The sequence below is a fragment of the Nymphalis io genome, chromosome 13, assembly GCF_905147045.1.
Source record: "Nymphalis io chromosome 13, ilAglIoxx1.1, whole genome shotgun sequence".
NCBI classification, from domain to species: Eukaryota; Metazoa; Arthropoda; class Insecta; order Lepidoptera; family Nymphalidae; genus Nymphalis; species Nymphalis io.
This window is the reverse complement of record NC_065900.1, coordinates 11,105,049-11,177,137: the sequence shown is the minus strand read 5'-3', so window position 1 is coordinate 11,177,137 and position 72,089 is coordinate 11,105,049. Positions and strand designations below refer to the sequence as shown.

The 72,089-nt window shown below is 32.9% G+C and overlaps 1 protein-coding gene, 9 non-coding genes and 1 pseudogene across 10 annotated transcripts; 4 read left to right on the top strand and 7 right to left on the bottom strand.

Annotated features, from left to right (window-relative positions):
• The first annotated feature begins 31,936 nt into the window (after positions 1-31,936).
• Positions 31,937-32,007, top strand: Trnag-gcc (transfer RNA glycine (anticodon GCC)). Its single transcript has one exon. It is a non-coding gene; the product is annotated as a tRNA-Gly (tRNA).
• Positions 32,008-34,618: 2,611 nt separating this feature from the next.
• Trnag-gcc (transfer RNA glycine (anticodon GCC)) lies at positions 34,619-34,689 on the bottom strand. Its single transcript has one exon. It is a non-coding gene; the product is annotated as a tRNA-Gly (tRNA).
• Positions 34,690-36,890: 2,201 nt separating this feature from the next.
• On the bottom strand, positions 36,891-36,961 carry Trnag-gcc (transfer RNA glycine (anticodon GCC)). The gene has a single exon. It is a non-coding gene; the product is annotated as a tRNA-Gly (tRNA).
• A 511-nt stretch (positions 36,962-37,472) lies between these two features.
• Positions 37,473-37,543, bottom strand: Trnag-gcc (transfer RNA glycine (anticodon GCC)). The gene has a single exon. It is a non-coding gene; the product is annotated as a tRNA-Gly (tRNA).
• A 2,147-nt stretch (positions 37,544-39,690) lies between these two features.
• Trnag-gcc (transfer RNA glycine (anticodon GCC)) lies at positions 39,691-39,761 on the bottom strand. Its single transcript has one exon. It is a non-coding gene; the product is annotated as a tRNA-Gly (tRNA).
• A 1,775-nt stretch (positions 39,762-41,536) lies between these two features.
• Trnag-gcc (transfer RNA glycine (anticodon GCC)) lies at positions 41,537-41,607 on the bottom strand. The gene has a single exon. It is a non-coding gene; the product is annotated as a tRNA-Gly (tRNA).
• Positions 41,608-42,837: 1,230 nt separating this feature from the next.
• On the bottom strand, positions 42,838-42,908 carry Trnag-gcc (transfer RNA glycine (anticodon GCC)). Its single transcript has one exon. It is a non-coding gene; the product is annotated as a tRNA-Gly (tRNA).
• A 1,513-nt stretch (positions 42,909-44,421) lies between these two features.
• Positions 44,422-44,492, bottom strand: Trnag-gcc (transfer RNA glycine (anticodon GCC)). The gene has a single exon. It is a non-coding gene; the product is annotated as a tRNA-Gly (tRNA).
• A 3,333-nt stretch (positions 44,493-47,825) lies between these two features.
• On the top strand, positions 47,826-47,896 carry Trnag-gcc (transfer RNA glycine (anticodon GCC)). Its single transcript has one exon. It is a non-coding gene; the product is annotated as a tRNA-Gly (tRNA).
• An 11,150-nt stretch (positions 47,897-59,046) lies between these two features.
• On the top strand, positions 59,047-63,476 carry LOC126772979 (uncharacterized). The gene is made up of 3 exons (XM_050493580.1): positions 59,047-59,104; positions 62,471-62,629; positions 63,078-63,476. Exons 1-3 carry the CDS (start codon positions 59,047-59,049, stop codon positions 63,305-63,307), a joined length of 447 nt encoding a protein of 148 aa, XP_050349537.1. The 3' UTR covers positions 63,308-63,476.
• A 2,399-nt stretch (positions 63,477-65,875) lies between these two features.
• LOC126772978 (uncharacterized) lies at positions 65,876-68,060 on the top strand (annotated as a pseudogene).
• The last annotated feature ends 4,029 nt before the right edge of the window (positions 68,061-72,089 follow it).

Below are 72,089 nucleotides of genomic sequence, written 5' to 3'. Positions count from 1 at the left end.
AGTTCAAAACTCAGAGTGGCTAGTCTTCATGACAATGTTTTTCAAGACGTACACGCCTTATAATTATATTAATTTAATGAATTGATAAATAAGTTAAATTTAAAAGTTCAAAATAATCTATCGACGGACAAAAACGTTGGAAATCTGTCTACCAAACAGATCCAGTCTCCTTGTAATTTTTGTGTTATACTATCCCATAGCATAATTTCCAATTAAAAATCATCAATCACGTCATTAAGAGTTAATAACACTTCATTGACTCGCAAAACTGAAATCTTTAAAAAGATTTAAGACATTATGAAACTAAATCAACCGATACAAGGGTTACATTTCTAAAAGTTTTTCAAATAAATACAAGAAAAAGTATCAGTAATCTCTTTAGTTTCTGATGAATCGCAATTTTCACATCGGATCAGCTAATTGCCGAAGTTTAAGCGTTTCGGGTGAAAAAAACTGACATCAACCATAATGGATCAGACCGCTCTCGTATAAAACTTTTCTCAACAATAAATTGTAGTCAATAAAACGTTTTTTATTGTATACTTTAGTAATACAGGAAAAGCAAATTATAGTTTTAATGGTTTTAAACATTAATATATAATAATATATCCTGGGACATTTTCACACACGGTCATCTTTCCCTTCAAGCTGGAACACAACACTACTAAGTATTTCAGTCGAGGAATAGAACAATATCTATCCGGCCGAGTTGAGAGAGAGCCGGTTGGCGTAGTTGGTAAATACTTGCCTTTCACGCCGAAGGTTGTGGGTTCGATTCCCACCCAGGACAGATATTTGTGTGCATGAACATATCTGTTTGTCCTGAGTGTAATTATCTACGATATATATATATATATATATAAGTATGTATTTACAAAAGAAAAATAGTAAATGTAGTATATCAGTTGTCTGGTTTCCATAGTACAAGCTTTGTACAAGCTTAATTTGAGATCAGAAGGCCGCGTGTAAAAATGTTCCAGGATATTATTATATTATTATTATCACACTATCAGAATATCTTAATTGATAAGAAGTCCAGACTGCTTATTGAGCCAATCTAGTCAAGTATATGCGATACCGAGATCTCAGACTAAGATTCTGCGGTAGGCTTGTTTGATGTTAGGTTCCGAGTCGATTACGAACACAATGCTTATAACAATTAATTAAAATATATATTAAAATTAATTCTTTTCAGTGCGAATATTAGCTCATTCTCTGAAAACACTTGTCTATTATATTATGTACGTTTTTTCATATCAAATACATTTTTTCATTTCAAAGTGCCTTTCGTTTAGAAAACAAATTATTTCATTAAACTTTACATTCAATATACCTATAATTACTATATTGCTAATCATTTTTAAAATATACTTATATATTTTATATTATACTTTTCAATTATGATAATAATCCCAGATTTTAGGATTATTATACATATTAAGGAAAAATTATCTAATTGACCGGACCGCGGATTATTAACATACCTCGCGTAACATGACTAAAATTTTCAGAGATCAAATTTTTAATTACTTAATTAAAATCTTGAATTATTTACATCGTAAGTCTGCTAGCTATATTGTAGGTACAAAGACTTGAAAACCAATAAGTTATTGGGATTGGAATTCTTGAAACATCCATCTTTGTTGAGTAAAAGAGTATTGTAATTAAAACGTAAAAATGAGTTTATTAACAAAAATATCAAAATCTGTTTTGAACTTTTAATTAAATTTTATTTCAAAATCATCACTTTTGAGAACAAAATTAAAATTAATTTCAAGATCAATCTGGACAGTAATTTCATAAACGTCAAACGAAAGATTCATACTTTGCGATAAAATTGTACTGCTGATTAAATTCAAAACGAAAAAGCCAATACAACAAATAAGCGATTCCATTTAGAAGATGTAGGGTAAATAATCGCTTTGCCGCATCTCCTATCTGAAAACCTTTGATCTCGCCCCTTGCATAAATTGAAATGGTTTGTAGACATTAGAATATTGGTTGAGATTAAGTTTTAATGAAATATAATTATTTGTGATTTGTGTTTCAGTCAGAGATATTACCCGGTTAGAGTTTTTGCCTGTGGTTCAGTGGACGAGTTCATCATTCAGTTGTCGTATTTAGAATTTAAATTCTAACTGACGATTGTTTGATCAAGCCCTGGTGAGCTACAATTAATTTTCAAATACATAAATTGAGTTTATAATTGATCTCATGATCGGCGTAAGCATCATCGGTAGGAAATCTGCATGTGGCGGAAAATATATTTTTTTACGTATGAGGAGGCAAACGAGTAAGAGACTTCACTTGATGGAAAGTGACTACCACCACCCATGGACATCTGTAGCACCCGAGGGCTTGCAGGTGCGTTGCTGGCCTTTAAGGAATATACATATATACGCTCAATATGCTTAATGGTAAAACCTCCATTCTTTACTTTATTCTTCATCGGTTATAAGTTTAAGGAAAAGAAAAGGCAAAGTAAAAGTAAGAATATTCTTACAATAATATTGTAGGGAAAAGAGTATTGAAACACACGAATGTTGACATTTTAACATTCTGTTTGTTTTATCATGAAGTCGCTAATTATATAGTTTTAATAAATATAAAACAGCTACAGGATATATATACTAAGTTACATCTAATACACACTTTCATACTACAATATAATCAAAGTTAACATACATAATAAAATAGACACATATATTAAAACGCTGAGAAATGTGTAAGAGGTATGCATATCGTGCCTAATAATATAGGAGATAAACGCACCTGCTTCGGCAAGCGACATGGAGTCATGGCAAAAGCCAGTAATGAGCCAGATGGGCTCACTCTAGAATAATAACCCTCACGGTATAATAAACCTATACCACATTTTAAAAATATATATTTCATGTGACAGTAAAATAACAAAATTTAATAAAAATACTTATGATATTAACATAATTAATATACTTATTAGATTTTTTTTTTATATTCGCCGGGAGGGCAAATGACTCTACTCCACCTGATGGTAAGTGGTAGTAGAGTCCAAACGCGACAACGGCCAGTACAGACGGGAAAAAAGTTCTACACTAGCCGCCTTCGCCTTGCCGGCCCGCAATTGTTCTATCTCTTCACGCCTCGTTTGAAGGAACCCGGGTTGTAAGTGGAGGGGAACACGTGAGCTGGTAAGGAATTCCATTTTTTGGAAGTGCGACAAAGAAAGGAGTTGCCAAATTTCTTTGTTCGCGATGGAATTGATGTCACAGTTAGGCGGTGACATCGAGAACCAGCTCGCGTGGACTTAAGAAGGAAGGGGGAAGCTGAATTAATAATTTTATTTTAAAAAGATTAAATAATGCTATATACTATTTATAGTAACTACATTTTCTATATAATTATAAGTGTTGTTTTTATTATATTTCGACTGAAATTACTTGATCTATACAATTTATACATTAATAGAGATATCTCTACAATCCGAGATTCCAATCGAACTGTATAAGATAATTATAAAATCTTCAAAGTCAATGTCTGCTGTATATGACGGCTTAAAATTTTACACTTGATAGCCAAATATATTTCGTTTGAGGTAGAGAATTTAATAGATTAAAAGGATGACATCAACAAGAGCAATAGAGGTTGAACACAGCTGGAGGAGGTCTATATGTCTAAGACACAGTGATTACGGAAAATTATGTAATAGAATAATCGTTTATAATATTAGTTATTAAACATAATAATTTCAGCAGAAAAGACTGAAATATAAAATTGCGATGAAAAAGTTACGGATTATTATCACGGTCTTAATATTTGTTTTTCTATAGTTCATTCATTACTTAATAAAATTCACAACTACATACGCACAAACGTATACTAAAAAACAAACATATATATTATACATTAATAAACAATATGAAATATTTTATGTATTGACTTTATATTTTCTCGTCTCGATATTGTTTGTTTCATTCCTCAGCGACAACCGCAATTTCTTATATACAATATGTAAAATTTTCTTTTGACACACACACATGAAAATTCCGAACGTGCTTTCTTATTCTCTTAATTTATTCGGTGGATCGATTTGTGAGTTCGGTCACGTAGAAAAACTTATTCGTGTTCTTGATCGAATTGGCTGTATTTTTAAGGAATTTTTTTCCAATTCTTGTCTATTTAGGTTTACATAGTCAAACAGATGTTCGTTACTTAATTGGAACCGGCTACAGAGGTAAGGAAAAAGTAAATATTTCTAAAGTATATATCTTTTAATCTTCAATACAATAAAGATATCTGATGTCACCGATGAATTCGTTTCAAATCCGACAAAACATAGCTTGTATTTTAACTCCTGGACGAGTCTAGCTACGATGGCTATTCTTATCGATGACTAGAGACAACTAGACTAAACTAGAATTTTGCTCACTCTCATAACCCAATGGATTGAATGAAACCCAATAAACTCTATATATGATGTCTAGTCTATATATGATGCAAATGCCTCCGCAAAATATTAATTTAGGATAAGATTTAATCATTTAAGAGTTTGATAGATTTTTTCGTCGATCGAATAATAATAATTGAAAACGGACAACAAGGTAAAAAATAATCGCTGAATACACATTAATATAATATATACTTAATAATCCGACGATTGAAAACTTCCGCCTTTTAAGTAGGTTAATAAATATAAAAACGACAACACATTTTTTTATCATAGAAATAGGTTGTTTAAATAATATTTTCCAAAATAAAACTCACTTAATTTTAACATTTTGAACTGAGCTCTGAGAGCGGACAAAATAAACAGACGAGATGAACTTCAGCAAAATATCGTTTATTGAATTGTTAAGTAAATATAAATAAATGTTCAGAAAATATCGGCGTTGTCATGAATTTCGTTAATGAAAAATCAGCGAACCGAATTATGACTTTTTTTGAAAATGAACTGTCTGTATTTACTTACTATTAAAATGAAAGTCATTAATTGCGTTTATAATATTCAAACAGTTTTTGCTCTGATTAATGAAAATCCTTGACACACCGATGTCCCTGGAAACTGTTTTCTGCAGCGTATTCCTGTATAAATCCCTGCTAATTAAATTGTCTAATTTCAATCGTATAAAGAGTAAGAAAAAAATGATTTAATTGATACAATCGATTACTAAATATATTTTCAGCCATACTCTTTGATGGTATTATTTGTAAATATGATTATTTAAGAAATACGCTTAAGAAGAAAGGACTGCTGTTAGTTAGTGTTGCCAAATATAAACATATGTTTATGAGCACAATAATTTGTCAAAGAACTGTAAGATGGTACGAAGTTTTATTAAACTCCTTGACATAATACGTGTATTTTCGTGGGACGCAGGTGTGAGGAAGTTCACGCACGCCCTACGAATAAGTCCCTTTAAATTATAACATTGTAACTCAGCTATTTGTTACCATTGGGAAATTATATTTTGATAAGGATCAAAATGGGAAATCGTCTATTGACAAGAATAACTTCAGTTCGTAATATTTCGAAAGCGAAAATACAATCTTTAGGGAGTTCAGTTATTTGGACACATTTATAAATTTGATAATAGAAATTGATAACATTATGAACAAACTTGGACATTGGAATAATAGTTTCAAAACATTTCTTAAGCATATAAAACCCCGTCTTTTTATAAGAGGGCATTTTTCACACAGAAGATCGGAATTGCGATTCAACGCGAAAACGCTGCCAGCATTCTTTCTACCATTCCACGTAGTCATGATTTGTAAAGTAACTATTTTAAATTTTGATTTGCATGTTCTTATTTAAGTCCATTACGTAAAAAGTTAGTTAGTTATATTTATTATAAAAATTGAATTGAAATATAAAGAAAAAGTTTATAAGCATTGATGTTGTTTTAGTACATCAATGATTTAAATATTTATATTAGATTACCGCCATTAAATAGCACCATTAAATAAGGTGTATTGCAATTTAACATTGTTAATTCAACCGAAACTTTTTATATTTTCTTTTTACTGTTTCTTTTTCGAAACAAAACGGCTGATCATTATCAGCCTTACTTATAGACGTTGGTTAGCGGGTCATTATTTAAACAATCTTTTGTCTTCTTCTTTCGAATGTCAAATCAATAATACAGAAAGAGCGAAATCAGTGTTCAACTAAACTGCCTCTAATGTTTATATTTGTAAGTAAATATTTTTTCAAAAACAAACATAAAATATTCAAAATCATTTAAATTATTAACTAAAGTTATATTTTCATTCTTATGTACGAGATATGTTAATTTGTCAAATATTATTGCTGAAGAGAACTTTGCGATACGAAATTGAATAGAATAGTTTGCAATACCAGCATATACTAAATACTACAAAGGGAGTAAATTGAGTTTCTAAGTCGTTTTAACAACGACAGACAAAGTTAGAAATATGAGAATCAGTTTATCCTAGAACTGTGTAATAATTTTTGAAATATTTTTAAAGCTTACATGGTCCGTGGTTAAGATTTTTCTTCATTTAATTAACAATTTCGCCTCTGACGTTGAAATCTTTATTTAACTTATAGTATATTGTTATCGTAACGCATGGATACACGCCAAATAAGGACACATTATTTTTATATATAAGTAAATTTATTACAATATATATATACCTCCAAACGGGCCACAATATGGTAATTGGTCAACACTGCCCATAGACATTGGCGCTCTAAGAAATATAAACCATTCGTTATGTAGTCAATGAGCCACCAACCTTTGAAACTAAGATGTTATGTCCCTTGTGCATATAGTGACACCTGCTTATTCCCCTTTCAAATCGAAATACAACAAGGATAGTAAGTAATGTGTTAAGCCATAGTATAGGTACCCCCTGTACCTACCCACAAGGGCTTCGCCCGTCCTATCACCAAGTAAATATTCGATTATCACGTCTAAATATATAATTCATCACGTAGACGTAGACATACCAATTAAAAATGAATTCTGCCTGATTCACGTCTCATCATGACGCCATGACGTCGCTCAAACCCTGTCATTACCGAGTTAGCTATTTTCAATCCTTTGTGCTGTTATAAAATAAATTAGGGACATTATTAATAATGTCACACGATATGTATTAAAACTTGTATCTTCATAATAATTGTCATACTAAAATAATTTCTTTATATATTATGTATAAAATAAAATATTAAATGACTTGACGCTTGATACACATACGAGTATATACACTATAATATTTAAGACACATATATAGACTATAATATTCCGTACAACTAGTCTCCCTTAAGAATGAACGCTGTCTCCGAAACCAGATAGTAAGACATTAAAATAATTATTATTTGCTTATTATTATCATCATTACCCCGTGTCAGTCCACTGCGGGATATTTGCCTCACCCGTGGTACGCTATTGAGATCGATATTCAGCTCTCCGTCTCGAATCCCTACCCTCTTCCTTTCGAATATAATCAGCCCAACTAGCTACAGGGCGCCCTACACATTATAGTCTATTAGTTACTCATATTTTCATATTATATATAATACAGTTTTCCGTTTATAATACAGGAGATTCCTTGGTCCCTACACCAGCATTCGTAAAAAAAAGACGTGCGCTAATTTAAAACCACCAAAACAAACTTTAAATTAGGACACTAGTTTTACCCATTCGTAGTTATTACGTGTAGCCAATAGTAAGTATATATTTATTTTTTTTATAGAATAGGAAGGCGGATGAACATATAGGCCACCTGATGGTTAGTGGTCACCAACGCCCATAACAATTGGCATTGTAAGAAAAGTTAACCATCGCTTACAACACCAATGTACCACCAACCTTGGGAACTAAGATGTTATGTCCCTTGTGCCTGTAATTACACTGGCTCACTCACACTTCAAACCGGAACACAACAATACCAAGTAGTACTGTTTTGCGGTAGAATATCTGATGAGTGGTGGTATCTATCCAGACGTGCTTGCACAAAGCTCTACCACCAGTAAAGTATATAAAAAATAATAGGAGGAACTACTTTGCTGTAACTGTGTGCTATATGTTTGATGTTAACTGTTTTTTGGAGGGGAATATTCGATTTATGTGAAATAAATAAATTATGATCACAAATATCGAGTTAAAAACTATTCAAATTAAAAAATAAAATCAATTACATTTTTGAAAGAAATAGCATCTAGTTTTTGAATTTCATTTTCCACTAGAGCAAAGTCAACAAGCGATATTACTACCATAAATTACAACAAAAACGAATTCTTGCATAGGAACAATTTGTGTGTAAATAAAAACACACGTAGCCTTCAAATAAAATAAAAGTCTGTGACGTTGATGGTTCGCCTTAGAACTCGGAATTTATTAAAAGTGACATCTATTTTTGTATCTTTGTATTGTGCATTTCTCCGGATACGCCTACGACTTGTTACATCCGCAACCACATGCGTTTAAAATCTGACAAACAAACTGATTTAGTGTTAAGACATATCTTAACTCCTCTTAAATAGCTTGACTGGTTTGGATGGAATTTCGTGTGTATATTTAAATGGGTTCCTGGATGATCTGAAAACACAATTGAATCCGGAAGGTGGTGCGGCTGTCGGAATGTCTTAAACAATCATTGATTCTGCATGTACTCCTGAAGCTTTTAAAAATAATAAAAATTGTTGCTTCCATTTTTTCCATACATTAGCACGGCTGACGGGACCTCCGCCGTCCATTTTTAGTTCAAATGGTGGTCGCGCGTGTTCCATTTTGAATCAAATTAATATATCTTGCCTTATAATAGTCAATCACATTTCCTCGAAAGTAAGTAATTATTTTTTCACGTTTCTTTTATAAACTTAGCACACTTCTTACGTTTTAAATATTAATAATTAATATTTAACAAAACCGCTGCCACCATGTTGTAAATTATAGACATAACCTCTTTGACAACTGACTTTATTTCTTTATCACCAGCCAGGTATAGGCTCAACTACAACAAAAACAATGTCTGTATAGCAGGACGACGTATGCTGGTTTCTCTAGTTGTACTATATAATGCTGTTTGATTTCCCCAATGAAGTGAAAAAAATCAATCAAAATCTATGTATAATGAAACTGAATGGAGTATTAATGTCTGGCTACTATGAGCCTGCAAAGTTTACGCAAATATTTCTTACATAAAAGATAATTTGAAATTATATTTAAATGTGTTCTTTATTTCATATATAATATCTGTTTCAATAGATATATTACTTTACAAACGTATATAAGAACTATCCAGTACATTAACAACATTTGGTAGGTACATTTTTTTTTACACTTAATAGGCCAGCGTTTGTCCGTTGACTTGCCTGATCTTAAGCTTCGATACCGTCTAGGATGTAGCACGCTTGCCTATAAGGAACCTGTTCACTCTGGAGTTGAAGACACCAGAAGTCTAGACGAAAAGTCAAAAAATATATTTATTACTATTTCAACAATAACGTTATTAACTTTTTATATATATATGCAAGAATGTGACAAAACTGTATATATATACATATTATTATGATTCGTTATCTTTTCTTGAATGAACGCCAACATTGAACTATTCGGCGTCTTAATTACCGCTACTGCTTCCTATTTCGAATGAAATTTATTGCATCGATAAACTATGTCAACATTTAAAAAACTCTACCATGTGTTTTACTATCTCATCTCATGATGTAGTGACATGCAGTTTCATCTCGCGATGTCGCGACCCATTTTAAGACGGCTACATCCTCAGTTCTGTTGCCTCGGGCGACCGTCCAGCCGCCCTTTACCATTTTTAAAAATATTACAGTCTCATACTGTACGTGGCATACAAAGGAAATGTGTACTGTTATTGTAGACGGCCGTTAGGCTGTGAAATGTTTTGTCCGAGCTGTCGCCCCGGGTGGCGTTGTTTTTACGCTTTTATTTCGCTGTTATTGTTACTTTATTCATCGAAACAACCATCTTGTTTAAATATGGTTTTGAAGGTGTGTTAACATGAACATTTTAATTGACCATTATTAATTAGTCTGGAAACTGTGCAATAACTTAATAATATTATGGTGGCGAGTGATATCCACACTTGGTTTGGTGATTCTATAAAAACCTTTCCATGAAGCCCATTCATTAGGCTCAGAAAATCTACAACGTCGACAACCGCCAGATTACACAATCTCGCAGACACACAACACTAAGACTAGACTTTTATATCGCTGGAAAAACGCATTACGCGTTTCCCCCACGGGAACAGTGGGGGGGTATGTGGTTTCTTACTGGTGTTCAAGGCGCCGAGTGCACCCGACATCGGAATACTCACAAAAAAACCAGCGTTACCCTTTCCGTCTTAACGAGGAGCACCACGGGATCGCTTGCGCCTATGCGGCTAATATATATTAAGAAGAGCCGAACTAATACTTGGTTCCCATTAACAAACGTTAATGGGAACCATTAATAAAATACATAATTGTATTGTTCCAACTTTTATGTTAATGGGTCAAACGGCGTCGAAATCTATTTGTACATATAAACATAGGTATTGTAGACGTGTTAAATTTAAGCCTAGTAACTAAAACGGAATATTTATCTTACTTCAACTTACAGCGTATTGCGAAGTTTTGTTCAATCGTTTTGATAATACAGCCATTGTGTACACGCGTGTAAATAGCTTAATTAAAAAAACAATCCGTGTTGATATCATAGTTTACACAATAGAGATTTGATGTTTTTTTCATCTGTGCAACTTTTATCGCTTAGAATAAGTTATGTGTATAATATTTTAGAAGTGAAACTCGAAATCTAACAAACTTTTCTGCGGCATTTCACGTAAACTGACTTTAAGAGACCTTAACATTTTACAAAGTTACTAGATTTTGAATCTGTGTTGTCGAAAACTGTCAGTAATTGTATGTTAGAGCATAAAAATATATGCAACAAATATGACGTGGTATGTATGGATATATGATTTTTCATCTTAAATATCCTTCGAATAAATTTTGGACGTATAATAACGTCAACGTGTGCTCAAGTTTACATGACAATAAGTTAGCAGTTTCTTAATTAAAAAATTAGAAACATTAATGCAAATTATCAAATATCATATAGAATATCGATAATATGAGCAGTCCTTTATTTTCTAGTGATAAATGTAAATTATATACTTATGACTTTTCATAAACTCCTATCATTGGGTGTTATTATAAGTATCGCCAATAAAAAAAGAAGATGCCAAGCAATTAAACAAACAGTAAAGTTGATCAATGCCCAAAAAACCCTCATTCTACATTACTGACTTATTAACCAATATAGCTATTCTGTTAGAACAAACACGACACTCACCGCGAAAAACGGTTGTGAAATGTCACGAAGTGGCATGCGACATTGACCATAATAATCCTAACATTTCATGAATACAAGCATCAAAATAGTATATCACCATAAGTCGGGTGTCAACATTATCAATTCAATGGTGAGTAATGAAGTGAGTTCTTACAGAATAGCAGACGGTAACAAGAACAATACAGGTGAAATACAGTCGACACATAAAATAGCAACATTGATACTATATGTCATATCTAATGCTTTTATCTTTCTAAGTAACTGTAACTAAAAGACGAAATACAATTTGGCTTAGTTCTCTGGTAATAAAGAATAAATATTTCAAAAGTATACATATTCGTTTCATCGTCAAAAGGCTTCCTAAAATAAGCTATAGCTACATCATTTGTGTGAATTTATAATTAAATTACAAATATCATATACTGGTCGATAAAAGCCGCTATTACCTTTAAAAAAGTAAAAAAAAAAAACAATAAATCGGTCTTATCTTTTATCTTGAGCGATCTTTTGCATATTGGAATATTATTCCAATGCTTTAAAAAAAACCTAACATTAGCATAAGCGCCTTAAGTTGTACCGAAAGTTTAGCGAAAATCGGTAGAAGTATAAGTAAACATTATATTTAAAAAAAAATTACGTCTTAATACTTTGATTATTCTACATACCATGCATCGATGATCTGTGAAGTAACGTAACGGGAACGGCTGAATGATTGCAGTAAAAAAAAACGAATGAACACTTTATATTCTCCCAAACATCAATTGCATCTACATAGGTAACAAATCTACACTGGATGCTGTTTGGACTATATCTAGATATATATATTATTGAAGATAAGTTGGTTATTGATCACTGTAGCGCATTGACATCGGCACTGTAAGAAATATTAACTATCATTTATATAGGAAGTGCACCAGCAACTCCGGGGACTAAGATATTATATCTCTTGTACGATATTATGTCCCATGTGCCTGTAATTACACTGGCTCACTCACCCTTCAAACTGGAATACAAAAATTTTGCGGTAGATTATGTGATGAGTGGATGGTACCTACCCACACGAGCTTGTACAAAGCCCTACCAACCAGTAATCAATTTTTAAAAAAATTGGTAGTTTCTTTCAATTCAGTTAATTCTGTAATTTATACTGTGTCCAGTCCAATTATCCAGGCACAAATCTACCTCTTTATCAAATGTTACTACAATTACTTTAGCATTTATAACATTAGTCTGACAAAAGTTAATTTTTTCAGTAATTATTCCTATAAAAGACCAATTATCATGTTGCTGACTGAAATCGAGGGTTGCGGTTTTTAATTCGATATCATTACGTTACTTACTTCACGTAAGATGAACAGATTATCCATAACGCCGGAAATATAAGATGCATAATCTATAAATTAATTTTGATTTTGAATGTAATGAAATATTAAAATACGACCAATGCTCAGATGCTTGTAACGTTACACGTTACACAAAATGAATAACGTCTTGCAGCCTTTCGAAACGAAACGAAAATCCTTGAAAATGTTATGGAATGTTTCCGATCATAGCAAAAAATCTTTACAAAAAATATATATATTGCGAGCAAAACAATGGATAATAATTGGACCTTTTTTAGATTTTTTGTTAATAAAATGTCAGGAAGCAGCTAAGTGGATTTTCAGGCAGTCACGCAGCAATAAATGTACCGATGCGGGACCCATTACGTAACGTAGAGCTAACGTTCTCTGTTTTATTTAAAAATGTTTTGTGCAGTTAACTCAATTTAGCTTACGAATTCAAAATTTACATATAAATCCTAACCTGTTAATATATAATGATAATATATAATATTGAATTAGTGCTTTACGTTTTTAATTTCCAACAATTCAAGGGGCTATTTTGTATGTATATACAATACAAAATAGCCCCTTGAATTGTTGGTTCCTTAGGTTTTTACTTATGTGTATACCGTATCATTTTTCAGCTTTTTTAAAAATAGGCAGGCTCCTGATTTTAAAAATAGGTAATATATATTTATATCGAAGCTTAAACATCCGGAATTTAACGAACATACAATGAATGTCATTGTTATTTATGAAATGTTTATATTCATGCGAGACTTACGAGTACATCAATATTCCTTAGATTTTTATTTATCCGGATTTTACGGGTTTTATCGGATTGACGTTTTCCAAGCTTGCCTTATTATTTAATATGTTTATTAAATCATATTTCAAGTTCAGTAAACAAAAAACTATCATTGTAATTAATTTTATTTATAGGTTATATAAGGTTAAAAAAAACGTCATCTACGATTTTTTACAAAACCTAACCGAAAAAAATATTAAAAAAATACACATGAAACTTATTACCAGAAGAAGCTGCGCGTTTCGGAGAAGGTTCTAGAATATAATATTGTTATATAAGTAGCTACGCTTCGCAGTTTCGCCCGCTTTATATTTAAATTATTGACCTGACAATCGTACGATACGTTCTTGTCGAATATAAAATGTAAAAAATGCAATTATTTTTTAAATTTTATTAATAATTTATAAATCACATTGATTTTATCTTCACTTAGATTAGATTCAATCTACAACTGAATTTCTGGGAAGATAACTGTCTTTTATGGTCTCCACGATATATTTTTACTAGCGTGGAGACCATAAAAGACAGTTTTTTTTTTAAATTAAAACCTTACCAATATTCTAACTCCGAATGTATATCTTAAAGTTACTTTTATATTTCCCTATTTATGTAGCATGCTAATAATCAGCATAAGCAAACACCACCGAGTCATGAACTGAGGTTCCGAACAAGGATTATGCAGAGCATATGGGTCATGTGGAATCGATCCTGCCACCCCTCCGATCCGTGCCGAGGACGGCCATCGCAGGGGTTTTTTGTGGGTAATCGATAATTGAATAATCCCAAACAACCCGGTTCCCCGGAGCCCGTATCATTATTAAGGCTTCACCGGTGTCAAAAGAAAATCATAACCGATTTTGATAACCTTTGTACCATTTTAATTTTCAGTTACGTGATTTAACAGGGAAATGTATACTATTATTGATAGTCTCATATTATTACATCATTTTGTGTCCACACAGTTTGTTTGAGTGTGACTCGAATAGTAATTATTTATTCAGATGTACTTTTATATATTTATTTACACGTAACTATCGTCGAATGTTAAAGAAGAATCGTTATTCTTTTATCAAAAATAGAACTTATAATGTATGACGTCGATATAATTTAATCATTTTTTTCTCTTTCTTGATGGAATTTAACGCATGAATTCACTTTAGGCATTTTGAAATTAGTTTCCCACTAGTTAGATTATATTTATGTTCTCTTGTTCGATTTTGATCTCTAACTGCGCTGTAAGCGTTGCCAACTTCTAAACTTTGGGCTACTACTACGTGACAGCATTTCTGCCTGATCGAATAACTTGCAATCGAATTAACCAAGGATTAAAATATTGACAACGACTTCTTCAACTAAAAAAGATTAGTAATTTTAAATAAAGAATTAAAAGCGTGTATTTTTTATGCCCAAATTATTCTGCTTTTGAAATGCAGTAGGAAATCGTGATGTCATCAACGAGCGTTCGTTTATACATTTAGTCCATTCAATATCAAAATCCCTTTCGTAAATTTGAGTGCTTTTCAGTGTTACATTCGAATATTTATAAAAGGAACGGGATATTGATAGATCGTCACGTTCGTTGTTTTTTTTTTATTAATCGCGCTTTTGATACGTCGTAACTTGTCAAAATAATAGCACGTCCATATGTACTTCAAAAAAAAATTAAGTTAGAAAAGAGAATTTAATATTAGTTTTTCTAGTATAGATAAACACTTTATAGATTGAAATTCATTAGGAATTATCTATCTATCTTAGGAATTTACTTAGTATTATTATGTTTCGATATGAAGGGTTAGTAAGCCAATGTAACTAAAGGCACAAGGGATATAATATATTAGTTTCCATGCTTGGTTGCTCATTAACGTTGTAATAGATAATTTCTTACAATGAAAATGTGTATGGCCACTTAATACTTATACAATCATAATTATATTTTATTTTTTTATTAAATAACGCATTAATATTAAACTTAACAAAATTCGAAAATCGCTCAATGTACTTAAATGAGCGTATTGTAAATTCTACTCAACTCTCATAACTTTATAGATTTGAACGTGCTTAGAAAATTTATCTTTAAAAGTTTCAAACAAACATTTCAACAAACCGGTTTTAAATTTTTCATACGAAATATGAATAATTTTAACATATAACGTTTACGCCGTTTGACCTTAGAATAAAAAAAATTAAAATGACATCCGACTAATAGCATAAGCAGACATGAATACCTACTATGTAAAAAAAATAATTGAATGATAAATTTTTAGTTTTAATAATATAAATCACATGTCACACTTTATAAATACAATACTTAATTAATTTATTTAATACTGAAATATTCATTTGTGATATGGAATTATACTAAGTTTTATAATAACTTTTTAATGGTTTATTTCCACGGATTTTCACATACATCCGTACCTTTTTACACGACTGCCCAAAACGGGTGTGCAATATTTTCAACATACCTTTTAAATATTTTAACAAATTTGGATGTATGGGGTATTGTTAGAATCCTTACATCATTCCGAGGATCACTGGCTATAAAATCATTAAATCTTTCAGGACAGTCATGCTGTATATTAATGTTTTAAAACCAATTATTTAGGACGGTAGTCACGACACTGCCAGAAACATAAACTATTCGTTGAACCAATAGCACGTTGCCAATGTCAACCTCACTTAACCCTTCTCATCCGGAACACAGCAAAATAGAGCAGTTTTTATGTTGGGAAGTAAAATAACTGATAATTAAGTGTCAGACAGACTTACAATACAGATTATTTAGATAGTGCCTCGTTGGCCAAGTGCCTAGTTATCAGGCTGCAGATCTTGAGGTGGTCCAACCCCGGGCCGTGTCATCAGAAAAGATTTTTTCTATAGAAAAATTTACAGTCTCGTGCCTCGGAAAGCTTGCAATCTCCTACCTAAGCTTTCTGCAACCGTACTGGATGCAAAGGATTAGAGAGTGCACCTGTGTATGCGCACACACTTGTGCACTTTAGTATATCCTGGCCGGATTAAGACAGGAGCAAATTGTTATTATTTATTTTAGTGCTTCGTGTTTATGCCTTCTCATTATCATTCATATTTATTAATATAATATTATTTATTTATTACATACAAAGACAAAACAGATGTAGAAAAATCGTCTTTATCGCTGAAGACTAATTAATTTATTATTTATATTATTTCATTTATATACATATCATTCGGCATGTGTCATTTCCACAATATTCTATTTAGAGGTTATCAGAATCCATAACGTACATCGCAACTATTATCTAGATCAGGCGTTGGCAATATCAGATAATTTATTTGAAAATGTTTCTGTTGATATATGTACACATATTGAAAATACTTTAACGATACTATCAGAATGTTTTTTTTTAATTTGTTTTATTGATGTCATGAATTTTATAATGGAAGACAGAGGAGCTGAGAGAACACCTCATACATGATATTCTCATGTTTGCTTTCGGCCACGGCTGCTATTATCAACGACTTCAAGACTAGGAGACGACAACAACTAGAGAAGAGATACTAGGTGCAAAGCTGAACGTGCTTTCAAAGCATGGGAGTGAAATACTACCAACTTCCAAATTCAAGGCTTCTACTTATATTTTTTTGATAAAACTATCCAAATGACTATTATTGGCCTAATCTAGGATTTGAATAGAAAACCAAATATCTTTAAGGCTAGCCACTACACCAAAAACATTTGAACTATCTCGATGACATGTTGATTTTCAGCTTAATGTACATACATATGTGTTGTTGGTGGTTGGCACCAAATGGGCTTGGCAAACATACTCACCAAATTGGTGTATTGGAAAATATTATAGAACTACATGGTTTCCGCGTGGTGCGAAAACATATCGAAAAAAAATATTTTTTTAATTATACTCGGCCTCATCATTGAAGCAGGCGTTATTGTTACATATTTTTAAAAGAGCAAGTACACTAGTACTTGTTAAAGTTTTTGATGGTTCGTCACTGTGTAATTAACATTCCAAATGTTTCATTAATTATAAAATGAAGATTCGAAAGTGTTCTCTTCTTGGTTCGTCTGACATGAAGTTTATTTTTTGTCTTTTTAAAAAAAAAATTTGTGAATATATTAGGTCCTTACATATGAAATTAGCGTTTTGTCGTACTGAACACTTTGATCTGAAATATCTCCTCTTTCGTTAAGAATTCCAAATTCAAATTTATAAATTCATTTAGCTGGTACATTTGAGTTTTGAACACAGTCATTCATTCGTTTTTTCAAAGATGTAGAGCTTTCTAAAATGTGGCCAAACGAGTAATCGTTAATTAATGCCGTAAGGCTCTATCTATTGCCAGCAACTGCAAGCCGTGAAGTAAGAACTAGCTACTAAACGACCGAGATTGGTCAATCGCTCTAGGCCACTGCTGCTTCACGACAACGCAAGACCACACACTGCACATCAAACAACCACTAAGTTAGATGAGCTACAATCGGAATGTCTGCGACATCCACCGTGCTCCCCGGACCTTGCTCCAACAGATTAACATTTTTTCGGAATTTGAACAACTTCTTACAAGGACAAAAATTCAACTTCGATGCGGCAGTCCAAACCACCTACCTACTACCTATGAGATGGCAAAAGTGCATAGATAGCAACGGTGCATACTTTGATTAATTAAATATATTTTACAAAAAAAAATTACTTTATATTCCTCACGTACAAAACGCCAATTTCATATGTAAGGACCTAATATTTAACCTTGAACTTAAGATAATAATTGTCACTTATCCATTTTCCTTAGAATGAAATCTATTGTTTGTCAGAATAATTGAACGCAAATCTAATCGGATTACTTAATCTATGTACTTAGAAATAGAATAAGATGAAATCGTATCAGGTTTAGGACAATTGTCTACGCTACCATCGCGTACTTAATCCAGGATAATATTGTCCGTTTCAATGTATTGCGTACAAATGTTGAAGAAATAAAACTACGTCATAGAAACAGTTTTATTAAAAACCCTTTTATATATATAACCAAATATATATATTTGGTTGTGTTTTTTTTTCCTAGCCTGTCACAAATATTCAAAATATACAAAGAAAGTATTTTTATTATTGATATAGCTTTCACACACAGTCACGTCATGTTACTCATAAAAACTCTCAAACAACACTCACAAAATTGGACTTATATTATTATAATAATTTTGACTTATATTATAAAAAATGCTATGTATATAGTAAATGAACATTAAAATAGAATAACATTTTAAGGTTTGCACTGCTAAACAAAGACAGAAATACAATAGTTATGTCAAATAAACAAGTAACATACACAAACACGGCAGCCAATTGCAGCAAGTTTGTTGGCTCAGTTTCCTCAACAAAATACTACTAATTTATTCCACGTAGATGCTAAGAAATGAAGTACAAGTTTTTTTTAAATTTAACGAGTCTGATCTGCTGTTTACTTTATCCGTTTCCATCGCAGCACTGCCATTATCCCGAGTTGTTTATATTGAACTAGGACGAGGATAATACGCACTCTACCATCGTATCCGCTATTTGTTTTAGCCCAGTAAACCAAGCTTTATAGAGTAATAAATAAGTATAGTACAGTATAACAATTTCAATCGAGTTTATTTTATATCTTGGTATCCTTGTTTATATAAAGCATTCTGTTCTCAGTAAATGACCGTGGAACAATTGTGGCTTGTGAAATAAAATAACTTTTATACAAATTAGTATAAGTTGCTTAAAAATATTTCGTTAAAGATTTTAAGTAAAATTACATGTTTTCCATGATAAAGACACTTCGAACAATAAAAAAAAGGCTAATAAAAGGCTAATAGCATTTTAATTTTTGGAATTTTCAATTCAATTTGACGTCGTGTGAACTGAACGGTTATTTAGTTCAAACGAAAGATTATGCAAAGCTCGATCGATGAAACGATACTTGTTTCAATATCAGACTTGAACAAACTATAACAAAATGAGACGATAAATAAACTTTAAGTTACTCATAGAGCATGAGACTGAGAAACTTAAGATACTGTTTATATATTACTGTGAGGTTATTTGTACGAAAAATCATATTATTTTCTATTTTATAGATCATAATCACTGCATCCGGCTCGAGGAGGACCATTTTGTCTTTAGTAAATTATTACTTCCTTTTTGTATAATATATATATATGTTTTGTATACACATAATTAGCGTAAATGGGAGTTCATTAGTCACAAATAATTCAACATAACAATGCAACACAAAGAATTGTCTATTGAAGATGTAATGTCAGGTGATTAGGCTACTGATGATCTCATCTTAGGAGTAATATATCTACCATTATTATAGAAATATTATATATGTATATACATTTATAAAATTTTATTTGAGGAAAAAATTGAAACACACATTAATTTATTAAAACATACTTATGATCTAGAAAAACTTCTTCCATGTTCAAGTCGCGTTATCCTAGTTTATGGGATTCAAGGTCGTTTAAATTAAAACAGTACATTTTAAAATAAATAAAGATATTTTTATATCTCTTTTCTTTATTTATCTCTTTTATTGTTTCCAAATTATTTCTATAAGGCGATTAGTCCAAGTTCCAAGTGTAAAAATATCTGAAATTAAATCAAAAAGTTTTATTTTGTTTATATAGATATATTTTTTTCATGTTTTCTTCATGAACTTACATATTTCTATGAAGTACTAGCTCTCATCAGTATCTTAAACTAAGATAACTTGTGAGCTTGCTTGAGAGCTTGTCGTTCTTGTTGTATAATCAGAGTTGAACCAAGTTGGGAATGAGGCGATACTCTCTTAGCAGCGGAATACATAATATATACTAAAATAACCAAGGCGGGCTTGATGTATAACTTTGCCGGAGGTACTAGAAGTGTAGTAAACTAAACTGAAATAACTTTACCACATACCATAATTAGAACAAATTACTACATAAATAATATCTGTATATATTGCGAATGTGTGATACGTAAGTCTAGTATTTTAAGTCCCGTGATAATTATGATGATGATGATAATATCCTTTTCAGCGATTTTGCCACGGTGTTCATTCTGAAGAAAGCAAACGACGTGGGATATACCCTTGCATTAATGTTTGCGCAAACACAAGTGACTCATTGACCGACGAAGGTATTATATACATAAGCAAGACAATTTCTGCCGGTATTTACTAGCATACTTTTATAGAAAATCTGAATATATAATAAACTGTGGCTCTATGAGCCCGCGCTTAAATTCTGAAACTCGTTTACAAGGCTTTACTGACAAGCCAAACATCTTTATCCGGTCTTGGGTTCCGGCCAAATAGGTTGGCATGTGTAGCATATACGTGAAACAACATTAGTTTAACTTATGTGCATTTCGTAACGACTGATAAAGGAATGTCCACTTTAATCGAATTTCTTATCAAATATTTTTATTGACAATATTTGTACCAATAAAAAATATTTGCAAGCCATTTGAAATTATTAAACAAGAGTAAAATCTCAATAAAAATGATTAATACGTCACAATTTTTAAATACTCACGACGTTTATTTTCTTTATAAAGGATGAAAAATTAAAAATAAAATTAAAACTTTCTACTACTTTACTTGAGCTATAATTATGCGGTTATAGGAGAAGAATCAGAGCTACAAACATAGCTTGAATGATTAGCAGATTGAAATGGCTGGTAACATATGTCATAGGAACGGCAACAGTTGAAATAAACGGGTAACTTAGATTGGAGACCGGGCTTTATTGGGACTTTCATCTCGGTTGACTGAGGACCTGAAGGGCAGTTTGTCACGGTAGCATGCGCAAGCGATCCCGTGGCGCTCCACGTTTAGACAGAAACCGATGGTTTTTTAGTGGGTATTCCGAGGTTCGGGCACACTCGGCGCCTTGGACACCGGCGAGTCCAACATACCCCTTAAAGGAATAAAAATGAGGTACGCAATTACCAATTCTTAAAACACTTCCAGTTATGTGCTATGTGCGGACAAGCTCAAAAATTGATATATATGTATTTCTGTTACAAAAGTGAACATCGATGAGAAACAGTTAATCAAGATCTAGTTCAGAATAAAGAAATAAAACCAAAGAATAATATATACAGTTAATAAAGTCACCAATTTAAAAATATATTTAATTTTTAAATTAACTTTGAAACATAATTTAGGATTTGGTATATATATTTTTATGTACTTATACATATAACCAATGTGGACGAGTTTTCCAAAAAAATAAGTAATATGTGACTGTACCGTTGGTGTTCTGTATTTTGAATATTTGGCATGATTCCTTTTAAGCATCCATTTTAAACTATCCATAATTTTTTTGTCTAAACGTGCAACGCTCTACAACACAATTATATGGAAATATTGAACAAAATATGTAGATAGTCGACAAAAATGTGCGGTATTCGTATTTGGATCTAAAACTTCTGTATATTTAGAAAACGTTTACAAACTTGCTGAGCTTTTATTTCGAAACAATATTGCAATAATTTTAAATGAAATGAAAATAATATGTAGACGAGATTGTAAGCGTGGGAGATGTGAAATCTGGATGTAGAGAATATGTATTTGTACATTTCTATTGTGTGTACTTTCACAATTATCATATTAAGTCGGTTAACAATGATTCCACTGACTATCCAATATTAAAGACAGGTCGGGAACCTGTGCTCACCTTGGCCCGCATGTGAGGGAGGGGCAGGTATCAGGCACCCTGTGTCTTTTTCGATTTCGATCGATTGAGTAGTTAAGTCGTAAAAGCGTAACAAACAAATAAACAAACTCATTTTTACGTCTATTACATAAGTTAGGAGGCAAATGTCTATTAAATATTGATTGTGATATTTAGTAGGTAATTATATATTTCTTGAATATATAACATACATCAATATTAACGCTTCTTGTTTAACAAAAGAAAACACACAAGATTTAATTTTGAAATTTATCCCCTAAGGACTCAAAAGGTTAATGTTAATTTGTATTTATAATAATCATAATTTCTTAAGTTATAAATATGGAAATTGTTCTAAATACCAAGGCATGTGATTAATAATACCAGGAAGTTCAGACAACCCCTGGAGGTTTCAACGCTGTTTCGACCTCTGTTTCTGCTTTGCACCTTAATTCTCACCAGTCGTGTTGGATTGCTGGCTCATGGGATTGTGATAGTAAGATAAAAGACAGTGCACCTATATTTACAAAAGGACTTATGTTCTAGAATATTTCCTTCACTGTTTGCTATTCTCCATTGAAAATTACAGCCGTGACTGAAATCATCACCATCATCATCAATACGTTATGTACCTATGTAACCAAAGAAGTACATAAACAAATAAATCGTTATAATATATATACATAAAACGTAACGATTATGCGTGTTGTTGAGATAATTTAGCAATAATTAAATACTTCGTTATGAAAATTTAATTAAAAAAAGTGCTATAATGGTGTGATGAATGCTTTTCATACATAATATCGTCAGAATAAAACAATAAAATATCAGCACAATATAAAACAGTATTTTAATAAAAATTTTGCTTCCAACTTGACCCTAAAACTTTAGTTCAGGTGTAAAATTGTTACGAAACTTGTTATGAAGTACCGACGTTGGCTCGAAGCCCAATCCCCTATCAAGCTATAATCTGCATTTTAAAGTTATGATATTTGTGAAAACATTTGTTTACGTTAAAATACTAAAAGCGCAAATAATAAAAAATATGACCGTTGCGAGACGCCCAGAAAGTGTAAAAAATTTATTTAAGGGTTATTGAAATAATTATTGTCAACCAATAAATAAATATGAAATATAACTTCCGCCCACGACTTCATACGCCTCTGAGGGAAGGGGGTAGATAAGCTATCTCTATTCCAAATTTCATTGAATTACGTTCAGTAGTTTTTTGCTTGAAAGAGTAACAAACATACTTCCATCCTCATAAGCTTTATAATATTATAAGGAAAATAAATAAAAGTAAGAACTTTCGTTAATCAAATAAATATACTTTTAATAATAATGTATGAACGGAGTATGTGTACATGCCACGTTCGTACACACAAGGGAAAAGAGAGCGGTGGCGGATTTGCCATCACGATATACGAATCGGTTCTACCCCCAAGGCGCGCCAATATATGTTTCACATCAAAGATCACCTTATGAATATATTAAAATAGTAACACTTAACAATAATATACTTATTTACAGTATTATCGATTATTTTAATAATAGTACTAGTACTAACAGACTTAATTATAAACGTGCTTAGCAACTTTTTCGAGTATTCGTCTATAATACATATATAAATCATACGTTAAATAAACAGTTATAATTTAAGTTATGTAGTACATAATACAACTTTATCTAAAGAGCGTGGTCGTACTCGTTGATTTCCATACCGGACGAATAAATTCAATTGTATATAGTTCCGTATTGCATCCGAGAAAAAAAGTAAGCAAGTTTGTGGCGGTTTTTTTCGATAGAATCTACATTGCTAATCGGTGGTGGCTTTACATTGAAAATCCTGTAACAGGACTAGTTGAATAAAGAATTTGTTTTATTCGCATTCTATGAGTTCACGGATTAAGTTAAAACAATGTTAAAAATTTGTACAGTTGTTGTTGACACTTGGGAAAAAGCTTCTGTAATAGCACCATCAACGTTAAAATAATGGCACGGAAAAACAGGCATAACAACATATTAGCAGGTATTACCCATTTATATTAGCTACGAGTAATGTTGAATATATTTTTTCTTTAAAATAAGTAGGTGGACGGGTAAATGGGCACCACTGTCCCTTACACCGCCAATGCGCTCAAGGTTGGCCTTGAGAATTAAGGAGTTAAGTTCCTTGTGCCTATGCACTGTGCACTGGCTCGCTCACACTTCAAATCTGAATACAACAATACTAATACTACTACTGGGTTGTACCTACCCAAGCGGGGTTGCACAAAGCCCTACCACCAAATGAATGAATGAATGTGTATATATTTATATTATTTGCATGATATATTCATGACAATAAAAAAGCTACCATTCGTGGCGATTTTAATAATTGTTAATTAAACAAAATACTACGACATAAATTAATCTAAAGGACCTTTTATATTTTTTAAATTAGAATGAAAACAAATAAAAAATACGTAAGTGGTTTCGAGAGTAATAGAAGGATAGATAGATAGAAATAGATAAATACATAGAGGATAGGGATATATCGATTCGGTTACATGGAGATAAATGAAACGAACGCATTTCCAGCTATCTAAATACGAATGCACTAACATAAAAGCGCCAAGCGATTTCCATTCGTACCTAGACAGCTGAATAAACTGCTACAAATAAATATAGAGTGACCATTTATCCCTATATCTTTTACTTAAAATTGTTTATTTACATTATGTATTTTAATAGAAAAAAATACTTTCCTGTCTGTTCTTCTCGGTAGAACCTATATTCCAGCGTTAGCCTAACATTTTATTGCAAAATATCGAATCAAAAGTGCGTGTGCCTAATGAATAAAGTATACCGAATAAGTATATTTCGATTTGGTTTAAGAGAAAGATACTTTCATTCCTATTAGCTCATACGAATATATTCTTTTAAATACATATAGTATGCGAATTTAATCTAAAGTTTATCTGAGCGAGTTCGCGGTAATTGAGTTTAAAAAACATCCAATTAAAATTTACAGTATGTTCTCATATTGCGACGGACCATACTTGAAGCAGTCGCCGTAGAAATTTATATATTTGTAATCAAAAATCGAGCCTGGCCTATTTCCAATTACATTTTAATAAAATATATAATTATAGAATTTTGTCGTCACTTCAAAATGTAACAATGATAAGTAAAATCACGTCATGATATTCATTAATATGGAATAACGTGACAGCTGTCATCAAAGAACTGTCATGATTTTTAAAATTATTTCTTCTTGGAAATGCAAAGGTATAACGAAAAGGTGTTTGCTAATGTTTAGCTTCTTTTAATGTTTTACAAATTAGTGGATTTATTAATGTTCAATTTATGTACAGACAGTTAGTGAAGTTTGTTTTACGTGGTAATTAAATAAAATAAAATAAAAACTTGCACCATCCATTCCAATATACGTCAAACTTAAGTTATATTTTCCTTTACATTTTTATTCTTGAGTATATCTTAGCGTAAAATGCATAAAATAACCTGCCAGTTTCAGTAAAATTTCTTAAAGATTTTTTTTAACCTTTTTTTATTTCTATAGAGGATAATTTCACAATTAAATCAGGCTCTAACTTTTTATTATTATAATTTATTCATTCACTGTTTCATGTAAGCATAAACAATATTATAGTATTTTATTCAACATGATTTCCTATGCGATCCATTTAATATTTTCGTTTTTTTTATGATTTCAATGTTTTTGTCGTTATTTTACAAACACACCATGTGTTTGAAATGTCTAGCTCTAGGAATTTTCGTATTGTTTTATGATAAAATTTACATAGTATTATAATGAAATCTTTACATTATTAAAAATTAGATAGCTATCCATTCAATTTTTAATTCTTCTACTTTTACATGCATTTATTAATTAATCAAAATAAACTTTCTTCGACAAGTATTTTGCAATCACGTATAAATCGACATTATAAAATATTAAATTCAATGCAATTTGCAGTTAACTGTGTCGATATAACAGCGATGCAAATACATTGTGAATGTGAATGAAAATATTCATACTTTATATTTTACGAACAATAGTTTTTCTCACCAAAATATAAGATTTAAAATTTATTTGTAAAATTTTTAAAGTATCGTTGATTGAAAAATCAAAAGTCACTATGCAATTAATATCTCGTAATCAATACACGTCATAACAATGAGAAAATCGATGTAAGCGTTATTGAATTGCATTTTTGTAGAATACATTTTCAATTTGCATCCTAGGTAAGTTGTTTATAAATGCTCAAAAATATTTTACAGCGAAATAACTTTTATCACTATAACAATACGAGCTTTATGCCTGGAATTGGAAAGCAAAGAAAACATTGTATTGAATCTGTGAGAATCCATTCCGCGGTATTTCGACGACAGTGTCCCTTTATTTTTCCATTTCCCGAGGCAAAATATCGTTGGATTGTTATAATTTGAATAATGCGATTCAGATCCAAGCAGAAAATAAAGATTAGAGATTTTTATTCTATTGCTAAAAGAGTAAATAGGAGAACCATCCCAGGAAATAACGTACTACACCAATGTCATTTAGTAGAAGTAAGTATAAAAAACAGCGAAAATTTATGTTCATACTTTAAGTTATTTACATATTGTTGTGATAGCTACTTGGATCGAGTTTTACTAAACAAAGATACGAGTCAAAAATTACATACACGATATCATAACATCCCAATGCTCGAGGTTGGTGGTGCATTATCGATTTAAGGGCTGATTAATATTTCTAACAATGCCAATGTCTGCGGGTGGCAGTGACCACTTACTATCAGATGCCCGATGCCCGTCCTACCTATTCTATAAAAAAATACTAGGACTAAATATCGGGATCCAAACATTACGTATCTTATCACGCTCTCTCGCAGTAAACGCTGAAATCAGAGTCAATAAAATGAAATGGTCCATCGATTTTTATATCTCGAGAGGTGTCGACTTCAATGAAATATAACTTGATGTATCCGGTTTGTGGATGAAATAGATTCAGGACAAAACTATGAAAAGGCGTTTGGAATGCGATAAAAAATATTTTTAAATAGTGTCGTCGTCATACGTAACAATAAATAAAATAAAATTACATAGTATAACACGTAAATCATAAAATTTCCACTAATAATTAATACAAATAAGAAGCAGAAAGTGAAGGAGGATAATTAAAATTAGAACTTTAAATAATTTTATACAAAAGTAATATTGTTTTATTTTATTTGTGAGCAAACAACAAATTGGCATTAACTCGAAAGATTTAAATTTTTCAAAGATTGAATATAACGTAGCATTATAAAATTCTAATTTCCGCCCGGAGTTTTCACCCTAGTGTCAGTGAGTGGAGAGCAGTTATGTAGGTACCCTTAGTATTTGTACATTATGTACCAAGTCCAAGTTTATAATATTATTGTTGTAGTATTTCAGACAAATCAAGTTTATCTGATATAAAAATTCTCGCTTCAAGTTCAATGATTATAATTTAATAATAAGAACGCGATCAAGCAATTAAATATTAATTTATTCTTTGGTAATATAACAATATAGTATGTGCATATAGTGTCATGTAATTCCAAGAAAAATCCAAGAAAGGATAAAGGATCCATGTTATGTATTCATTCAACTTATTTGTTTATTCAATTTCCTCATTCTCCTTCAACGATTCAAGTATATTAAAATTCATAGAATATCCTTAGCACGAATAGAAACACACAATTATTATTTTTTATTGAATAGGAAGGCGGACGAGCATATGGGCCACCTGATGGTAAGTGGCCACCAACGCCAATAGACATTGGCATTGTAAGAAATGTTAACCATCGTTTACATCACCAATGCGCCACCAACCTTGGGAACTAAGATGTTATGTCCCTTGTGCCTGTAATTACACTGGCTCACTTACCCTTCAAACCGGAACACAACAATACCAAGTACTGCAGTTATGCGGTAGAATATCTGATGAGTGGATGGTACCTACCCAGACGAGCTTGCACAAAGTTCTACCACCAGTAAATTCTTTGTCATCATACATGAATATAACATTTTAAATTTAAATGATTTAGGTAACAAACTGTATATGTTTTATAGTATTTCTTTTAGTAATACTGCCGTACACTTAAAACATATCTTAGAGAAATCTATTTATTTATTAATAAAATATAAACATTATAAGATATAGGATATTTTAAGGAAAACCGGACGCTTGCCTCTGAAGGAATCAATGTATGGACTGATTTCTTAGCACCAAGGGTTGTGATAATATTTATTTATGTGTTTAACACAAAGTATATTGTGTTTTCAGTGCTACACTTTGTTCTAATCCCAAAAATCTTTAAGCGTATTTGTAAATTGTTGTGTTAAAAATGCCAATTTGAAACGAACAATCGGGATAAGCTTAAAATTAGGAATTGTTGACTATGGCGTCAATGTATAGATGTAGCTTGATGTATTTTGATGATCATTGCGTGAATTTGTACGTAGAAATAAAACCCTTTTGACGTAATAAACTTATATGTTTTTAATTAATATTATATTTTAATGGTGAATAGAAAATAAATTGAGTAATAAAATTATGACGACGATGCAGAAGTGTTAATTTAAGTTTTTTCTTAATCTAACTAGCGTGAGCTCCGTGGCATTACATACTCCTTTGTAGCTGTCATTCTCGTACCCTTAATAGACTGCCATTCTTAACAGGTATGCTAACTTTATTTTAATATAAATGACGATTTAATACTACTTGTAAGTGGTTCCTTAAATAAAGTATATTTTGATTTCGTTCATGTGGGATTTCATAAACAGTAAAACGTTTGCGGATGCGATAAAAGACATATAAAGTTTCATAGAAGATTTCGCAGAGTATTTTTGGCACCAACACAGTAAAAGTTCTAAAGGCGCTTAAATAAACTTCCGCCGTCACAGCTGCCGGTCCTCAAGACAATAAGACGTTAACGCTATTGTACTACTTTATAACAAAATGAATGTTTCATAACAAATGTCACAGATTATATAAATATTTTTGTAATATTTGTATTTGAACATTATCATTATTGATATACCAATTGGGTACATATTTATTCCACCTGCGGCTTCACCCACGTTTTAAGGGTAAGGACATAGAGAACCTACCCCAGGTGTTAGGTTCTCTATGCCCTTTTCTGTACCCCTAACAACGTGTATGATGATCGGATGAGAAGTTAAGTTTTGAAAACGTCACAAATAATAAATTAGAAAAACAAACAAAATCACTTTCTCATTTATAATATAAGTAAGGACTGATACGTTCTTTTAGGAAATAATAATAACCCAAAAGGGACAAAACATTTTAATTCCAATGGTTGGCAATTTCCACGTCACATTTTATTATTTTCGAGTGTTATTATTCTGCTCATTGATTTCAATAAAGGCTTTGTATTAAACATTTTATTGAAGTTTTTATTTTCTTAGTATTTTCATTATTATAGCACTAGATGGCTTGGCTATACCATCGATAGAACTCATTGTTTTTTTTTTCGGGTATCTTTAAAACTAAGACTTGCTGAACTCAATAAGAATTCAAATAGTAGGTATTTCACAATACATACTTGCGATGTATATTGTTCGCAAAAAGTCTTTATACCCTCTGTAATAAGTAACTATTTGCAAAACTTTTCGCCTGTCAAGTGTGGGATGTTTTTTGTGTCAACTAAGCCACGAAAGCGTTAAGCGGGCTTCAAATGTTTGGTTTAGGTAATATCTAAGGCGCCTGAGGCCGGGAACGCGACCCGAATACCAGCAACATCGACGAGATAAAATACATTTGTTTGCCAAATACAAACAAAACTATCTCTATTGAAACATAATCTATAATAGTTGATTTGAATGTTTCACTACAAATAAACTTTAGATACAAAAAAATAGCTGACAAGTATAGAAAACTATAACCAATGATTATTAAAATAAAATTTAGAAAAAAATAATCAAACCCTATGTTTTTTTTAAATAGTTTAAATTTAATTTAAATCGAACACAACTTTGTATAATTCATTAACAATATTTAATTTTACAATTTTCCAATGGAAAATAAGTAAAATACAGATTTTATACACCATATAGTTATAAGTATATATTAATTTATTTCTTAATAATTAATATAGTCCTTAAAAATAAACATGACTTTTTTTATACGTACTGTGTTTTTAGTTTACTTTAAAAAAATACTTATTTATATTATATACATATATGTGTAAGAATAAAAAGTAAGCGGCATTTGTCTCTCGTATTTATACAGTTCAGGTATTTCGTTTTTAGACTCAGGTGAAAAGTGAGCCAACTGCTACCAAATGGGAGAACATTTTTTGTTACTTTATTGCCAACATTATTTAAAAAAATATATATAAAATGTCAAAGTTATTTTCTATTTTTTTTACTAACGAGTTCACGGATTACAACATTTTAATATGAAATAATAGCTGTTATGTTTATATATTTATTATTAGTATATAACTATATGGTCTGAATACAATTTGTAATAAAGGTAGCTGTTTAGCACAAAGTAGTCGAGATGGCCTAGTGGTTAGAACGCGTGAATTCGTTAATCGATGATTGTGGGTTCAAGCCCGGGCAAGCACCACTGAATTTTCATGTGCTTAATTTGTGTTTATAATTCATCTCGTGGTTGACGGTGAAGGAAATCATCGTGAGGAAACCTGCATGTGTCTAATTTAATTAAAATTCTGCCACATGTGTATTCTACCAACCCCCATTGGAGCAGCTTGGTGGAATAAGCTCCAAACCTTCTCCTTAAAAGGGAGAGGAGGCCTTAGCCCATTGGGACATTAAGAGGCTGTTACTGTTTAGCACATAGGCTACGTAACGCCTGGTGTCTCCCCTGACACGTGAAAATAGCCGTGGGCGAGAGCTAGTCGTAAAATTAGGTAATGACGTGAGGTTTTTTTACAAAATACGTAAGCGGAAATCGGTCTATAGACATCGACACTGTGAGAAATATATACCACTCCTTACACCGCCAATGCACTAGCAACCTTGGGAATCAAGATGGTACATGCTCATTCACCCTCCCAATCGCTGCCTTTGATATGCATGTAAGCGCAAACTCGAAACTCACCGCCAAAATTGGTCGTTAAATGTCCGAAAGTGATTATTAATTTGATTTTATCAATTAGGAAGCCAACGTTATATAATAAGAAAAATATTGTCTTATTGCTTATATAAAAATAGGGTAACAAAATATATATCAAATTTAGGTTTCCTTATTATTTTCTCCTTAACCACTGAGCGCGAGGTGAATTATAAACACAAATTTAGCACCTGAAAATTCAATTGTGCTTGCCCGGATTTGAACTAGGAATCATTGGTTAAAAATGTAAGATTCACTTCTTCTAGCCACTGCGCCATCACGGCTCTCGTACCAGATACATGAGATGTAATTCCAACTTTAAAATCAGTCGACAGAACGATGAACACTTCGCATTAACATAGATCACACTTGGGTTCCAAAATGAAGCGAAAACTTATATCGTTCTGTATTATTTTGTAAACTAGCGACCATAACGTACGGCCAAGCGAGATAGCGTTAATAAACGACGCAAGCGCTTGATTGCACATATGTGGCCGTAACTATACAGTTGGTTCCGCATCAACGCTTGCGTTTTGGTCATGTGAGGTGTGTATACAGAAGCCTTTTACTCAAATATTTGATTTTCCATTATATTGACTATTTATCTATAGAGCGTTTATTATATGCTTAAGCCGTTATTTTGACTTATGCACACAAGCATCGGTGATTCAGTGGTAAAATGCTCGCCTGCCACGCGGGCGGCCCGGGTTCGATTCCCGGCCGATGCATGCTTAATTTTATACCGTATTATTTTCGTATTTATTTTTTATGTCTGATTTCTTTTTAAGATTGATTTGTACTATATTTTATTAATATCTGATAGTTGTGAATTACAATTTTATACACGAAAACCTATTTTATTTATAATTGTTTTACTATTATTATAATTTATCTCAAGCTCGGTGGTTAATCTGAGTGTCGAATTAAATTCTGCAATCTATATATACATAAGTCTGCCTCGTTGGTCTAGTGGCTTGATATAAGGCCGTAGACCCGGAGGTCTTGGGTTCAATTCCCAGGTCGGGCCAATAAAAAAATATTGGATTTTTCTGTCAGAAAATTGCCGTATAAAACCAAACTCGCCTTAGCCAACTCTTTGCTATTACCCCTATTGGACTATGCCGACTCGGTCTATTTAGATATTTCTGAGGAACTGCTACATAAACTACAGCGCTTACAGAACATGTGTGTTCGCTTCATATTTAGTTTACGTAAATATGATCATATTACCCAGCATTGTAAAAAACTAAAGTGGCCGCCAATACGATTGCGTCGAAATTTGCATGTCCTTTCTTTGCTTTATACCATACTCTAATATCCTCAAACTCCAACCTACTCCTAACCTTATAGGCAAGCGTGCTACATCTTAGACCGTGTCGATGCTTAACATCAGGCAAGTCAACGGTCAAACGCTGGCCTATTAATAGTAAAAAAAAAACCTAAAAGAGCGGTTTACCTTCCTTGGCTCTCATACAGCAATCAATTTACGCTCTGAGCAAGACAATAAATTGCTAATCCCTCTGAGTTGCACTAAAATATACAGCAATTCCTTTACGGTTAAAGCAGTCAAACTATGGAATTCCCTGCCTCGAGAAATTCGCCAAGCTGAATCCGTGCATATTTTTAAGAGTCGTTTGCACAATTATTATCTATCAATATAATTAGAGCATGTTGTATTATTATATGTACACGGTTATTTATTTCTTAAATAAGTTTGTTGTATGTATGTATGTATGTATATATGTATATGTATGTATATGTATATAGGTCGGTATATTACATATTTGTATTAAGCTCCTTAAATTTTAAGTATAAGCTGTTCACACACTATGCCCGATTAGTGATCCTAGCAAAAAAAACACATAAACATTTTTCTTTACAGAGGTTGCCTGGAAGAGATCGCCATAAGTGATACGGCCGCCTTTGCATACTATTAAGTTCCACTAGTTATTATATATTATATGTTACTAAATGTTTGTTAAATGTGTGCAATAAAGGATTAATAAATAATAAATAAAAAATATAATTCTCAGTAGCAGCCCGGAGTCTGGAAGTTGGTAGTGTGTACACTCCCGTGCCTCGGAAAGCACGTGAACTCTTTCCAGTCGTGTCGGATTGCCATCCCATCGAATTATGAGAGTTAGGGAATAGAGAGTGCACCTGTGTTTGCGTACACACTTGTGCACTATAATATCTCCTGCGTAGTTGGCTCTCTCTTGAGAGATTGGCCGCCGTGGGCGAAATCGGTCTGGAGGGCATTATTATTATATATAAATAAACTGATTGTCTGACTGATATATCAATGCACAGCCATAACTACATGTAAATGGGTACAAATGTATGGGTACAACTACTGGTGGTAGAGCTTAGTGCAAGCTCGTCTGGGTAGGTACCACCCACTCATCAGATGTTCTACCGCAAAACAGCAGTACTTGGTATTGTTGTGTTCCAGTTTGAAGGGTAAGTGAGCCAGTGTAATTACAGGCACAAGGGACATAACATCTTACTTCCCAAGGTTGGTGGCGCATGGGTGATGTAAGCGATGGTTAAGATTTCTTACAACGCCATTGTCTATGGGCGTTGGTGACCACTTACCATCAGGTAAAGACCTATTCTATAAAAAAATTGTGCTATTTTGTACTTAATTCTCGGCTGTGCAAAGCAATGTGTGCAATACATTATATGCACAAAACTCTCAAAAAGACATCTACGTCTGGCTCGACACTACCACATATGTTATTACAATTTAGATTTCTTTAATTTATATAAAATACTATTAAAACGGAAATAATAAAATTACATGAAGTGAAAATGACGAATCGGAATTTATATAAAAATATGTTTAATTGGTCATAATATGTTGTAAGATTTTAATATTATGTATTCTGTTTGACCGTATTTTATATATGTAATCAAATCAAAATATTTTTATTCAAATACACTTTTACAAATACTTATGAAATGTAAAGCTCTACCACCGGTTCGACATGTAGATTCTAGCGTAGAGAACCGGTAGGAAATAATATAAATCGGTATATATAGTACAGTACAGACATTAGATAAGTCCGTCTTACATTGTAATTCAAACGTAATGAAAATAAACGGCGATCCGTGGATGACGTTCAACCACGACATGGCTGCCCGTTTGACGTCCCGCCAGTGTCATAATAGTATAAAGAATGGAATCAATCTCGTCTTAATATTGATAAGTAATATATATATATTGGTAAGTAAATTAGTATAAACTATGGTCTGCGTATATATATTATCTTCATATTTTCTATAAAATCCTCTCTTCGTTTACGAAATTGTGATTTTAAATAAATATATAAAAAGTCATGCATCGGCCGGGAATCGAACCCGGGCCGCCCGCGTGGCAGGCGAGCATTCTACCACTGAACCACCGATGCTCGTTATAACACTATTAAAAGTTTTACTGTATTTTGTTTGTCTCAAATGCGTTACTTTGACATTTAACTGAATTTCTTTTTAACATTGAACAATAGCTACCAGCACTTATACGAAGATTCCTAACAGTACATTGATGATGATGATAACAATGATCATGTCCTCCTAACAAATTTTGTCCATGGCAGCCAATCTCAAGGGAGAATAGCTAACTGTGCATGACATATTATAGTGCACAAGTGTCTGCGCAAACACAGATCTAATCTCTATTCCGTCACAATCATAATCCGGCCGGCGATGAGATCGGAAAGAGGTCAGGCACAGGACCAACGGTTTTACGTGCTTCGCTCTCAGGCACGGGAGAGTACGCACTTCCAGCTTCCTGACTGCTGCTAATGAGATTTTTTGACAGAAAAACCCAATAACTTTTTATTGGATCGACTTAGGATTTGAATCAAGTAAATGAGACCTTATATCTAGTCATTAGATCAACGAAGCAGTAAAATTTTACATAGAAAAATTTACACAGTACAATATATATTAGTTATTTAAACCAATTAAACAAAACCATGTTATCTGACATTAATATAAGACCCACATTTACATAATATAAATACCTCATATTAATACTGAACCCTAAAATTATACCTTAAGGGTGTACGTCTGATAAATAGTCACCCTTGAGGGATCATTCGTCACGGCGACCTCGACGTGTTTTATAGCTACGACCCTTGTATTTATGGTGTTAAATTAACCAGCTGCTGTAACACGGGTCGAACTAACGGGAACGCGACAAAAAATAAGAATCTATATGTACTAATTTATTATAATGAGTCTATGAAAATAACAAGTGGACTACATTTTTTAATGATAGGCGGACGTGCAAATGGGATACCTGATGATAATCGGAAACCATCGCTCAAAGATGGCCCTGAGATGAGATTATATCGCGTGAATCCGACACTGAATTTTTATATGCTTAATTTGTGTTAATAATTCATCTCGTGCTCGACGGTGAAGGACATTGTGATGAAACCTACATGCGACTTATTTCACTGAAATGATGCCAAATGTGCATCCACCAACCCGCTACGGAAAAGCTTGGTGTAATGAGCTCCGATACTTCTCCTCAAAAGGGAGAGGAGGCTCTAGCCCAACACTGAGATATTTGCAGGCTGTTACTTAACATCGCCCAAATACATTGGCTCTTAAGAAATATTAACCATTCCCTTCATCGTCAATGCGCCACCAACCTTAGGAACCAAGATGATATGTCTCTTGTGCCTGTAGTTACACTGGCTCACTCACCCTTCAAACTGGAACACAATAATACTAAGTGTTGCTGTTTGGCGGTAGAATATGTGACGATTGGTTGGTACCTACCCAGACGGGCTTGCACCAAGTAACGTAAGGAGTTTTTACGTTTTTTTTTTATAGAGTTGTCAAATATTGCTCTACCAATAGACATATATACCAAAAGGTACTGTGATTGGTCGAATGTTATGTATATAAGTTAATGTGCTACAGTGTCTTGAAATACTAGATATATATAGTGCCAACTTTCATAGTGATTGACAATGGTGTCGAAGTTACCTAATACCAAAGATATTACCACCACACTTCACCCACCAACACTACAAATGCAGCTCTATGAATTTTTTGATACATATATATGTATATAATTTAAAATCGTCTAATATACTGGTTAATAAACAATAAACAGAACACAACACGTTTATAACGTAATATATTGTTATGCATCTTATGGATATATACTATGCACGCCAGTGAAACTACCAGTTGGCATGATTTTTGCCGTCATCTTAAACAATTATTGTCATATTCTAATCAATTAAAAATTTATACACTTAAACCGTTAACACGGATTACTCCGTTCATTGGTGAAAACCGTATGAAAATCCATTCTGTAGTTTTCGCGTTCAGACAGACAGACAGACGCGTCTATAGTAAAGTGGTATTGATATGGCAGTAAATATATTAAATAGTTAATTAAAGTTAGCATGTACTTTATTACATTCACACAACGAAACGAAATCAGATGTTGAAAGAAAATATTTCTTAAAATAAAACTATGAAATAGTCCTAAATTTAAACTACAAATATCTTAAGACCTAAAATTCTTCATTATTTTCTTTGTTAACGTTATTTTATTTCAAAATAAATACATATATAAAAAAAAACATGCATCGGCCGGGAATCGAACCCGGGCCGCCCGCGTGGCAGGCGAGCATTCTACCACTGAACCACCGATGCTTGTTGATACAGTCTTAAAGTTGGAAACACATACAAACAAATAATTGATATATAATTTAAAAAATATATTTTCTTGGAACACTGTAATATCAGAAGAAACGAAAGTGTAGCTATTTAACAAAACGATTGAATGATACTGTTCATTTCTTGCGCGTGCGCATCTATAAATAGCAGTTAGGTAATATTTAAAAAAATCTGTGTTATTATTTTCTTTAATTTAATTATGGCATGCCACGAGTGAATGAGCCGCTATTGGTATATAATCACTCATAGACACCAGATGAAGGAAAAACCACAACTTTCACCGGCTCCGCCGCCAACCACCAAGCCCGGACTTAGAGGTCCAAGGCCCCTAAGGACTTTGACATTTGAGGTTCCCGTTCCGAAGCGGTTAGAAAAAAATTATATTATTTTTGGTACGCACTTCATCTGGCTAGGCCCCTAAGCCGGCGCCTTCTAGGAAACAACTTTAGAGAAAATCAAGGTAAGCAAGAAAAAAATTAAAAATATTTGCATCGGCCGGGAATCGAACCCGGGCCGCCCGCGTGGCAGGCGAGCATTCTACCACTGAACCACCGATGCTCATTAGATCATTATAAAATATTAGAAATAATGTTAAACACAACTCTATGTATAATCGTTCTGAAATGTTCCTTTCACTCAAAATATACGAGTTGTAATACCTTCTATGTAGAAGATCTGTTTAAGTTTATATTACAACTTCATACTCTTGATAATAAGCCCACCTGAGTGGTTCCGCTTTGTTTAAGCCCGACTAGGTTTTTTTTATAAAATAGGAATGGGGCGAGCACGTGGGCCACCTATTGGTAAGTGGTCACCAACGCCCATAGACATTGGCCATCACCAATGCGCTACCAACCTTGGGAACTAAGATGTTATGTCCCTTTTGCCTGTAATTACACTGGCTCACTCACCCTTTAAACCGTAACACAAAAACAACAAGTACTGCTGTTTTGTGGTAAAATATCTGATGAGTGGGTGGTACCAACCCAGCTTGCACAAAGCTCTACCATCAGTTATGTACAATTAATCACGTATTCTGTAGGCTGCGTTAAAAGTAGTATGTTTGACTCCGTTCATGAGTATCCCTGTTTAATGGGTGTACTGCGAGTTTAGGTTTTTATTGAGTATATTCCCGTAATTCCGTACACATGTTATTAGTTTATTATATTTTTTACGTAAATTCACACACCCAAATCAAAATCGCCATCTTGATTTTAAAAAGGCTAGTTATATTTACGACACAATCCCATTTTACAATTTAACAATGCGGTATAAATGAAAAACGAGTCTTTTGAAAGAGTTAATTTCATTCTACAGTGAAATTTCTGTAGAGATTGTGATCGTTATTCGTTAAAAATAAGCAACTACCTACACAAGGCTTTACATTTCAGGTAATAACTTATTTTTGATAAAGTGAAGGAAAAATTGTGAGACGATATTGAAGTGTATTTTATAAACAGTTTCATCTCCTTTTAGTAATTTTATCCTTAATCATGACTCTTTTAAATTTGGCAAATATCCTAATTGTGTTTTTTTAATATCACAGCCTATGAATGTCCTACTGCTGGTCTAAAGGCCTCCTCTCCTCTTTTTGAGGTGAAGGTTTTGCAACTTATTTCACCACGCTGCTCCAATGCGGGTTGGTGGAATACACATGTGGCAGATTTTCAGTGTAATTAGACACATGTAGGTTTCCTCACGATATTTTCCTTCACCGTAAAGCACGAGATGAATTATAATCACAAATTAAGGACATGAAAATTCAGTGGTGCTTGCCCGGGCTTGAACCCACGATCATCAGTTAAGATTTACGCGTTCTTACCACTGGGCCATCTTGGCTCTCATATTCAATCAAACACGAAAAATTTGTATTTTATTTATTTATTATGAAGACAAACAGTTACAAAGTATACAAATCACAAATCAACCAAGTCTTCTCAAATAAGTAAATCAAGGTAAATTTATGTTTTTTATGCAATACATAGCACATTGTTGAGATGGTTACAACTAAAATAATATTGTTAATAACAAACAACGATTAAAATTAAAATATTATTGTATTAATGTTCAATATTTTTTACATAAAATATGTCGGCGGACGGGCAAGTGGGTCACTTTTTATTAAGTAACCAGCGCTGACAGACATCGGCACCCTAAGAAATATTAACCATTCCGTAAATCGCCAATATGCCACCAACCTTGGGAACTAAGATGTTATGTCACTCACCCCTCCAACCGGAACACAACAAAACTAAGTATTGCTGTTTGACAGTTAAGTATATGAGTGTGTTATATGCATATTACTGGTATATATGCAAATATATTTATTATCTAATCGACTTGGGTGTTTTGCTTTTGACTGAAAATTGACTGTGACTGTCTGGTTCAATCTTCTCGATAGCTAGCAGTTAATAAGTCTGTCGAAGCTTCCTCGGATTAGCATGTTTTGTCAGCTAGATTTCGATAGGGTGGCATGTTTTGTCCCCTTTTCTGTTTTCATTAACGAGATCAACAAGTATAATATTTCAAGCGATCGTCTTTATACTCTCCAATCGGTTATATTAATTTTTAAATTAAAACAGTTTGATAAAAATTTTTGAAAACTTTTGTCATGTAAGCTGCATAGCTTAAAAACTTATTGACATCAAATTTTAAGTGTTTTCAAAAATAGTTATGATGTTCTAAATTCAATATTAAAAAGATCATGCATTGGCCGGGAATCGAACCCGGGCCGCCCGCGTGGCAGGCGAGCATTCTACCACTGAACCACCGATGCTTGTTAACACAGTATTAAAATTTTACAATAAATTCAAAAATCATTAGAAAATTTTAAAAATAATTATTTGCTTCGACACTAATATCCGATGAAACGTGAGTATTTACAAAGCTATGGTTGTTGCTGTTCATAAATTAAGTGTGCGAGTCTAAAAATACCAGCGTCATATCAGTGATCATAGTAAGCAACACCGGCAGTGCCCCGCCAACCATGGAATCTAAGATGTTTTCCCTTGTACCTGTAATTGTTTTTTTTATGTAATAGGGGAGACAAACGAATTCAACTACCGACGTATCGACAGAAAGTGACTGCCACGACCCATGGACACCTGCAAAATCCGAGAGCTTCAAGGTACGTACTTTTCTTACAGGTTTCTATGTCATATCTGGTTCTACAGAGTGGTTGTACGAGACAAGAAATGCTTAATGTTCGCGCTGTTGTGGATTTCCAGATGTCGAGGTGGTAGGGATGGAATCTAAAATTCTGATACGATGTTCTGTGGTGAAATTCAGTTTTGGTTCATGGCTCACTCATATATTTTTACATAGAATAGGACGAGCATATGAGCCACGTGATGGTAAATGGTCACTAACGCCCATAGAAATTGGCATTGTAAGAAATGTAAACCATAGCTTACATCGCTAATGAGCCACGAACCTTGGGAACTAAGATGTTATGTTCCTTGTGCCTGTAATTACACTGGCTCACTGACTCTTCAGACCGAAACACAACTATACCAAGTACTGCTGCTTTGCGGCAGAATACCTTATGAGTGAGTAAAACCTACCCAGATGAGCTTTCACAAAGCCCTACTACAAGTAACCACAGTAAATGTTACCCCAGAAAACAGAGCCTTAGATTACTCGGTTATACATAATTCCACATACAGGTAGTGACACCATATAAATGAACTAGTCAACAAACAATAGTTTTGTATTTAAAATAATTTTGAATAATAGAAAAATAACGTAAAAAAGGTATTTAAAAAAAACCATAATAATATACATAATATTAATGTTTGGCGGTGGAATAATCAATTTTTTGAATTTGAAAATGTCTGTTTGTCCTGAGTGTTGGTGTAATTATCTATATAAGTATATGTTTACAAAAGAAAAATAGTATATACTACATGTATATCAGTTGTCTGGTTTCTATAGTACACGCTCTGTACAAGCTTAATTTGGGATCAGATGGCCGTGTGTGAATAATGTCCCAGGATATTATTATTATTATAATCGGCGAGTGGATTGAATCCACTACCAACCAAGAAATTACATAAAGCCTATGTAATTTAAAAAATACATGTTTAGACAAAAATACTAAACAGCAAAGTCAAATCACATCTTATAGCCAGGTAATCAATAATCACCCTTTGATATGCAAAAACAATTCGGCTATGTACCTTATATTTAATATTAAATTTTGTTTTATTGTCAAACGACTTTGTTATATACGAAATTGATTTCATTGTATGAGTTTTATTTATGAATATTAGATAGAATATAACTTAAACGGTTATAATAACTTACGTCTAGAGACACATTTTTAGTTATCGACATATTGTTTGAAAACAATTGGAAAACATTTATATTATTGAATACCTGTATTAAGGTTAAAAGCTTTTTGACATTATGTAATTTAACTAGCAGTTGGTTATAATGTCGTTAAAGAATAAAAAAATATAATAAATATAAGAGCCTAAGGAGTGCTATGGACATCCTCAAATGGAAAATACAAAATAGGATACAAATCAGCAAGAAATACAAAATAGGAATTGCATCGGCCGGGAATCGAACCCGGGCCGCCCGCGTGGCAGGCGAGCATTCTACCACTGAACCACCGATGCTTATATCCGATATTTGAAATTGTAGAATAAATTTTAAGCTCAGCTCTACGAAAAATATTAATTTGTACTCTATCACAAGTAATAGCTTCTATGTAATTCTGTTAACTAAAGTAGAAGGAATGTTAGATTAACACTCTTATTATCTTCTGTTTTGTATAAAGTGTATTCGTAAACTGTATAAAGTGAGTTCACTTTGGACTTATAAATCATTCAAATTTAATCAAAAACACAATGAACTATTTGCTAAATCAATTTATAAAACAGGTGTTAAAACTAGCGAGGGTTTGTTTAGGTACTTACAAATCGGTATTGGCAGATTGTCGTCCGCTTTCCATTCCATTCCTTTACCGCCGAGCACGCGATGAATTATAATTAAGCACACAAATTAAACTCACGTGGAAATTTAGTGGTGCTTGCCTTAGCTTGAACTCTCAATTGAAATAGTTATACACAATTTTAAGGTAATAAATATGTACTGATACAATACTTACGACATTATACCTTCTGATCAGTATCAATTACTCTTGATCTAGCTACAAAAGTAAACACGTTTATTACCGTAACCGTATCAGCCTGTGAATGTCCCACTGCTGGGCTAAAGGCTTCCTCTCCTCTTTTTGAGGAGAAGGTTTGGAGCTTATTCCACCACGCTGCTCCAATGCGGGTTGGTAGAATTCACATGTGGCACAACTTCAGTGAAATTAGACACATGCAGGTTTCCTCACGATGTTTTCCTTCACCGTAAGGCAAGAGATGAATTATAATCACAAATTAAGCACATGTAAATTCAGTGGTGCTTGCCCGGGTTTGAACCCACAATCATCGGTTAAGATTCACGCGTTCTTACCACAGGGCCATCTCGGCTTTTAGCCGAAAACGTATTGGTTTAAGGGTTTCAATAGATTTGAAAAAGGTATTCTCGTGAGCCATTTCTTATTATTATAAAAGTAATGATATTAGCATAATAACCATATATACTTACTTATATACTTTTTCAACATGAAATTACGAATAAGTGTTATTACATCAAAAACATCATTTTGACTTTCGCAGCCAAACTAAGAAGGAAATGATGTTACACCTCTTAAGATTAATAAATATACAAGTCGTAGAATTGGTTTGGTAAAATATCTCGGTTAGTGGTTATATGCAAAATGTGTCATGTGTATTTTTATAAACTATAATATAATGTTTTTTTAATGTTTTAAAATAATTAGTAAAAAATAGTATTGCATCGGCCGGGAATCGAACCCGGGCCGCCCGCGTGGCAGGCGAGCATTCTACCACTGAACCACCGATGCTCATGTCTTTAGTTTAAAATATTTGAATAATTTTAAACTCGACTACTCTATGTCAAATCTTACTGAGATGTGCCTTTCACTTGTTAACAAGTATTTTATCAATTTACTAGCTGCGTACCCCCTGGGTTATCTCCCACTGAAATATAAACGGTTTCAAAATGTCACCCTCGATTTAACCCATGGGTAAGGAATTTTCAAAAAGGCTTTAACAACTGTCTTTAGTAGTACTCAGTGACAGAAGCCTTTATACCGATTTCCATATATATAACATCAGAAATAACGAATTTCCATATGAACTCTCATCCCCTTAGAGGATGAATTTCGAAACAAACTTTTGCTCCTATACTATACCTGTTTCATAAAGAGTTTTTATACGAAATATCATCTAGTTAGACGTAGCTGTGCATGGTATGTAAGACAGTCATTTTAAAACTTTATTAAGTAGAATCTCTCTTGTGTATCCAGTAACTCGGTTAATCTAAACTTCTTACAGACTTGTACATAAGAAGTTCAGATTAAGCGGCGAATTGACAATAAGTTGGTGCTGTGATTACGCTACCATGTTCATGAAAAATAGAGTGTGACCAATACTTCGTGTATGACTGTATCTTGCATGCTTCCAATATTATTAACGTTTGTCATAGGCTATGTTTTAAATACGGAAAATAGTGCTTTAAGTACGAAATGACCAAAGCACCAAGTCGATAAAATATTTGGATAAAATGAGTCACTTTATAGGATCGTGGAGACTAATGTATTATATAGATGTATGTTCATATATCAATATAATACCATAGAAAAAGCTAATGTATTTTTTATTATAAGTTGATGTGTGTAGTGTATTTAATAGATATAATATATTTATATTACATATATAACAAAGAACTGTCTGAGAGATGATGTACAAGAAGAAACTGAGGATATAACTGTACATGAATTTTGCGGCTTGCCAAGCTTTCCAGGCCAGGCGTCGGGTATATGATTGATGTCACGTAATGAGGAAAGGCGCGTTATTAAAAGTTACGCACACTTCCGTACTGGTCGCATCCGTCCCTGCGCAAGCCACCTGTCACTTTACGTTGAGTACCCTGCAGAGGAGAAGGATTATGGGGGGCATGATTGAAACAATTGTCTGAAAGGATGACCTCCATCGTGAGTAAGCCACTGTATCCCAATTGCCTTTTGAAACGCGCCCTCATTCTTCCAGTGTCTCTGTAGCAGTATTTATTTAAATTGAATTGTACAGCTTCCATCCTCCTGACTGGCTGAAGCTAGTGCATGTAGAACTTTCGTGGCTTACCATAGTCTTCACCTTCCACCAAGACAGAAAAGCTTCTTCTAAAACCTTAGACCTTCTAGAGCAGCATAGGATTCACAATTTCTTATATTTGGAAATGTGTAAAAACTGAAAATATTAATTACTAGATTTTTTTTAAATAATAAAAAGTAATTATTACAAAAACATTTTTGTCACCTTGTCAACGAATGTAGAATTATTATATAAAATAACAATTGCATCGGCCGGGAATCGAACCCGGGCCGCCCGCGTGGCAGGCGAGCATTCTACCACTGAACCACCGATGCTTAACACGGTAACATCAAATGTTTTAGAGAATGAAAATAATAGAATCATGTTAGACAATTCGCTTACTCAAGTGTGTGCTACGTTCTATTTTTTTATTATTATAGGTATATTTTGTCGTGACGCGCGTTCGCATAATATGACCTTTCATTTTACAATTTTACTTACCCAAGCATTTTATATAGTGATTCTTCCGCTTGTTCTTAATTCGAGTGTTTATTTTAACTAAGGAATCATTTGTAATTACTTCAACAAGTTTATAATATTCAATACTGATTTTTCTTTTTATATAAAGCTAATAGCTAGTTAAGTTATTACAAGTACCTGAGTAGGTAAAGTCCACTTATTAGTTATGCTACAAAATACTTAGTTTTATTGTGTTCCGGCTTAAAGGAATTTTACAAAATGATGGAGAATTAAATCGCCTTACGGGCAAGCGATCCCGTGATGCTCCTCGTTAAGACGGAAAGGGTACCGCTGGATTTTTTAATGGGTCTTCCGATGTTCGGAATGTACTTGGCGCCTTGGACACCGTCCCACATACTTCCCCAATGTTCCCGTGGCGGAAACATTTTTCCAGCGATAAAAAAAGGATTAGAACGCTGCTATTTCATTCTGCAGTCGATCATGGTGATACCCCCGTTTCAACCCAGATTTTTTGTGTTAAGCGTAATTCATCAATGCCATCACCACACCTTAATAAGCCAGAATATGTGCTGTAACCGGCTTACCAATATCATATAACTATTTTTACAAGTTGTAAACCTACTTCGAACACAAGTTCAACGTTTTGTTAAGAATATCAATCTTCTTTTTTCGCACGGTTGTTAACTTCATCAATTATATATTAATTAATAAAAGGAGAGTTTTGTTAAGCAGGCCATCGTCGAGCCACTACAAATTTTGTTATTTTGACACGAGCTTAAAATAAGGTTATATCCATTCTAATATTATAAATGAGAAGGTAACTCTGTATGTCTGTTACGCTTTCACCCAGCTATTACTAAAATGTTATTGAAATGAATAAGAATAATTAAAACTAAAAGGAATAAAATCAATCTTAAAAAACCTTTTCTTCTTTGAATCATACTATACTAATTTTTGTAAATATTGATAGATTATATGTAGATATATATCATGATGGAAAGTAGTAAAAAAAAGTAGTAAAAAAAACGAGGAGTACGTTATGTCGATGTAGGGGGGGGTCGGTGAATGTGCGAGAGCTTCGTTTGAATTATGTGATAGTTGCGTTGTAGTATTAAGTGCTTAGGTCATGACCTCACTAGTAACCTTGAAGATGAGCAGGTTAAAAGAGAGAAAGGCATTAGCGATCAGTTTAATGAGAAAGATACAGCTATGCATACAGTCTTCAATTAAACAACTATTGTTGGATAAAATCAAATAAAATATATTCTTTACTTGAATTCCGCGGCTTCGCCCACAAGTAACGAGATGGAGAGATGTTAGACACCCTATATAATTATTTGTATACCTGACAATGTCTATGCGATATTTCACAGTATTATTTCACATCGGTTGACTAGCTAAGACGTGGTTGCGTAACAAACGTACAAAAACATTCACATTTATAATATTGGTAAGGATTCAAGTAAACCTTTATGAGCATTTGAATCTTCATGTTGCAGGAGTAAATTTAATGTAAAGCTACCGATGTTTAGGAATGTAGTATAAAGTAAAACAAGTAAAGGCCTTGATATATCCCAATGCTGGGCTTAGGTTTCCTCTCCGTTTGACGAGAAGATTAGAAGCTATTTCCACCACGCTAAATCAACACGGATTGGTGGATCGAAATGTAGATTATACCGAAAATCGGCAAAACAACAAACTGAGCATACATTAATAAGAATAAGCAATTTTTAATTAATTATTGTTTATTTGTACTCGATAATATTAATAACATATACATTTTCAATTATTAAAACGCTGACATTTATAATATATGAATACGATTACGATACAATTATTTAATTTGCATGTTTGTACAATTTAAAGTATGTCACGAATTGACGCTAAAATACTTGCTTAAATAATATTTATATATCTTCCTTATACACAACAGAAGCTGTTCGACGCAGGCTTATCCACTTTAAACGCCCTTGTGGGACATAACTTGATGCTATAATTATATGGTATATAATCTTCCTTAATAAATGGCACAAAGATTCTTCAATATATTTATCTTTTACTGAATATTCATTTTTTATTTTATTACTGGTGGTAGAGCTTTGTGCAAGCTTGTGTGGGTAGGTACTACCCACTCATCAGATATTCGAGTAGTAGTAGATTGGTACTTGGTATTATTGTGTTCCGGTTTGAAGGGCGAGTGAGTCAGTGTAATTACAGGCACAAGGGACATAAAATCTTAGGTCCAAATGTTGGTGGCACATTGGCAATGTCTAAGGGCGTTGGTGACCACTTACCATCAGGTTGCCCATATGCTCATCCACCTTCCTATTCTATAAAAAAAATATCTTAAATTAAATTCTTCAAATTTCAGACATTCTTCAACTCTATCTGCTAGATTATAAGATTTGCGTCTTCAAACTAACAAACAATGTCAGCACCGTATATTAGCATAACTTATAACAATTTTACTAGTTTCTGCTCATTATTAATTAAAATATTAATTAATTTAATAATATAGATATGTTTTTGTTATTGTATTAATGTGTAAATTTCATCCACGCGGTCATGTTTGTACAGTAACTACTTTAATTTGTAGGTCTATTAGGCTTTAATGTGAATAATTATTATATATATTCTATATTATGTATTATGATTAAAAACTACACTTTATGAATAAAAACTTACATATATATAACAACGAATGTCAACACTAACGTAAAGTTTGTATTCTTTGATTTACCATACATCATCGACATACATCAAAGCTTAATTAATATATTAGTGTAATTATAATCCAACCAATATTATTCTGACAGAGCTGAGACGGTCCAGTGGTAAGAACGCGTGAGTCTTAACCGATGATCGTGGGTTCAATCCCAGGCAAGCACAACTGAAGTTTTTCATTATTCACTAATCCGCATTAAAGCAGCGTGGTGGAATAAGCTCCAAAACCTTCTCCCCAAAAAAAAGGAGAGAAGGCCTTAGCCCAACAGTGGGACATTCACAGGCTGTTACATACATAAACCTTAAAAAATCTTTTAATTAATAAATGCTTAAAAATGATTAAATTTGATATAACAATGTAAAAGGTTTTTCTTTAACAGCTGTTCAAATCTTTTACGTGAGTAACTGTTGTGCTGTACTTTTTAAATATATTGTGTAGTAACATTTGTAATATTTTAACACAAGCATCGGTGGTTCAGTGGTAGAATGCTCGCCTGCCACGCGGGCGGCCCGGGTTCGATTCCCGGCCGATGCAAAATGTTTTTTATAATTATTTAATAATTAATTTTATTTCTAAACTGCTTTAATTTCAATTATAAATTCTAAATAGGGTAGGTATTAGGTTCCGAGGTGATACAATTTTTTACTAGAGTTGTATTCAAATATTTCAAAGAGTTTTAAAGATTTATTAGATTTTTTTCTATGCCGAAATGATAGGCATTTTAAAACGAGCTTCCGTAATCGTAATCCACATTGCTCTAGGTAGAATTTATGGCTCTATGAGAAGTAATATTTCAGAGTTTAGCTCTGCCATAATGGAAGTTTTAAAGCACTTTTACTGCACTCTACAAAACCATTTTAGATATTTACAATTTATCTCTTGTTCGAAAGTAAAGGACAATATCGTCAAGAAACCTGTGTTGAAATCAAAGGGATTTTATGTCATATATAGGTGGATTGGCAAATGGGCCACCTAATGGTAAGTGTTCACCACCGCTCATAAAAAATGCCAATGTTAGAAATATTAACTATTCCTTACATCGCCAACCATGGGAACTAAGATATTATGTGATTTGTATCGATAGTTACTGGCTCACTCACCCTTCAAACCGAATACACAACAACATTAAGAATGGCTGTTTAGCGGAAGAATATTTGATGAGTGGGTGGTACCTCACCAGACTGTATCGCATAAAGTAATATCACCTCGACTAAAACTTAGACTTGAAACAGAGTTAGACTCTCTTTTTAATGTTAAAAGATACAATATAAATATATACATACAATAATAATATTTTTATAAGCCGATTTTCAATTTAATTTGTAAACACATGTTTCAATTTATTTTGACAAGAAGGGAAGTTATTTAAATACGTGTAATCATAAATCACGATTACAGATTAACTAAAGTAATAACATAAGTACATTCATTAATTAATCTGTTATTAACATGTAATATAATGTTTAATTTGATTTTGATTACTTTCAATCACATTATTAATCTGATTTCAAAAGGAGCAGCTCATTATAATCCAATACAGTCGCTTAAGCTTCAAGATCATTAAACATTGAAACATTTATATAGTATATTTAATATAAGGAAGCAATAAATAAGATTAGTGAAGTACTTTTATTACAGGTTATTTATTATATACATCATCATCATCAACCCTTCGTCGTCCACTGCTGGACATGGCCTTACCAATGGCACGCCACTGAGCTCGATCCTCAGCTCTCAATATCTATTCGCTGCCAGCACTTTGCGAATATCGTCACTCCACTTAGCCGGAGGGCGTCCTACGCTACGTTTGCCAAGGCATGGTCTCCACTCCAGAACACGTCTACTCCTAAGGTTGTCGGTTCTGCAACATATGTGTCCAGCCCATTGCCACATCAGCTTACTAACTTACTGGTGGTAGAGCAGATTATGCAAGCTCGTCTTGGTAGGTACCACCCACTCATCAGATATTTTACCGCAAAACAGCAGTACTTGGTATTGTTGTGTTTCGGTTTGAAGGGTGAGTGAGCCAGTGTAATTACAGGCACAAGGGACATAACATCTTAGTTCCCAAGCTTGTTGGCGCATTGGTGATGTAAGCGACGGTTAATATTTCTTACAATGCCAATGTCTATGGGTGTTGGTGACCACTTACCAGCAGGTGGCCCATATGCTCGTCCGCCAACCTATATTATTAAAAAAAACAAAAATCGTCTCGGCTCCGTAAGTCATAACCGACAACACGCACTCGTTGAAGACTTTAGTCTTCAAGCATTGCGGTATTCGTACTCTTGCTCCATGCATGTGGAGTCCCTGTGATGTCCCCCCGAAAAGATGACAGAATAAAATATATATAATCTCATATATATGTCTCGTAATCACGGAGACATCTCTAAATATTCGCCTCTTGTCCGTCATAATGAAGTCAATTTCTTTCTTGATATCTTTGTGGACCAAAAGTCTCCCGCTCCGAAGTACATAAGGTGGCCTGATTCTAAGGTTATGGTTCCTCCCTTTTCTTCGGATTTCACATAACCCCAAAATATCCATCCTATGTTCGTCAGCCGAGCCGTAGCGTGCGTTCGTTATACGTAGCCAGAGTCAAGTAGTTGGCGGCCTACCGTAACCCGGGAATTCTTAGCACCCCCTGACCCGCCCTTACCATGACCGCCGCCATGGCCCGGAACAGCGGAGTGACCGGGAACTAGGGGCAGTTGCGAAAATGTGTGTGCTATCGAGGTTTTTGCTCATAATCACCACGCTGGGCAGACGGGTTGGTGATCGCAGAACGTAGCTCGTCGTACAGGCAACCGTCATCGGTCTGCGGAATTTAGCTACGCCTTTATCGAATGGTTATAACGCCATAAGTCGGTCGCCAGAGCCTCGTTTGTTTGTCGGCAGGATGAACCACGTGCAGGTGTGATTGGCTGGGAGCAGTTAGATTTAGTGGTGCTCCCTTACATTTATTATATATTATAAATGTGCACTTGAGTGCTAACCAAATGTTCCAATATAATTCTCATCTCTCGAATCTCTGCAAATCACAGATATAATGAATATTTGTGGTGCAAAATTAACTTAATAGGCTTTATTCACTGCGGTATAATACTTAATATTAACTGGCAATTTACTTGAAAATCGTATAAAATTGTCGTTCGTCTTTATTAACGGCGCCATTTTGAATGTATGGTTTGTAGAACACATTCGTTATTTAACTAAATTGAAAAAATAAAACGATAAATTTAGTGCAAATGTTTTAAATGAAATTAAAATTGAAATCAGAATATGATAACATAGTACCTTTCATATTATTTTTAATCTTTCAGTAAGAAATCTTGCAAATCCAGTCAAAATATCTAAAACAAAACAAATGAATCCTTATTAATATTATAAATGTCAAAGTGAGTTCATTTGTTTATTATGCTTAGAGTTCTTAAATACTCAACCGACTATTATGAATCTTCGCATCATATTATAAGGTTTTACTTGATTTTACTTACTTGATTTTTAATAATTATTTTGAGATTTTTAGAAAATAATGGTAATATTTTTGAATAAACGGTTAATTTGTACGATTGTTTTACAATATCATAACCGATAATTATGATACACGTTTTCAGAGGTACAGAAAAGGACATACGGTACCTACCACCAAATGCCCCTCCACGCAGCGAAGCCGCACGTGGAAACTAATTTATACATATTTAAGAAAAGTGTTAAATATAATAGGCATTCGAAGCTATCATAAACAAGAACATGAAATTCATGCTTGTCACTGCAATAGACTAAATTTAAAGCGGGTCAAACTGCGAGGCGCATCTACTTATATATTCAAATTATACACTAAAATCTCCTTCGAAGCGCGCTGCGTTTTCTGGTATACATTTTATGTATATTGGTTTAGTAGTTTTTACAGTTAGGCATTAAAGAAAAAAACACTTCGTCATTTATTATTATGAATAAAAGAAATATAATACTGGTATTAACTTCCAGTCACCTATCTGGGAATTTCAAGTCCGAAAAAACCTATAACTTCCGCCATCATCAATGCATTAGGTGTGTTTTGGTTAGTGAGCCAGTTTAATCAGGAACATACTATCTCAATGAATCACATTGCAGTGTATTGATGCTGAAACGATACACGGCCTTCAAATACTGACGTACTCTAAAAATATAATTATGTATAAATAAAGCTTCTACTTTTTAAATGTTCTAAGAATATAATATGATACATTTTATTGTAGAATAACTATGTTATAACATATAAAAGTTACTAAATTATATCCAACGCTGATAATTACCTTACTTAAAACCGCTAAAGGCAATTGATAGCATAATGAGATTATTAATGTAACATTGAACACGATCCTCGGGGATGAACGATATATTTCGAATTAAATTTTAATCTATTTTCTCTTATAAAACTTGTATTTCCCGAGAGAATTTCTTTTCATCTCAAAATATTGTTAATCGTGGCCAAAATAACACGAACCAACGAACAAAGTTCAAATACAATTATTTTATATGCCGCATTTATATTAAAATTTAGACGAATTACTCGTTTAAATAATTTTAAATCGTATTCTAAAACTTTTATCAATATTTTATCTTATCAATATTCAAATTCAAAATCTTTATTCAACATAAACACTACCTTATATGTATTATATGCACTTTCCCATTGATTGTCAAAAAGCTACGACCTGTTTGGATCGAAACACCTCACCCATGGGGAAAAACTAAATTTATTTGGACAGCAATGTCTTTATGTGTTTTTTTTATTTATTTATTTTTCAAGGAACAGTGTTCCATATGACAGAGGGGGGGGGGTATGTGGGGCTGGCCGGTATCCCGGGCGCCGAATGCGCCCCGAACATAGGAATACCCACTAAAAAACCAGCGGTACTCTTCCCGTCTTAACGAGGAGCGCCACGGGATCCTTGGTCATGCTACCATGGAATCATCATCAACGTAATCTTTACGTAATAAAAATTAATCAATTCATTATTCCCTGTGCTAAAATATACATTATTTTTTCTATCAACTTAACCTCTATTGGAATTGATTGAACTATAAGATTCATACTTTTACATTAATGCAAAAATTAAATTTATTTAAATATATATTGAATAATTTTAGTAAAATTTGAATTTCCATTTAATTTAAAATTTTCTAAAAGTTCTTAATATTTCCAGTTATTTGCGAAGTCCTAAGGAAGATATGTAAATACCACGAGGAAAATATACATATAAATAAAAACGCAACAGCCCCTAGTCTAGTCTAAAGATTTTCAATTCACACGTAAAAACTTCATGGCATAATTCGTTTTGGATTTTTTATATTCTTTTTATCCGCAACAGATAATTCCAAAATCCTTTGAATCCTTTGTTATTATATCTGTCATTAGGAATGAGACAGCATATATATATATATGTACTCGGTATATGAGGATCATCTGATTTAGCAAATAGATATACGCAAACTGAATTCGGCAAATCGCATTCCACTTCTGTACTCTATCGACCACCCAAATACTGTCTGGAATTACACTCATATAAAATTTGCAACTAGAAACGTCAAACTGACGTGAAACTGAAACTACGTTTACTTTTTCTTAAGCGTATATTAATCAATCATTTTGTTTTAAATTTTAAAATTTATTACTTAAACTATAAAACATTTTTTAATAGTGTGAAATAGCTCTTAATAATCTTTCTAGCAATATTAGGTAAGATAACACTAAAATAATGTAACATTCCATGAATGTCCCACTTCTGGGCCTCCTCTCTTTTTGTGAGCTAATTCCCCCTCGCTACCCCATTGTGGGTTGGTGGTTCCACGTATGTGTTAGTATAGTACAGTAACAGCCTGTAAATGTCCCACTGCTAGGCTAAGGCCTCCTCTCCCTTTTTGAGGAGAAGGTTTTGAGCTTATTCCATCACGCTGCTCGAATGCGGGTTGGTGGAATACACATGTGGCAGAATTTCGATGAAATTAGACATATGCAGGTTTCCTCACGATGTTTCCCTTCACCGAAAAGCACGAGATGAATTATAAATAGAAATAAAGCACATTTAAATTCAGAGGTGCTGGCCCGGGTTCGAACGCACGTCCCTGAAGACCCGGACCATGGAGGCGGTGGCCCGAGGGGACGTGGTCCTGGCGGTATCGCTGGACGTGGCGAACGCCTTCAATAGTCTTCCTTTCGGGACAATAAGGGAGGCGCTTCGATATCATGGGGTGCCTTCCTTTCTCAGAAGGCTGTTGGGGGCATACCTCCAGGATCGGGTGGTCCTCTGGGAGGGGGGCGATGGGCGACTTGTCCGGCGTCGAGTAGGCTGCGGCGTTCCACAGGGGTCGGTTCTCGGCCCAATCCTGTGGAACGTCGGCTTTGACTGGCTCCTGCGGGCACCCGTCCTTCCCGGGATGGGGGTGCTGTGCTACGCGGATGACACCCTCATTACAGCGACGGGACGTACTTTTCAGGAGGCAGCCCGCTTGGCTGAGGTCGGAGTGTCGCTCACGATGGATCGAATCAGGATGCTGGGCTTGAGGGTCTCTGTAACAAAAACGGAGGCCCTCCTATTCCACGGTCCACATCGAGGTCCCCCTCGAGGAGCGTCTATCACCGTCCAGGGAACGGTGATTAAGGTGCAGGCCCAGATGAGGTATCTGGGCCTGATTCTGGATGGAAGATGGAGCTTCGGGCAGCATTTTGTCCAACTCAGCCCGAAGCTCATCAATGCCGCTGCCGCCTTGGGCCGCCTTCTACCCAACGTAGGAATGCCGGAAACACCTTGCCGGCGATTATACGCTGGTGTGGTGCGCTCCATGGCGCTGTACGGTGCACCCATCTGGGTGGACGCTCTCACTGCTCGTAACAAGGCTCTTCTTCGGAGACCACAGAGAGTCATAGCGGTGAGAGCGATACGTGGTTACCGTACAGTGTCATGGACGGCAGCGACACTTCTCGCGAGCGATCCGCCTTGGGAACTCCAGGCAGAGGTGCTTGCGGAAGTGTACCGGTTCCGGGTGGAAGCGAGGTCGAGTGGCGACCGTCCAGGATTGGCGGAGGTGGAGCGAGTCAGGGCTCTAGCCCAGCGAGCCTTGATTCGCAGGTGGGAGGAGGACCTGGGGTCCCCCTCGGCAGGCCTGGCGACAGTGGAGGCGGTCCGTCCCCACTTGAGTCGCTGGGTGGAACGGAGTCACGGCACACTCACATTCAGGCTGACGCAGGTACTTACCGGGCACGGTTGCTTCGGTAGATATCTGCACCGGATAGCGAGGCGGGAGGTCACTCCCTCCTGCCACGAGTGCGGCGCGCCTTCGGACACGGCGCGTCACACCCTGATTGAGTGTACTGCATGGGGACCTCAGCGCCATTATCTGGCGGCCATTGTAGGCGGAGACCTCTCGCTGCTGAGCGTGATAAACGCCATGATCGGTAGCGAGAGGGGCTGGAAGGAGATGGTCTCTTTCTGCGAAAACGTCATGTCGCAGAAGGAGGCCGCGGAGCGGGAGCGTGAGAACCCCTTAGAATTTGGAGGCCTGCAGAGGCAGCCTACCGTTGGGACGTCACGGTAGTATGCGCAAGCGATCCCGTGGCGTCCCCCGAAAAGACGGTGTGGGTATCGCTGGTTTTTTGGTGGGTATTCCGGCGCCTTCAGCGGCGGTGAGCCCCAAATACCCCCCCACTTCAAGTGGGGGAAACGCGTAAATGCGTTTTTCCAGCGGGGGAAAAAAAAGGGTTTAAACTCACGTTCATCAGTTAAGATTGACGCGTTCTTACCACCGGGCCATCTCGACTTTTTTAGTGTGTTAGTATATTTTAGTGAAATTAGTTGTGTCTTATTTCAAACATAAAATACGTAGGCTGAGTTGACGTCACTTGACCTTGAAATTGTCATCGACTCTCCTTTACATTATCAATGCGGAACCAAACTTGGCAACGATATTATATCCCTTGTGCATGTAGTTACACGGGCTTACTCACTCTACAAACCGGAACATAATAACACTGAGTATAGCTACTTAGCGGCAGAATATTTGATGAGTGGGTGGGTAGTACCTGCCCAGACGGTCTTGCACAAAGTCCGACCAGAGACCTTCGACACACTCGAAGGTTTAACTTTTTCAATAAAAAATAACATAAAGTGAGCGTCATATATTCTGTTTTATCAACGTTAAAATATTCAGTACATGTCGTGTAGTGTGACACTTTTTTATCATTTAATAGGGAAGCATATCCAGAAACAATGATCTACGTTCCCGAATGTATTTCAAAATGAGAACTGAGCTTCGATTGAAGCGGATATTTGAAATTTGCCGCCACTCATTTCTACTAGAAGTGTTTGTTTGATATCTTCAAGTTTTTTTTTATTTCGTCTTTTTAATTGACTTTCTTTCGTTTTATTTGATTAACGTAAGAATGTTATTGAATGGCACAGGCAGTAAACATAAGTAAACTTCTTATATCTGATGATTAGCAGCACATTAACAACGAAAGTAATGTTAATTATGTCTTATACTATCAACATCTACGGATATTGCTGACCACTTACCGTCCGATGGCTCTTTTATTAGTATATATTGATAATGTAATATCAAAAATATTTTTTTTTTGTGTAATTAATCAAATTCCAATAACAATAGTTAATAAATACAGCTTATCCTATTCAGCTTTTACGTAATTATAATTTTGGCTGTTTTTAATAAACCGATATAAAATGTTACAATTCTGTTATTTAATTAGTATAGTAACAGCCTGTTAATGTTCCCCTATTGGGCTAAGGCCTCCTCTCCTTTTTGAGAAGAAGGTTTGGAGCTTATTCCACCACGTTGCTCCAATGCGGTTTGATAGAATACACATGTGGCAGAATTTCAATGAAATTAGACACATGCAGGTTTTTTCACGATGTTTTCCTTCGCTGTCAAGCACGAGATGAATTATAAATACAAATTAAGCACATGAAAATTCAGTGGTGCTTCTCCGGGCTTAACCCACGTTCGTCGGTTAAGATTCACTCGTTCTAACCACTAGGCCATCTCGGCTGTTATTTAATTATTTTATTTCAATATTCGTTTTTAATTTTGGAAATATTGAATTATTTACTTAGCCACCTAATATACAATATAATATGCGAGTTTTTACTTGGATTATCAATAAATAAGTGCAGTGCTTAGTAATTGTAATATTAGATAAAGAAATTTGTATTTGGGATTACATTTAAATGTTAAATTTCAAAATACCTATATTGATGAAACTTATTCTACCGCAAAATAGTAGTACTTGTTATTGTTGTGTTCCGGTTTGAAGGGTGAGTGAGCCAGTGTAATTACAGGCACAAGGGACATAACATCTTAGTTCCTAAAGTTGGTGGCGCATTGGCGATGTAAGCGATGGTTAACATTTCTCAACGTCATGTTCAACATATTATTAAATACATACATATTAATTGACTACACAAATAACATCGCTTCGTGACATTTTCATATTATATGCTTCAAAACAACCGTACGTGACCTTATATGAGTTACATTTATATTGTTACAAATAATTTTGATTCGCTGTCTGATATAACGATCAAGATTAATTAATGAAGATACCGTTATCGTCTGTAAGAATCAACAATTATTTATTTTATCTGTATTTTTAATAAAACGTATGCAACACTCACGTTTGCGAAAGTGTATCTTTTAATGCCCAAAAAAAAACAAAAAGCATTGGGATGTCAATTAGACGATTTAAAGACCACATGTAAAGCATAGCGATATTATATAAATATACATGTTTTATTGGAGCAAGGATGGACAAACTCATATATGTCTGGTCATCCAGGATTAAGCCTAGCTCTAAAACCTAGCCGACAATTAAACTAGACATCATATTAAATTTGTATTTGGTATACCTATCATATGTGGAAATTAACACTAACTATAGCCTTTGTTTCACCAAAACAATTTTGTTATGATATTAATCAATTGTATGTTATATATATTCAATTTTTTTAGTATGAAAACGTAGGTAAAAGTTATAAATATTTAATCGAAAAGGAAAATTGCAAAAAGAGTACAAATCATCTTTACTTCGAAGTAATATCTGAATAACAGTGGACTTACTTAATATCGTTGTAAATATATTCCAACGACTTTAATAATAGCGTCTCATAGGAAGTAATCATCATTATTTTTCCTTTATCCCCGTCGTTAGAGGTCGACATAGTCTGTTTTACAACTGACGTCTGGGGAATGCGCGGGAAAACACAAACTTTTTCCTATCTGGCAATTGCTATACCCACGGGTTGAGGTGAAGGCTCAGTTCTATTCTGCCAAAAACCATATGTCAACATTCCTTTGGAAGTTATGAAAAATAGAAAGATCTCCTTTCGAAGAAGAATAATTATTATGTCTATCTATACTAGTGTTATGAATGCGAAAGTAACTCTCTCTGCCTGTTACGCTCTCACAGATAGAACACTAAACCGATTTTGATGAAATTTGGTATGAAATAAGCTTAACCCCGCGTAAGTATATAGGCTATTTTTTTATCACAAAAACTCAAAAACCTCTCCCCCTTATCTAACCTACGGGTCTAGCCGCGGTTGAACACTTGTAGTCTACTTATATAGCGTTATCATATTATGTTATCATTACATAATATGACATAACACACGATATTTTATGATAGTATCCAAAAAATGCTAATCGAATAATAACAAATAATTGAGATATTTTCGTATATCCTATGAAATAAAGGAACTACTATTATATAACTCTTGTCGCTCGTGTCTGTGTGTTCATTTCTGTCACGCCCTTTGTTCTCCGAAACGACGTAAAAATTTAATATTTGTTATTCAAACAAAGAAGAAGATTTAACTTTTAGGCCGTATATCGTAAATAAAGACGAATTTGATTAAATAGACTTTGTCAACATATATCGATTGGCGTTAATATGAGCAATTCTTGTTTTATATACTTTAAAACTATTAACGAAATATAAGTGAAACAAACATCAATTTTATATGGAGCTTAATATTTTTGAAAAAAAAAAGAAATATAAGGCCCACACATATTTAACAGAAAAACCTAATTTAAAACTCAACATCTGAAAGTTTCACATTTAATTAAATAGGACCCTACGGAATCCTCACGATAATTTTATCTTAACAAAAAAAAACTGCTGACTTTCCTTCGACGTTTGGGGATTTTCTTTTAATTGTTCCAACTACGTAGATAAAGCACTCAACAAGGCTGATGGCCTAGTCAGCTTGTTGCAGTGTGTAGTTTCATGCAGAAAGCAAAGCATATTCTGATGATTTCCTTATCAATCTTTATCCTTTTCCATTGCACATCTACTGATTTTTCTGAAATATTTTTCAGATCAAAAGAACCAAGTTGTTCTGCAAACATGACCTTGCGCAGAACAATGGCTCGCAATGGCAATATTTGCACTAATTGTCCACCATCAATATCCATTGAAGTAATTATAATGAAGGATATTGTAAAATTAATTAAAAATACTTACTTATAACATATTTTTGATGGCCAAAAATATATAGTCCAAATGTTCACCACTAACGAGACCTATGTCATAAAATGTTGAGTCATTATAACCAGAACGCAACAAAAAATATGCAGTTAGTAAAATATTATAACCGAATGAAAAAGCATGTTTTTATGCGAAAAATATGTTTCAAGTACTCGGGTACGGGGTTATCGATGAATCACCATTAGCGCAGCATAAGTGTAGTTACCTGCGCACAATTAAAATTGATTTTAATAAATAGCAAAGCAAATAAAAAAGCTAAGCCATTATTATTTTTCATATAGTCACTACTTTTTACCGACAGCTAATTTTTTTTTGTCTCATACTAAATGTTACTCTCTGCTTAGTGGACTATAAGTCAACATAGGTCTCGTTGGTGATTGATCTTTAGACCACTTTTGATCACAAGCGACACATTCTTCTTTCTTTCAAAATCGGTCTAAAATAGTTTAGTACCTAGTGACTTCATATTTTACTATTAGTTTTTTTTTTGACGAATAACAAATAAGTTTTTGATTTATTTTTTTATAGTAAGATTTGAACAAGATGATCACTATAATTATATATTTTTGGTAACTGAAACTATGATGGCGTCTATAATTTGCTACCAGACATTTTATCCTAACATTCTTAATTATAATAATAATTTATTAATTATATAATAACAATTATGAATAATAATATTATAGAACAAAACTTTCCTTCTTAGAACTATATAACAGCACCATCTATCAATTAAGACAGTAATCACAAATATTGTAATTTCGCTAGCAATCACTAGATGTCTCTAGCACTTATTAATATTTTTAATTCAATAAAAACATTTAAAAAATGAAGAATTAGAAGGGTGTAGTACATATTTTTTTTTATTATTATTTTTCAAATATGAATAATACTAGAAATATTAGAAAATGTTATTGAGATAAAACCAAAAGGTAATTTAAAAATTGTTAACCTATGGTTACAGTCACTTTTGAAATGTCAAAATAACTCTCTCGATGCCAAATAACTGTTGTTTTAATAGTTTTTCGACTAAAATTCTTTGTAAAATGCATCGGGATAGAGTTTTTCGCGAAGCTCTTGGTGTAAAAGTGATACATATGATACAAAAGATTGCGGCAAATTATTCCTTACAACAAATTCTTGGTTTAATCCTAAAGCATCGAAACGTCAAGTTGTTTTTAAACTTGTTTTGCGCGTATTTTTGCTATAAATAGTGTTAGAAATTGTAATATTGTGATGCTTTAAAGATAAAGCAATAAATCTGTGCAATTTAATGTGTGGTTATATGTGAAATAAGCAAAGTGATATGTTGTGTTAAGGTTAGTTTTTGTTCCCGCTTTTACCTTAATTTGAGATCCTGTGCCTGAATGCTGTCTTCGGTTCGGTGAGTAGTAGCAAGTAAGTTTTTTCTAAAAGGACCTCCAAATATTAGCTTAAGTTTAAAAAGCTGATTTGCATAGTTTTTATAGAGATAAACTAATTGTTTTGATGAAGTGAAAGGCAGGCATTTTCTATGATATTGATGTATGTTTTATAAACACCACTAATATTATTTTAAATTCGGATACAAATATAAAAATACAGTAGTTTTTCTATCAGAACACCAAATCAGTTAAAAACAAACATCATTGATAGTTCATAACAAATTAAATACCATGATATGCTATATCTTTGTCATTTATTTATAGCTTTTAATATTACATATAAATATTAATTATAGTTAATAAAAGCGATTTTAATATTGTAACAATTAAATATTAATACTTGTTACCTTAACACTACTCAGAATTACTTACTTACTACTTAGATTAATTTATAATAACTACAGCCAACTTCAATTCATTATGCAGGTTCAATTCCTGCTAACTGAAAAGTTTAATTCATATAGGTTTTTTAAGATAAATCAAATATTAAAAAAGTATATTCTAACTGATGTAAGTATGATATATAGTTTCACTTGTATGTGTTGGTGAGAGTGAAGAAATAACAAAAAAAATGTAGGTTCGATTCCTACATTTTCAAATATTTATTAAAACTTGTTTCTGTTTGTCTGTTTCTCATATCTTATGTAAATAGTATCCCGGTTAAAACTTATGATAGTTGTGTTTGTATTTGTCATTTAATATTACATTAGTGGGTTCAAATCCCTATCTTATTTGTCAGTTTTATGTAATTAAAGCAAAACACGAGCAGTGTATCGTGGGTTCGATTCCCAAATGATATGTTAATTGTTTTAATGAGGTTGAAATCCCAGTTTTTGTTTGTGATATATTGATTTTATTCTTTTATTGAAATTATATATTTTGAGAGATTTTGTCTATTATTAGACATTATAGTTTTACGAGAAAATGTTATGTATGTATTGTTTGTTTTACTTATTTCAACTTTATTCTGAAACAAACAGGTTTTCTCAAGATGTTAAAATGCTGAAATAGTTATTATTTGAATATACAGTTAAAACAAAGACTTTAGAATGAGATTGTATATAACTTATTGTGTAATAAACACAAAGCTTAAGCATGGTAGTACCGGGTTCAATCCCTGGTTGAATATTTTAATGTGCTTTATATATATAAAGTACTATATATACAAAATATATGGTTGTAATAAAAAAGCACGCTTGAATGTTTTGGTTCGATACCCAAAATTTATTGCTAATGAATGTTAATGGTGCACAATATACCTATTACGTGCCTACGATATATGAAACAAAGTTCGTTATTTATATACGTACTACTACTATGTGTTGTCATATGTGTGTATGTTTGTTATGTCGACAAGAAATTATTGTTTTAGAATGAATGGATTTGATTGGTGTTATAAGTATACCAGGTTATAAAAAGCAGATTCGACTTCTGCTTTATTATTATTTTTACTATTTTTGAGACAAGATATCATAAGTTGTTGATTAGGATTGTAATTGATACGATTTCAAAGTATAATATGAAATAATGAAATTTAAAAATTATACTTGACTACAATGATGTGTCTTTTTGTTTTTAAGCATTGTCTAATATGAAATCTGAATTTTTAATAAAACATACAACAACTTTTTCATATTTTAAATTATAAATGTTTGCCTTTCATAATTTGGACGTCTTTTCAAATATATTATGTTTACAAAACAACCATGGTGCCATTACCTTGGGCTTGAGCCCAAATGAATTTTTACTCTTAAAACTTTAACATAAATTTTTTTTTATATGTATACTCGGAAATAAATATTGTAATTCTTTTTTTTTTAATAAATAAATATGACAACAAAATAAGATAAATAAAGATATGTGGGATGGCTGGACTAATTATTTACCTGTTCCTATCCTAATTTCCTGTCTTGTTTTTTTTATTCGAACTTAACCCGAGGTCAATATTAGCAATATGGCTGATAAATACATAATCATAGCGTATACGCCGTTTTTGTAACAAAAACATTAAAACGGCCTACAACGCTTTGAGCAATAACAGTCAGCTGTATTGCTACATTTAAATAAATTATTCATAAAAATAAACCTGTGTTTTATTTCGTGTAAACCGAGGTTAATTTTTCTGGTTTTTCTCATCAGTTCCGGCGCAGTTTATACCAGGCCGGACGGGAGCCGGTCTACTTATTTTAAATGGATTCACTTTTTATATGAAGAATCATCAGGCACATGGGAAGAAACAGTGGTACTGCTCATCAAGGGACGTCCACGGGTGTCGTGCTGACGTCATAACGTACAAAGGCGTCGACGGTCGCGATTATATTTCTATATTTCGCGGTCGACACATACACGATCCGCCTCGTCTTAGACAATGTCACGACGGACGATTTATTAGGGAAAAAGATGTCTTCAGACAATCGCTTAAATGACTTCAATGTTAATTGTTTTTTTTTTTGTATACAAACTTTTTTGTTATATTAAAGATCATGTGATGTAATTAAATGTACTTATTAGGTATTATATTAACGTGTTTTTGGAAGCATGTTTCTGGTAGGGACCTGCTAGTTTATAGATGGAAATAAATTTTGACGATATTTTAGAATACACTATTCTGGTACATGTAAAGCTTTTATTTTACTGTTTTTAACCTATTAAAGTTGATTTTTAGAAGTTATTTTTATTAATTTATTATCTATGTAATTAATATATTTATTTCTATACTCATAATAAGGTCGAGGTTATTTTTCAGGTATATACTACCTACCTTCGCATCGTTCGGGCAGCATGGTACTTATATTTAAGGACAACAAGTACTGGATAAACAATCGTTATCAGAACACAATCAACTGGACCTGCAGGGATCGTAAGCGCCTGGGATGCAACAGCTGTGTTCAAACAACGGTCGAGGGCCGATACATAAAACATAAAGGTTTCCACAATCACGAGGACAATTACACGAAGTATAATTTCAATGACTGATATACACCGTTAAGTCCGGGTTTGCCTATAATCACATCTGTAGAAAGTTATAGCGCGCCAAAATATTAATAAATGCGCCAGCGTCAAAAAAGTGCCAATGTGCCATTCAACCTTTTATAAAAAGCTACTAAATTTTCCACATTTTTTGCGGTACGCCTTCATAGCGTAATAGGTATAAAGTTAGTGATTTATCTGAAACTATCATACTTCACTCGATAGTTGGATAACATTTGATTGAAAGTTATAATGTAATCTGTGAGATATGATGTGATTTAATTAAACATTTCACTTAAACCAAGGACAATATTGTACTTCATACGTTGCTTAGAACTAAGAAATTATAATTATGTCAAATTATACGCTAATCTATCTGCGTTAGAAAACGGACTAATGGTTACATAAGAATCCATTGTGTCTAGTCAACCAATTCTTCATCATAATAATATTTATTCCAATGTAGTATTTTAACTTAACAAAGTATTTTCGATGACGTTAAATCGTAGCACTGCCTTAAGATAATGGTTCGTAAATAAATTAATTAAATTAATAATTAAAGGAATGATGCGAAATTAGAATATCGAAATTGAAAAAAAAAGGAAAAAAAGACGTTGTAACGAATACCAGTAAAGAGTCATCAAAACCTGACCAAATAATGGATTGATTCAGTTACTTAAGATTAAGTCGAAGCCGTTTCTTGCTTATTAGTCGTAATCTCTTATTTATTCGCGAATATCTAACTAGTGTATAATTCTAAAAGGTCGTATCAACACGACTATAGTGTATACGATACGATCATAATAAAGTTATCCTGAATATTTAATAATTGTTTAATAGAATAATTATATACCGACGATTATATTAATTTACCTTAAGGATTATTATTTAAAATTTGTAATAGGATATTAGTTTAATTAGTACTTGCTAGTAAATTATAATCCACTCGATACCACATAGTGGTGGCTTAAATTAACTATTTATTAAGATTTGACATTTAATTAGACACTGGTTTGATTTGAACCATCTCTATTGATACTTACTAATTTGACGAGTCGCTGTCTCTTTCTACCGCGTGGTGTTAAAAAGTGTAGCAACAGTTTTGTCTCATCAAAGAAACTAGCTTATAGATTGGGTAGAACATATTCAACACTTTCGCAAACTAAACTTTGTAACTGAAATCTATGCATTCTTAGCTTAATTTTATCGTAAATGTTTTACATTAGAAAGAATATGTTGTGAAATTAATTTTTTTTTTCTTTTCGCTCAATGGTGTAACTTATAATTCCAAAATGTTTTAAGTATTAGTTATGTTTTTGAGAACTCAATTATCAGACTTACATAACTATATCTTACATTCCATAAATAAAGTTTATTTTTACTAGGTGCAGCTTAATGAAAATTTATAAAGAACGCCAATAAGGAACCATGTGTGAAATTCAGTATTTTTTTTTTCTTATGGAAAGTAAATACTTTTATTTATTAACGGCCTTAGTTATGAACGTTGTTTAGATAAACTCGGATTTCTCTCTTTCTATCATTATTGATTTGACATTCGTGAGAAAAAGACAGACGTTGTTCACCTCATCAAACAACATTTATAGTTAAAGCCGTAATTGTTTTAATAATATTTGTTTATAACCTAGTCATTGTGGCTATTATAAATTCCTTTCCGTGCCAAATCGTATTTAAGATAATTTTATACTTAATGTAATTGTATATCAAAATTATAGACACTATAAAATGTAAATTTTTATAAATACGTTTTTTATTACCTATCATAACATTATTATTATCCCAAATAAATAAAATAACTAAAACATACAAGGGTGCCCCCTTGTATGTTTTAGTAGGTAAGAATCCCTCAGAGCCCTGTCCCGAGGTTCCTGAGACTTTCGAAGATTTTCATTGCGAAGAAAATCGTATTTTATTGCAGCATTACAAACTGTATTAATAAAACAAAAAGTGCCTCAATTTGTTCATTACTATATAAATAGTTAGAAGGCGAACTGTTTTTATTTAAATAAAATCGAAACGAATTATGTATTGTCGATTTTTGTATGATGTACGTATTCTTTTGTAACTAAATGTATTATATTCTAGCTCGTTTTATCAGAACCGTAAGTGGGAGAATGTTCGCAATGCACGATAACTTCACATACTCTAGGCATTATCCAGTTAAGAACGGCTACCGATGGAAATGTTCGAAGCAGTTCTCTCAATCCTGTCGCGCATATCTAGTGATCAGCAACGAAGGTGTCTTAATAAAAAGCTACTCAAATCACTGCCATGAACCTGCAAAATACCTTTGCAACAGAGAGGGATATTATATTAAAATTTAATAGTGTAATAAAAATGTTTTTTTTTTTTTTATATATAGTATAATTAATATTTTATAAGTCAGCTATATATTACAATAAAACATACCAAAATATACTCTTTACTTTTTAAGGTTTACTTAACAAAATAACTGTGCTTAGTATTTAAGTATATAATGTGAATTTTAGTTCCATACATATATTTCTAAGCTATACCATGTTTAATGAATACCAGTAATACAGAAGGTAAGAAAATTTGGTGATTTAAAAGATGTTTTTTTTTCTTACATTTTTGACACGCTCCAAAACTTTTCAGTTTTGCTGGTTAAAGGTAGAAATGGAAAAGATCTATTGATGCTAAACGGATACACGTATTACCAGCATAAGCTCCTTCGAGACGGTTTTCGATGGAGTTGTACACAGATGGGATCCAGATCATGCAGAGGTTTTCTGCATGTTACTAAAAACATGCTAGTAGTAAGAGCTCAAACGGAGCACACCCACCCACCGTCAAAATATTTCTTAGAAAACATCAAAAGGCAATCGCTTAAAGAAGACAATGTAAGTGCACACATACATATAGCCAATGTATCAAAATTCAATGTAATGATATATTTCACTACAGATAAATATTAATTAACTCAATAGTTGTCTACATATACAAAATATGGTCAATAATTTTGAAAATGTAAATCCAGTCATTGGCCAATTGTCTTGCTCGTATTAAAGAGAATGCCATTATAAATATTAGTAGCCGTATTAACTGTCTGTTTTTATTTTGATGATCATTATATAACAGTTTATATATCTATATTTTATTTTATTATATTTCAGGGTAGACACAGTGCTTCCGAAAATGATGGTCCTTTGTCCTTGAAAATCGCAAGCATACATGGACGTGTTGGATTTTGATAACTTTTTATAATAAATCGTGTTTAAAGATTTTTATTTTTTTTCTTATGTTTAATAAATAAACGTTTATCTTTATTTTTAATTAAGGTGTGGTAAATGAATATGTTTACCATTTTATTGGAACTTTATTTCGCAAGTTTTCTTTGATACTATTAAATAGCTTAAGTTATACAAAATTACTAAAGCAATAACAAATATATAAAATAACATTCTTTCGGTTACTAATTCTTTTTACTTATTTATAAATATTAATTTTAGTGTATTTAGTTTAAGTTAATTTAGAACAAAAAAAAATTATGTGTTTAAAATAATTTTTATTTGTCCTAATAGTGTCATTATTCTCGGTATAAAAAATGATTTAATATTTGGTACGTTGTCTACAGTTGAATTTTACCTTCGTCCCAACGGTCGGATCAACCTACGCCTGAACAACTTTACATTTTACAAGCACTTAAAAGCCAGAAGCAACGCTCATCGTTGGAGCTGTACAGCCTACGGTTCAAAATGGAAGTGCAAGGCTCACCTCATCATCACAGATAATTTAGAAGTTCTCAAGGCAAACGTGTCGCACAGCCATCCACCGAGTATGAAGAAAGAAGCGAAAAACCAAATAAAACCGAATTTTCCTTGGAACGGCACTGATTACAATAAAGAGAATGGTACGCCGATGGTTCTGCCAGCAGAACCCCCTTCTCTCACACCCCTCCATGATTACTTGATAGCTCATAGTGTATTTAGTAACTATTAGCTATGTGTATACGCTTAAAGCAAAGAAATATCTAATATTTTTCTTACGAATCTTACGAGCTATTCTTTGGTCTTATTTTCCTATTACTCTGACAATTTAATTTGTCCTGATTTCATTTAAGTTTTATAATTAATTTTTTTATTAGATCCTAATTATTCGAAGACTAAATCGTATTGCTAATTTTAGATAACTATATAAGCCCAATTTGGCGTGTGTATGTAACCAGTATACTAATAAACAAATAGTTCGCTTAATGCTGCCTTAACGTTAAGTAATTATATCATATCATTGATGATGCGTTTCAGAAAACTGGCAATTTATCAATTGAACCACATTTTTATTTCTTTTGCGAAATGTATTTTATATTATATTATTTTAATTGATATAGGCGGTTATAAAAGCAGACTTATAGAATAATATTTGAAGTATTGATATTTACGATACTAAATTCCACGGTAGATGAACTATCCTATTAACAAGTTCATTTTTGAAATCCAATTCATCGTAATGAAGTTTGGGTCAAGTGCCTTCATTCATATTAGATTTAATTTTATAGAATTATAACAGGCTTTAGTTTTAAGTATGTGTTTTTTTTTTTTTTTTAATATTTCGTGTGATAATTTGCATTTTGTGACGTGTCCAGTATTAGGTATTGTGATACAAACGTATTAATATTTTAAGACTGCGTGTTCCATGTGATAATCATGTATCTCAATGGTTAGATCTCGTTTTATTTTTACAGGTTATTTTGATATAATTTCGTTCATTTATTCAACTAATATTGTCTATTTTTATACTTGCTATAAGTGTATGTGACTTTAATATAGTGATAATGCTTATTCATGTTTTTAGCATTTAAACGCATTTAATAAAGTATTTTACACGTAATTGATGTTTCATTTCGTGAGTAACTCCAAGGCGAGTACGTATTAGAATATATGTGTTTTGTTCGAATATATATATATAATTCTTACGGAATAATTATGAATATTCTTATCATCTCTATAATCATTAACCTCGCTGTTGAGGTCTGCCTTGATACTTGACTTAAGGATTCATACGCAAGAACCAAAGCGACAAATATATTTTAATTATCTAAATCTAGCCAATAACAAGCTATCCATGATGTATATGACTTCCAGCTGATCTTTCTGTTGCTTACGCGGTCATTCGTCATCCTGGCATGTTTTCTCTGCTAATTAAACAACTATAATAAAAACAACAAACTATGATAATGTATGCTATAGTTTTATATGTAAAATATACATATACAAAGTTCTTATGTTGTCGATGTACAAATCACATTCCCATTAATATAGAGGAATAATAAGTTATAAGCTCGAATATTTCTATAAATAATATACTTTGTTCCATACATCTCTGTTCAACAGGGTTGATTGAAACAGAATGCAAGTAAAAATGAAAAATAATATGTTTGTGTTATGTTCGAATATGTTTTAATTAATTAAATTTCAAACTTCAGGCTCTTTGATTACGTACGCAAATGGAAAGTCAGTGTATCTTCTAAATGAGTATACATTTACGAAGAATGCAACAATTCGTCGAGGGGCGGCTGTTCGATGGATTTGCTCTCAACATACCAAATGTCCGGTATATGTCCATCTTGATCTCCAACACAACGTGGTGTTTCTACCGCCTTTGTCACACACACATCCACCACCAAAAATCTACAAGCTAAGTACTGGGCAATATGTTAGATTGTAAATATTGTATTATTTTGAAAATAGTTTTCTAGTATTAAACCAGATTACTAAAGACGATACTTGGATATCAGTATTTTTTTATTGTTTTTTATCAGTTAAGTTTCCTCTTACACTAGTTTAAGCATTTCTAGGTCAATAGTAAGGTTAGTAACATCTCCTTCGCTTTTTATATGAAACTATGTTATTAAATAAATTGATGTAATATGCTAATGCTGCTCTTTGTGAAGTAAGAACGTAGTAATGGAATATTTCTAGCATATTTCGTTTTTACCTACACACATGAACTAATATTTCTAGATTTGAGACGTTTGAATGAAGTTTTGCTTAAAGAGAAGCTGAGCCAATATGATTGTTTAAAATTTTGAAGAGGAACATCTGATATCTTTCTTGGCGACGGTCTACAAGAGGGGGAATAGGGCTCCTTTTATCCCTATTTGATATTTAAATTTAAAATATTTTATAAAATTGACTCGGTTTGGATGCCTTTTTAATAATATAACGTTGGTATTGAGGATTCCACGCAGTTGGATACTCGAGAATAGATTGGGCAAGTAAATTATAAAGAAGCAAAATTGTTAACCATTGCCTAAAATATTTTCATTATCAAATGAAAAAAGTCAGCATGCTGTTTTTTGAATTATGATATTGTTATTCTTTCACGTCTTTCACGTCTGGAACTCTTATAATTGGTTCATATTGGAACGTATAATCATTCAATATTGGTATATCATGAAGCGGTCTGTGCTGAATGTTATAAATAATTATAGATTTACGCAATACAGATTAGCGCAGAAACGCTTCATACGTTTGGTGACGCACATGAATTATACTCGTGTAACGCACATCTAGTGTGTGGGCGATCTATTATTGAACCAATGTTTTTATATATATGACTTAGAGTAAACTTAACGAAATGTTAGTTTTTAATTGTGTAAATAAATTATGATTGAACATCGAAAAGAACGTATTTAAGGTTAGATTATGATGTAAAGAAAACATACAGATATGTCATGTCAATGTCAACTGTCAAGTGTCTATGACATTAATGAAATAAAACTTAGCTAAGAAATAATTGAAAAAATACTTACGGCCTCACTTATAAACTCGCTTAGCGACTGTTTAGTTAATCGATGCTGTGACTTCTTTCGAATGTCAAAGCAAAGAGCGGAATCAGTATTTAACTAAACAGCCGTTAAGTAAAGCGTCGTGTGTGTGTTTAGGCCATTAAATTTTAATTCACGCAGTATAATAATAAATAAATTAATGTTAAAAAAGCTTTTATTTAATATATGTATTAAAAATAATTTTATAATATGTATTACGCTAGTTTGTGTTGTCAGCACCGATATTTGGCAAATTTTCCACTCAATCATTTGTAATATTTGACACACAAACGAACAATTGAATTTAAATAAACACTTGTATAAATATAAAAGATCACAAAACACTTAAATGTGAATTTATAATTTTAACCCATGTATTATTTGTTTTTTTTTTAAATACCTGATTACAAAGATAAATATTGTTCTTTAACAGGGCTTATAGAATTTGTGAATGGCAAGAAAAGATTTTATGTAGATGGGAATACGTTTTACAAGCAGACGATAATACATAAAGGCAAAGCTGCACGCTGGAAGTGCACAGCTCGAGGTTGTTCAGTGTATATACATCTGGATGAAAGCCTTAACTTGATTCGTCCACCAACGAACGAACACATTCATCCACCCGCGAAGCTGCATAGAAACCGAAATGGTATATACACAAGATTATAAATAAAGTATTATAAATGTTTTTATATGACAAAGTTACTTTAGATAAAATATGTTAAGTTTATTTTTCTTATTATTACATATATATTTGTCGTTTTTGTATGTTGTTAATATATAAGTGTGTATGTATTAACGATAACGAACGATAACTACAAATATAATAGTTAATCTTATTTACACGGGACGGTTGATTATTTATTTCTATTACTGTGTGTGAATTTATTATATACTTATAAAATTCCTCGATCCATACAACAGCGTTGTTAAGAAAAAAGCGCGCCAATTTAAAACTGCCATTCTGGACTGAAAGATAATGAAATTAATTAGTTATTAGAGCGACTTGTTATATTTTGTATGTGTTCAAATGTGTTATTTGGATTTTTAAAAGTAACTGAGTGATTAATTAACATCAATGTATATGATTTGGTATTCTATTTTTAAAAAGACCAAAACGAAGTTATTTTAAAGCGGTTTGGTCTGGATGCTAAACATATTGTCTATTGTAAATTCAATAGCTAATCGTATTTGGGTTTTACTCGGGGTTATAAACGCTGTCATGACATTAATTTTTCTGACGACTCGTGACGTGACGTGACGGGATACGTTAGTCAAAATAAAACAATATCATAGTTAACTCCGAGTAATAATTAGGTATGTATTTTATTTGAAGTTTTTGTATATAATATACTAATAAATTTTCGTTAAGTAATAATAGATTATCATTTATGATGCGTGTCAGAAAATTTTATGTATCAATAGAACTAGATTGTTATTTCGTTTCTGAAGTGTATTTTATATTATATTATGTTAAATTTGACATAATAAATAAATAATTCGGATAAAAAGTTTTTGTTTAATATATAATTCAATGCATTATAGAAATGTTTTTTTTTTACCTTTTTACAAAGATATATTTTTTAACAGGCCTTATAGAATTTGCAAATGGTAAGAAAAGATATTATATTGATGGGAATACGTTCTACAAGCAGAATATAATACATAAGGGCAAGGCTACGCGATGGAAATGCACAGCAGTAGCTTGTTCAGTCTATATACATTTAGATGAATGCCTTAACTTGATACGTCCACCAACGAACGAACATTTTCATCCACGCCCGAAACTGCATAGAAATAGAATGGGCATATACACAAAAATATAAATAAAATGTTGTAAATGCTATGTACAATGTTATGTACAAATAAAGTTAAGTTAGCTTAGAAAAAATAAGTTAGGTTCCTTTTTTATTTCTATTACTACGTAGGTGTGTTTATCTTTTTGTATGTGATGAAATAAGAAAGCTAAATTTGAAATTATAA

Excerpts from the sequence above, each read along its gene's own strand:
- LOC126772979 (XM_050493580.1), top strand. The coding sequence starts at position 59,047 with ATGTTTCAAGTACTCGGGTACGGGGTTATCGATGAATCACCATTAGCG. Across the intron at positions 59,105-62,470 it reads ACCATTAGCGCAGCATAAGT|TTCCGGCGCAGTTTATACCA; the intron begins GTAGTTACCTGC and ends TTTTCTCATCAG. Across the intron at positions 62,630-63,077 it reads TGACGTCATAACGTACAAAG|GTATATACTACCTACCTTCG; the intron begins GCGTCGACGGTC and ends GTTATTTTTCAG.